Here is a 72089-nt window from a genome sequence, read left to right on the forward strand (position 1 = left end):
AGGTGGATTTAATGCAACTAATTTTCTTACTTCTTATCATAGCAAACTTATTTGTACCTTGAAAAGATTTGCTTTCTTTTGTTTGAGAAAACGTTTGTTTTTCATTTTGGAGAAACTCGTTCAAGTCATTAATTCTTTTCTTTAACACATTTTGTTCCTCCAACATTTTTTCATAAAACTTTGTTTTCTCTTCCAACTTCCTTTTCAAATTATTTTTGCAATCAAAAACACTTTTTTGATTTTTTAAATCATCATTTTCCATTCTCAAACATTTGTTTTCTTGAAAAAGTTTGGAGTTTTCTTCCAACAAATCATTTATTTTTGTTTTCAAATCTTTATTTTTAGCATAAGATTTTCTCAAACTTTTATGCATTTTAATCATAAGAATTTTCACATCATCATCTTCATTATCTTCATCACAAGAAGAGTGATAAGAACTTACCTCATCTTCTCCAACGGCCATTAGTGCCATTTGGACCAACTCTTCTTTTTCTCTTTTTGAATTGCATTCATCCCATGTAATTTTGCAATCTCCTCTTGAACATCTCTTGTTGAAGATCTTCTTGAAACTTTTGATGTGAGGAGTTATATCATTGTCCACTTCCATGATTTCATTACCCATGAAGGATGGGTTATCCCCCACTTGAGATGCTTTAAAAGCTATGCCTCTCTTATACATTCTTGCATTTTCTTCCTCTTGCACTTTGAATTTCAGCTTTAATTCATAAGAGGTTAGGGTATCCACAAGAGATTCAATGGACATAGAATTTAAATCCTTTGCCTCTTCTATAGCATTTATTTTGTTTTCCCATTCTTTTGGCAAGGCATTCAAAATCTTTCTATTTTTCTCACCCAAAGAATATTCTTTTCCAAGCAATTTAAGATCTTCAATAATGTCACAAAATCTACTACACGTCTCATCAACATTTTCAAGAGGATGCATTTTGAAAAATTCATATTGAGAAACAAGCAAAGATTTCTTTTGTTCTTTAATATCTTGGTTACCTTCATGAAATACACACAATTTATCCCAAATATCTTTAGCTGATTTACAACCTTTAATCCTACTAGATTCATTTACATCTAATGCATTGTACAATATACACATGGCCTTGGCATTCAAAGAAAGGTATCTCTTGTCTTTTTCATTCAATTCTTGTCTAGTCTTTAATCTACTCAAATTGGTGGTAGAGTCAACTATTCTAGCTTCATAAGGACCATCTTCTACCACATACCATAATTCAATATAAACGGATTGTAAGAAAATCATCATTCTTTGTTTCCACATGCTAAAATGAGAACCATTAAACATAGGTGGTCTATCAATAGATTGCCCTTCTAAAAAGGAAACTTTTATGGTTGCCATGATCTTTACTCCAAGCCGATTGAGCTTAGTCTCAAGGAGACCAAACTCTGATACCAATTGTAAGGCCGGGTGCAACCCAATGAGTACAAACAATTTCACAATGATGCACAAAGATATATCAAATTTAAGCACAATAAAGAAAACTTAATTAAAGAGAAAAGATAAGAAATGCAAACCAAATATCAATCCAATAGCCTCTTCAATAGATGGCGATGCTAACCAAGATGTACATGTGAAGGCTCACTCTTTCCTCACCCCAAACACACTTTGGTTGAGCCAAGGAGTTTTACAACTATTCTAGTTAACCCTCAACAACCTACACTTGAAAGATCACACACCCAATTTAGAACTATTTTATACAAATGAGGCAACCTTCACCAAGGTTTTACCACTTCAAGTGATAGGTTCACCTTCACCAAGGTTTTACTCCACCTAGAGAGTAACCTTCACTTGAGCAACCTCACAACCCAACTTTCCCAACCCCTTATACAACCAACAAAGAATCTTTCTACTCAAAAATCTCACTTGTAAGCTTGTATTTTGTGTTGGCAAAAGTCCTTTGTCTTCTTGTGTTTTGGGGTATTTATAGAAGGTAAGAAATGGCTCCAAAAGGCTCTCCAACGGTCAATTATTAAATGCTGTCGAAACTAGCCGTTGGCCTGTCGGACGTCCGATAGCTTAGTCATCGTCCGATCCCATCGTCCGAAAATCAGTCAAGTTGTTGTTCGGACGTCCGATGGGATTTTATCATCCGAGCTTCAGTGTCCGAACGTCGTCCAGAGAGTTATCAAATCTTCGTGGAAATTTTAGGACGTCCGATGAGATTGATATGCGTCCGAAGCATGCGTCCGATCCATCCGGACGTCCGATGCTTCTTCACGAGCGTCCGACAGAATTTTTCTTCTTGATGTTCTTCATCCTTTCGGACGTCCGATAGCTTCCTTTCGGACGTCCCACATGAGTGCCCTGTTTTTGCTTCTTCTTTTGTGCCACAAGAATCTGTTCTAACAAATTGCTCACATAAAAACATTAGCCCAAATCTACATTTTGGTTTGTTAATCATCAAAACCAAGGACTGATCAACCAAGGTCAACACCTATGACTAGGGCTGATGTTGGACCGAGTAGCTTGACTCGAGCTCGCAAGTTACTCGGTTAGCAGTTTAGCTCAAGCTCGTTTTGACCGAGTTTGAGCTACTTGATAGAAGTAGCGAGTTGAGTTCGAACTTCAATATTTTCCATTTGAAGGCTCGACGAGTCTAATCGAATTTTTTATAATATATATTTTAATTTTTTTATATTTATTATTGTGAAATGTTGAAATATTCTTTATTTAAAATTATATGTAAAATATTAATTTTTATTACGTGAGCTTGATTAGACTTGATTGAGCTCGAATAGGCTCAATTGAGTTTGATTTGAATTGATTAGATTTAATTAAACTTCGAACTCGAGTAACGTAAATTGAAGTCAAGTTCGAGCTCAAACTCGAATTCTAAAAGCTCGATGACCTTGAGCTCGATCTCGAGCTTAGTTATTTTACCTCAATTTAACTAATACACTGACTAATTAGTAAGTTTTGTTTTATAATGTCATCAGGTATGACTAAGAAATATCTATATAAAAAAAAAGAGGACGCACTAACAAGAAAGAGAAGTTCTTGGTTTTCTATTTCCTTGATTACCTGAAACCTACTTATTTTATCATGTGCAAAAATTTCACGAGAAAAAACTTATTCAACTGGGGCTATAATTTGTTTAAAATACGTCAGAATTCAATGACTAGAATGTCCTATGTTATTCGGACTCTTCATTTTATCCTAAAGTACCCATGTCGACACGACACGGCACGGCACGGCACGGCACGACACTAGTAGGATTTGGGGCAGGGACGGTCATCAGTATGACCGTCCCTGCACGGTTAAGGGCCAAGATTTGCCCTCAAAATTTTGTGCGGCTGAGATTACACCATGTAACTCGATTTTCGCGCCAAGTGTGAGGCCCACCAGTATCTGTTGTGAAAATACATCTTGTGAAAAAAAAGTTACGCGATGTACAAAGAAAGTTACGCGCAGTTGATAATGACCAAAACCGCCTGGGACGGTTGCACCTGCAACCGTCCGTGCCCCGAGTCCCTAGTACTAGTATGGGATATGTGTCCGACACTTCGAAATATTTTTGGACAAATTGATCTTTGTGAGGTCTAATTGCGAAGGAAGAGGAGGAGACATGGGTGAGAAACCCATGGATTGGAAGACTTGTTTCATTGGAATCCTTATTGTCCTAGAATCTTTTTGATTTATGACTTGTTGGTTACCTTAGAATTCTCCAATCCTTAGTGAGCTATGAGCTGTAAATTGGCCGTACTGTATCATTCTTGTGTTTAAGAGAAATTTTGCCGTATCCATGTTCCCGTGTATGAGTTTTTAGGAGTGTCCTCGTATTTTAATTTTAGACGGATGATGAATTAGATACTTAGATTGATACCCGAGTCGGAGTAACATAGAAGATGTGTATTATTCTATAATGAATTCCATGAATGACAGGTTACATGGACACAGATTGAAAGGCAGCTCTACCGTGAAAAAAAAGGTTCTTTTCCCTATCCCAAACTCTCCAAGAAAAGTTTGAGATTGTTGTGTGAAGATCCTTCTTCCTTCACAGCATCCACAGCCAAGCCTCTCCATTTAGCAGCATTTCTTCTTATTTTCTCCCCCTTTTCTCCACATCCCATCACAATACCCAAGCACCTCTTGATCTCCTCTCTCTCCACCAGCGATGCTTCATTAGCCTTTGCTCTTACCCCATTGCCCCAAACTTCCTCAATTAGTTTTGCGTTTGTTGTCTGATCAGAAAATTGTGGGCATCCAATCATTGGTATACCAGCAGTAAGGCTCTCCAATGTTGAATTCCACCCACAGTGCGTGAGAAAACACCCTATAGACTTGTGACAGAGTACTTGCATTTGTGAACACCATGGCACTATTATCCCCTTTCCACTCAGCCCATTTTCCATCATTTCCTTTACTTCTTGGTCTTCATTATCCGATTTTCGGATGACCATCAAATAATCCCAACCAGCTTCTTCTAATCCATGGAAAATCTCAATCTTTTGCTCTTTGTTTAACGTCGCAAGGCTTCCGAACGATACATAAACAACAGAGCGCTCTGGCTTCAAATCCAACCATCGAATATAGTCCTGTTTCGGGCTGTCAAATAAGTCACCACCAACAGACTTGTCTGTTAGATCAGTGCCATCAGAAAAAGCAGAAGGAATCAAAGGTCCAATGGGAATCACCTTCATATTAGTTATTGCTCTGAGTGATGCCTGTTCTAAGTCATTAAAAGTATTGACAAGTACACAAGCTTTAGTGTCTTGCTCCAAGATTTTTATATGTTCATGGAAAACAGGCACAGTAAAAGCGAAGTACGGATTAGAAGGCATGATTATAGTGGGCAAGTCGGTACTCAAAAACAATGGAAGATTAGGCAATTGTATTGAAATTGAGGGATCAATTTCACGAACACCATCATAAACACCATCCTGGCTGTTGAAGTATCTGAGGTAGATTGCAAATGCTGCAGCACACTGAATCACGAAAAAAACCGACGGTATTTGCATCTCAAAGGCCACTTCTGCCACCCAGGGCAATAAGATTGTGTAGATTAAGCAGGTAACAGGTCGGCCTTCGTCAGACAAAGTCTTGATCAACTCCCTGACGGTTTGGGTGCCGAAGTGTTTCAAGTCAGAAAAAAACCTCCCGCGATCGCGCCTTTTACCGGACTCCTCGTCATCGCAACCATCAGAGAAGGTGGCATAGGAAAGACCATTGTATCTTGGAAGGGCCTTGTTGATGCAGCTAAAGCCATGAACGGTGGTGGCAAAGGTGACTTGTGCACCATTTCGCGCAAGGCTCTTAGCTAGCTGAAGAGTTGGGTTGATGTGACCCTGGACTGGAAGGGCAGTTATGAGAAAGTGCTGAGGCTTCTTCATGATGGTTTGATTAACAATTAGTGAAGAGATTTTGACTGTTTAACTTTGTGGGATACAAATGCAGGAGATAACGAGAATAGTTACTTGCATTTGATGACTTTATAAGTGCCTTGTGATTAGCTTTTATACTTAGTGTTCACAATGTTTGACTTGTCTTGTTCTGTATGTTTAGTGTCTTTGAAAGTTCTCTTGGAAATGGACATATATTGGCTCTATTGGCTGGACTCCTCTACATTGCCGCCCCGCTTTTCCCTTCTCTCCTTACTTTCCAATACAAGTTTGGAACCCTTGTCAAACACTTCAACATAAAAAAAAGATTTGATAATCAGAATTAAATATGTTCGCAATGAAAAATGAAAAACTTATAGTAAATTTATTCAAACTTGCAGACAAAGGTATGATTTTGAGTTTCAATAGCATTGTTTATTTCATTCAAACGTGGAGACCAAGGCAATGATTTTCATTTTGAATAGCACTAGGTTCATGCTGACCGAAGTCTTGAAACATTTTTTTAAATTGGCAATCTGAAGTTGGGAACGTTACTTGAAGATCAAGAACAAATATGCAACTTCAATTGACATAATTGGTAATACCATGCCTCTTTTGTTGTATTCACAAGTCAAAAGTTAGCCATTGCTTGTTTTCCAAGTACTATTAGTACATTAATAAGAAATTCGCTTGACACATATAAATTCTATTCCACACGTACAAATGGACAGAATTTGAAAGTCGAACGAGAAACCTCGCGGCCACCTAGCTAATATCACTATCAATTGAGCTTATTCTTGAGAATATTTAACCTTTATCTGCAGATTTAGTTGAGGTAGTAGAATCCCGGCAATCGATCCCTTTGTTTTAGCCATCTGCCATGCAAACATGCATGGAAGAAAATCCAAACTAGTGGATCCTTCATTTTCACTACGTGGATTAACCTAATTTTTGAAGATATGTTGTGACTTATGATGTGGCTCCAACTAATATATTTACACCTTTTGATGTGGAATAAGGAAAATGTCAAGATAAAAAATGTGTTTTTGTTTTAATGGGCTTGGTGAATTTGGAACAATAATATTGTCCTTGTACTTGAACTGTCATCTTGTTGCAATCGCATGTTTCAGCCGTCTTCCGTACTGACCTCAAAAGGAAAGAATGGTTTTTAGCTTTTGGCAAGAACATACATGCAATATTCTACAAATAATAATTGAAAGCCTTCTCTTTTAAGCCGTCCTATCCTTTGGAATCCAATACCAACTTCTTTCTTCCTAACCTTTTGTCAATGTGGTTATCTGCTAAAAATTATGTCTGTGATAGTATCTCAGTAATTTCTCTCCTGAATTTCCTGCAAGAAGAACACTAATGGAAGTAAATTATACCATCTACACTTTACATCTATACTTTTCCATCCTTTGAAACTTGTAGTTAATCACAATAATGTTTCCAAGTATTTCCATTGATCCGTTAAACATGGTAAAAGATTTAATGTTCCTTAATTTAGCTCAGGCATGTGAATCTTTTGTTCTCAAAGCATGCGAAACTCAAATAATTACTGGATCTTAAACAAAGTTAATGTAGCAAATTAAATCGTTTGGATTAGCTATTTTTAGGGGTGTTTTTGAAAAATATTACTGTAGCAGAGTTTTTTTATAGTATATTTTAAGATATTTTTAGAAAATATTTTGGAATATTTAAAAGTAGAAGAGTTTTTAGAATATATTTTGGTATATTTTTTAAACATTAAAAAAAATTTAGACTACCTTTTAAGTACCTTTTAGAGTACTTTTTAAAAATTTTAATAGTATTTGAAATATTAATTTTTGAAAAACTCAGCAATCCAAACAGAAACTTAGTTGCGTCAAAGTTTAACAGTCAAATAACATGGCTCCGTTTGGATTAGCTGTTTTTGGGTTTGTTTTTCAAAAACACCACTGTAGCATTTTGAATCTGAAAAATAAGTCCATTTGGATTAGTTGTTTTTGGGGTTGTTTTTCAAAAACTATATGAAAAACTTTTACTGTAGAATTTTTTGGATTATTTTTAGAGGTATTTTTGAAACATATTTTTGAGTATTTTTAGAATATTATAATTTTAATATTTTAATATAAATATACATTTATGCATTTATAATCCATTTATATTTACAAATGTATAGATGTATATTATTATAAATGAATAAATTATAAATGAATATTATATAAATGTATAAATTTTATATTTTTATATAAATATGCATTTATGCATTTATAATACATTTATAGATATTTATAAATAAATATATTTATATATTCATATAAAAATATATAAATGTATTATATTATATATAATACATAATATAAATATATTTATAAATGTATAAGTGTATATTATTATAAATGTATAAATTATAAATGAATATTATAAATGTATAAATTAATATATTATAAATATATATTATTATTATGTAGAAATGTATTTATATAATTAATATAAATGTATATATGTATTGATATTATGTATAAATGTAAAATTAATATTATGTATATTAATATAAATGTATTAATATATATATAATACATAATATAAATGTATATTTAAATGTATAAGTGTATATTATTAAAAATGTATAAATTATAAATGAATATTATATAAATGTATAAATTAATAAATTATAAATATATATTAATATTATGTAGAAATGTATTAATATAATTAATATAAATGTATGCATGTATTAATATTATGTATAAATGTAAAATTAATATTATGTATATTAATATAAATGTATAAATGTATTATATTATATATTATATATATAATATAAATGTATATTATAAATATACATAAATATTTATATATTATGTATAAATGTACATTTATATAAATGTATAATATATTATACATTATATTATATATAATTTATATAACATATAATATTTATGTAAATATATTATAAATATATAAAAATATATTATAAATAAAATAAAATATTTATAATATGTATATATAAATATATAATATTAGAAATGTGTAATATATATAATATACATTATTATTAATATAATTTATGTATAATATACATAATTGAAATATATATATATTAATATATATTAATATATATTATAAAACAAAATTGAATAAATATATTTATAAATTTATATATAAAAAAATGTATTTATATAAATATATAATATTTATTTCAATTGATATAATATATATAATATTATACATAATTGAAATAAATATATTTATATTAATAATATATATATAATATACATAATTGAAATATACATATTAAAATACATAATTGAAATATACATATTAAAATATATTAAAATATAATTGAAATATACATATTAAAATACATAATTAAAATATACATAATTAAAATATACAAATGATAGAGTTGGGCCTCAAATAATTGGATCAGATTAGAAGAAGACAATAATGTGAAATGAATACAGCTGAAGCCCCTTACAAAAATGGCCCTTAAATCTCGAAATCCCAAAAATCAACAGCAACACTTAAAATGGGCGGCGCCACCCAGCAGCAGCTCCACCTCCTCCGCATACTCCTCTCCTGCCGGAAAATCACAGCCCAGGTGACGAAACCCATAACAGAATCCATCATAGCCATCGCTTCCACCACCGAGCCAGAGTTCTTACCTCAATTAAAGGCCAAGCAAAATCGTTTCCCGAGATCCCACAATTTCATGGACGCCAAAATCGCGGCCAGAATCGGCGAGAAACTCGGCCTCCGGCTTAAAGAACTCGGGGTTTTGAACGTCGAGATTGATTTCAACGAGGAGCTTCTTAGACCCGTTCATCAACAAAAGTTGGTGCGACCCATTTTTCAGAATGTTAAACGAGCTGGGATTAATATTTCCGGTGCTGAGAAGTTGCCGTTCGGAGGATGAGATCATGGATTTTGACGATGATGATCCGACGGTGTAGATTGGGTTTGCACGAATTTTCGCTGCTACTTAGGTGTACCGGAGCAAATGTACTATGATTTTTTTTTTTTTTGGAGTGGAGGAGTCATGTATAAAATTTAGTTTATGATTTGTTTCTCATTATTCACTAGTTAACTAGTTCTCCACTAGTTAACTATAGTTTTATTTGGTAATATATGTAAATGTTTTTTTGTTTTAGTATTTGGAAATTGAAACTTAATAGGTAATAAAGATGAACGAGTATCTATATCTATATGCATTGTAGAATGGATTTTTAACAGAGACCCTCTCAATGACTTCCAAACTTCTCATTCTTTTTTTTTAGATTTTTGTTTTTATTTTAATACATAAAAAGTAATGGGTTATAATCAACCCTATCACCAATTAAATTTAAAATTTAAAACATTCCCACCATCTACTTTATAAACCATTTATAGTTTGTTATTTATACTTTAAATCCTTTTTACTCCTTAATTAAAGACAAATACTCATTCGTATGCTATTTTAATACAATGTTACATTTTTATAATTAAGAAATATTTGTCACCACACTAACCCTATAACCATCCCTACAAATGAGCTTTGTAAATTACAATCACGTTTCAAAAAAATCACAAATGTGCAACTAAATGTAAAGTTGAGGAGGTAAAGTGCAGCTAAATGTAAAGTTATGGCTTCCAAACTTCTCATTCTTTTTTTTTAGATTTTTGTATTTATTTTAATACATAAAAAGTAGTGGGTTATAACCAACTCTATCACCAATTAAATTTAAAATTTAAAACATTCCCACCATCTACTTCATAAACCGTTTATAGTTTGTTATTTATACTTTAAATCCATTTTACTCCTTAATTAAAGACAAATGCTCATTCGTATGCTATTTTAATACAATATTACATTTTTATAATTAAGAAATATTTGTCACCACACTAACCCTATAACCACCCCTACAAATAAGCTTTGCAAATTACAATCACGTTTCAAAAAAAACCACAAATGTACAACTAAATGTAAAGTTGAGGAGGTAAAGTGCAGCTAAATGTAAAGTTGAGGGGTTTACTATATTTAACTCTAAAAAAAATCCCAAGAACGTAATAAGTAGTGGGTTATAGATTTTTGTATTTATTTTAATACATAAAAAGTAGTTGGTTATAACCAACCCTATCATCAGTCAAATTTAAAATTTAAAACTTTCTCATAATCTACTTCATAAACCATTTATAATTTGTTATTTGTACTTTAAATCTTTTTTACTCCTTAATTAAAGACAAATGCTCATTCACATGCTATTTTAATACAATTTTAATTCGCAAGCATATAACATGATAAAGAAATAGCAGAACCAATTAGGATTAGATTTTGACCCAAAAAAAAATTAGACCTAGATGGCACTGGCACGTTGCCGTAACTTGCGATGCCAATTAGGACTATTTAGTGTTTTTTTTTTGCAAGGAGTTAGGACACTGTAAAGCTTATTTAGGCAAACTTTGCCGCATCGGTGATTTGAGTATCAAGTTATTGAATATACTACAAATCCTATAATATCAGTTTGCTACAAAAAATAATATTTTACTGGTATGTGGTATTTGCGTACGAAATTTCAAAGGTAAATCAAATATTTTTACTTATACTCTATATAATTTGAATAGTTTTTTAGCGAATATAACCATACTATGCAGGACCATCACTTTGTACAATTGGAGCTAGCAAAGTGTATATCAATCACAATTTAAATTTTGCTCGATACCTGCACAGTTGGTGAGTTCCATCAGTAGTACTACATCAAACTTTTAATGTTGTTTCATACTCTTATCAACATGTATTTCAAAAAATTGTAGGTTTAAAAATGATACATGTGATTGAAAGTTAGTTACATGGTTGAGGTCAAGCAATTTTACAACATCACAAGCATTGTTGATAGCAAATTCAAAGAGAATATGGATATCCGAATATACAATCATGCGTACGGTAAACTTACTCTATTTAATTTAATTACTGCACAAATTTTTTAAATTTATAATCATAACCTATACCTTCTTTCATTCTAACTAGGTTAAATATTTTCGAATACTTGCTTACATTCAAAGCATTAACATAGAAAACATGTTCTATGAGCTATGCAAAAATTGTGGATAACTATGTGAAGGTCGTTTTTCAAAAACAGTGTATAGGTCGTTTTTCAAAAACAGTGTGTATGCATTGTAATGACGTGGTCGACACTGTTGTTAGGTAATTAATTTCATGTACCTTTAATTTCAACAAATTTTTCTGTATTGTATATAACATTTTATTTGTCAAACAGGTACAATGTTAACATACAAATCAAAGATTCCAGTGGTAACATGCATCTTAATCTACAGGACAGACATGCACGATTCATATTTGATTGTAATGCTTCTTATCTTAGAAAATTACAAAGAAAGGTAGAATTTCTTGATATATGTTTATTTTTTATAATACTATTTATAAACTATGTAAAAAAAATACACTAATTTTGAATTTCGCACGTACTTAATTCTCAGGACAATGGTGATAGGTTGTTCAACCAACGAATCAATTCATGCAAAGATCGTGCATTTTCATTTGTAGTACGCATTCCACAAAATTCAACAGAATTAATTAAATCACTAATTTTGGCTTTCGTACTAAAAGTTGATTGGTGTGAAGAGTGTTCGTACCTTCATGCAAGATTATCAAATCGAATGCATAATATTTGTAAGTATTTTATTTTAACAACATTTAATTACATTCATTTTTATTCATATATCATTCATTTTCTAATATAAATTTCTATTATTTTTTCAGGATCTATCTTCCGAAAAAAGGTAATTTTTGAATAATATACACATTCTATCATATTTCAAACTATTGTTAGACAGATATTATATTTTAATTGTGTTGGTACAATTTTTTAACATTTTTTAATTCACCATTTTATTTTCATTTTTTCAGTAATGTCAGCACCGTGTGTAACACGGGTATTCACACTAGTTAAAATTATGTAAAGAAGGGATGGGTTGGATTAGGGGTGCAAACGAGTTGAGTCAAGTCAAATTTTGGCCTAATTAAGTCGAGTCTTACCTTACTTTTATTGAACTCGAGCTCGACGAGCTGACAATTTTGAAACTCGAACTCGAGCTCGAATTCGAAAAAATAAAAATAATTATTTTATTTTTTAAAAAATAAATAAAATAATATTTTTCTTAATAAATAATAAAATATTAAGGATATATATGTAATTTTATTTTTAAAATAAAAAAATATATATATATATATATATATATATACTCAAACTCGCGAGCCGCTCGCGAGCTAACAAATTTAATAGTTTGAACTCGAATTCGAGCTCAAGTTGGACTCAAACTCGATATTGATCGAACTCGACTCGAACCGCTCGCGAGTTGCTCGGTTTGTTTGCACCCATAAGTTGGGTGTTGTAGAAGGAAGGAGCGTGAGCGAAAAAGGAGTGTAAATAAGATATTTTCTTTACAAAAAAGAAAAACTAAAAAAAATATTACAATTATGTGAGCCAAAAAAAAGGTAGGATTGTTAAAATTATGTGAAAAGTTTTGATTGGTTTGGATTTTACTTCTTGAAATTAAAAGGAATACTTATAATACGGAATGATTAATTTGTTTTTGCGATCATTTTAGAATTAAGGTCACATCATTTGAAGTTCGATTCTAGATGTCCACATAAAAGCCACACTTCTATATGAGAAATAATGGCTGATGACGGATCCTCTATCTAATATTTTGTATCCACTTTCCTGTCCAATACAAAACTAAGTAATTCCACTTATTATATCTGCTGATATGTCACATAAAAAAGAAAGGCTATTTGGCTGCCTTATTGGACAGAGGTTCCCAAAATTGTTTGCTTTCACTTACACCAAAAAGAAAAAAAATTGTTTTGTTGAAGAACTTCCTTCGTCTTCTAGGCAAAAAATGGTGGCAACAGGTTTTGGAAATTGTAACAGTAGCAATAGGGTTTTAAGAAATTGTAACAAAATTGTGTAAATAAAGGAAATCCAAAAAAGAAGAAAGAAGAAGAAGAAGCATAAGACAGCCAAACAGTTTTTCTTTTTTATGTACCACATCAGCAGATATAATAAGTGGAACTACATAGTTTTGTATTGGATAGGAATGTGAACACAAAATATTGGACAAAGGATCCCGTCTACTTTTAAGAGGCTCAAATGTCATTGCATAGCTATAATAGTCTTAGGCCCATTTGGACAGCCATTTTCTGCCAAAAAATTGCGTCGTTTTCCGTGATCACATTTTTCTATTACCTTTTTTCTCACATACATCAAATCGCTATAGTAATTTTTCTACAAAAAATCCAAGAAAATGCAATCCAAACAAGGCCTAATGATGGTGTTGATTTATTGCTGCCCATTTGCTGCCCAACTGATGTTGTTGATTCCGAATAGCTTATTCTTAGTAGTTGTCAAATGAACCCAATGATGGTTTTTCATCATATGCCCATCCATCAATTGGGCAGGATGGCTTCACTTATTTGTGATTTGACCTTGGAATCAACCGAATTTTAAGTTAAGAACCCATTAGCAGGTTTCTTAAATTTCAGCTGGCATACAAAGGCTGCTAAATCACATTTTACCTTGTGCCCAAAGAGGGGTTCTATACTCATTCTTGATCAATTACTAGGCATGTCAAATAATTAGTTCAAATCCAAACAAAAAATTTTCCGATCATGATGCCTCTGGCTGGGTATCGCATTACCATTCTTTCTTTCAACAAATTTAAAGGAAAAAAAGGGGGTAGTTGGGCTGTTAACTTTTTCAATGTAATCAAAGTCAATGAGAAGATTTCTTTTGATTATATAGAAACAAAAAATGTTGTTGGTCTGTTAAACTGATCCCTCAGCATCAACTGGATAGGATGAAATTGTTGCAAGGATGTCCAAATCCAGCTTGGATGGCCCATCCTCGCTCCCGTGTACAAATAAGCGCAATTGGGTGCGAGCCCATATGTTGTTTCATCCGTATAATGACTCCAAACTAGCACACGGATTTATATTTCAATTCAAAACAATACTCATAGTATAGAATAAAGTATATGAAAAAATAAAAAATTCAAAGAAGTGTATGTTTAACATGTTAAAAAAAAGATTTATTTCGTAAGTACAAAATGGACTTTCTTAATTTTAATATCTTAAATAAGTTGAAACCAAATTTTGTTAACCTATTATCTGTCAATAGATGATAATAATTTGAATAAAATAATTTAATTTATAATAGTTTACATGATAGAGCAATTGTAAACTTATTTATCAATATATCATGTTATACCCATATATCAAAATTTTTAACATAAAAAATATAAAGTATAACTAATTCATTTTCCTCAATTTTAGAAAATTTTTCTCTCATCTTGTAATCCTAAAATTGTTGAGTGCTTATAGAATAATGTTCTACATGAATTTTAATATAGATTTAAAATAATCTTTGTAAGATCTGTTTTTAAAATTTTCAAAATTATTAAATACTATCATCCTTTTCATCATCTCTTACCTGTTAACTAGCTATCCGCTGCCCTTCTATGACTTTCAGACCTTTTACCACGATGCCATCTTTCTTGTCATTTCCCTACAATCCTATTCTTTCTTCTCTCCAATGTTGTTAAACTCGGACCAGATAGCGACTCGGCTAAACTATTGGATCAGGGGTGAACTAGTCGGATCGAATGGACTGTTCTTAAAAACCCTTCGACATCAACATGATGTCATAATTATTTTATATTTTTATACGTTTCAGAAATATTGAAATTAAGTTCTTGGTTATATTCGACCAATCATACAAAATGTTCCAAAAATATTAGACTTATGATCAAATATACACCTAATAATTATAAATAAAAATGTAAATTCATGACTAAACTATGTCCATTTCCCAAAACTAATTCAAAAACTAAATTAAAATAAATTAATGCAAGTTGGAATCATTGATGCTAAATTTATAAGATAATAGGGATGGAATATCTTGATTTAGAAATCATTTAGGAAAGTGAGTGATTTTGGTATTTACATTAAGGGGGTGGCATTTTCATATTCCTATTAATAAATGAAAGTATTACAATTTTGGTAACTCAAATTATGTTTGAGAAAAGCAAGAAAGAAAGTTTGAGAACCAGGTCAACCAGTCGAATCGAGACACAAGTTTAACTGATTTTTGACGGTTTTGATTGGTTTTTGACCAAAGTGATTTTGTGCTATAAACCAACTCCGGAAGAAGGCCGGTTCACGATCTAACCAATCAAACCGATCGGTCCGGTTCGGATTTTAACAACACTGCTTCTACCCTCCCTTCGTCCAATCTTATAGTATTTTACCTTTCTTTTTCGACTTTTCTCACCACTCTTTAATTCTTTGCTATTTTCTTTCTCTCGCCTATAGCTAGTCTCTGACTTTCTATTTTTGCCACCCAATTTCTTATTCTTTTCCCTTCACCATTCTCCCCAACCCCTTTAAATCCATAATTTGTTTTTTAGGCTAGTAGTACTTTGTTTTCTATTTTGTGATTTCATAATTTAGAATTCACAAATGGTACCATTATTGATATTTTAAATCCATGACCAATGAATATTATTTTCTTTTTGTTTTCTATATAATTTACCCTTTTAGTTAGGATTACTAAGTTGAAAAATAAAATATTATTATTTACTTTTTTACTTTTAGTAGGGTTGGTGAATTTTCTCTTTATTTACCCTCACATTAATAAATTTCAAATCAAATTCCTATATAAGTGGACCACTTCTTACTTTTAAATTCAAAAGACATGACAGGATATATAACAATTTAAAAGAATTAAAAATTCTATATAAAAAAAAGAATGAGGAGTTATGAGCATTCTGATTTAACCATTCTAAAATCTCTTCCTGCAATACATATAGATATAGATTTCTATCTGTCTAACTATTAGGGCAAAGACTTAAGTAGACCCAATCTATAACCTCACCTATAGATTGATTAGTTCAAAATTTGTCATATAATATCACCAAATCAAACATTAAATGCACAATAAAGATATGACAAAATTTGGATTACTAAGTTTCGTAGATAAGCTCTACCAAGTTTTTGCCGCCTATTAGGAACCAACCCATAAAAGGAAAGGAACCCCCTAAAACTCCCATCCAGAAAAAAAAAAAAGAAATACAAAGAATAAACACATTAAAGTAAAGTGAAATTGATTGCTCCAAACAACCATGATATCATTTGTTTTTTACAAAAAATAAATAAATAAAAAACTATGATATCATTTTTTATTTCTTTTGTGCCTTATTGATGTAAAGAATGAAAGGTATCGACACATTGAGAAGAATGTACTGTTAGTGCATTAGTTTTGCGAAGCATACACTCACTATTGTAGAAAAAAATGCAACAAAATCACGTAATCGTCTACAACTGGATATCCTAGGATGGATATTGATCATTTTTTCTCTCCTGCAAAAGTTCTATAGTTCTACTAGTGTGAAAACGAGTGGAATGAAAAAAACTGTACTCGAATATCCTCTTCGCCTAATCGTATTACTAAAATAAACAAAATCTTGCGAATTCGTGTGCGTATTGTTGTTTGCAATATTGATGTCCCAAGATTGATTGGCTTATGTCAGGCACAAGGAATTGAGTTATTAAACAAGTGACAAATTGTTGAAAATTTCTTGAACCATAAAATAGTAGATGGGTCTTTTGTTTCAAAACGTTTACGGCACTTGTTTTATAGTTTGATTAGGATGGTTTTAATTCAATTATTATTTTTTTTATAAGAGAACCCGCAGCTGTTACCCGAAAGTATGTACTGGGTAAACTCTGTTTCGTACAATAGTCCGTCAATCACATGAAGGGATAAGGTGCACTAGACAAATCCTATGCGATTGGCAGATGTCCTAGAAAAGGTTTGAATCCGAATTGGCAAGAAGATATGGTACCTACTCCACAATTTCAGCTAAATCAAGGGACTTAATTCGAGTATTTGGCCACGCCTGTTTCAACTTGGATTATTTCTTTGGGCAATTTGGCAACCATTGCTTGACAGATAATTTTAGTGGCACGGAAAAGGGAAAAAGCTTTCCCACTGTTGCATTTTGCAAACCAGCTGTGGCAAACTTGTTGATCTAGACAGATAAGGAAAACAATAATGGGGGCACATATCATTTTACGAGCTTGAATTTTTGAAAGATTAGCAGTTCGCAATTGGGCTTATATATATATATATGTGTGTGTATATATATATATATATATATATATATATATATATATATATATATATCACTTTGTAGAGTGATTGTGACAATAATTGATTGTTGTAAATTGTTCAAATTCAAGTGTTTGTCTCATAAGTACCCACCCGTAAAACAGAGTTCATGCATTCGCTTTTTCTGAAAAATGAAGTTAAATCAGAGAATTGTCTAATGTCAGAGGTGATAACAATGGATGTGCATTCAAATGGTAAACCAAGTGCAGAAATTGTATACCAATGAGTGTGGACATATTCCTAGTTGGATAAGCCCAAGTTTTATGCAAATGAGACCTGTTAATTAATGCTAAATTGATTTATTTCCGCATTCGACCAATTTTGGCGTATGCTCCAAAATCTAAGAAAAATTAATACTGTAAGAGTTAATAGATATGCATGTCTTTAATATATATATAAAAGTTTTCAGTAAAGAAAATTTCCAAGTAATTGGTTTTCTAGTTCTAGAGATCTAGATCTTAATCATTTGAACACTTTTTCCAATTCCAATGTGCACAAGTTACTAACAATCAGTAACCAACATGATCAGAAGTTGTAATTTGTTAGGCTTGAGCAGGAAAATTTGATTTTTCTCTGTGGCTGAATATTCTAGCAAAGCAAGATGATCTTAGATCGAAGAAAATGACGAAAGTGAATATGTCTCTAGACAAGCAAAGCCAACAGCACAAGGACAATCACAAGGTCCACAGGAATTCTATTCTGTCGTTTACTCCTGCATTTGTCTAAATTAATTGGGTGCGCGTGCTCTTTCCGTTCTTTCCGTGTCGGACAAAAACAAGGATAATCACAAGGTTGACAGATCATGCATGCATGGACCAGAAAGTACACTCTCGAAGACTAGATGAGTAAAGCTGTGAACTGAAACCACATGCGACTGCATCATCACCATTTGTGGAAATGGCTGCGTTTGCTGTCTATTCTCCCTTTGTGTCTCTTCATATTCATTGAAAACGGTGGCACGATGCGTCGCCTCAATCGGACGTGTAAATGGATGAGCAGCATCTACACTCACAGTTTAGATTGTTAAGGTGCAATTAATTGTAGGAATGGATTTGATTTGAAGTCAGATAGAGGGGATTGATTTTGCAACAGAAATTTTAAGAAATGTCAAAATTTGTTTTAGTTTTGCACAGTATTATCTTAATGTCCACATTTGTTTTGTTTGTACTTATATTTATTGTGATATTATTTACATTGTATAATATGACTGAGATAGGTGATATATTGTAAAAATCCCAGTACAAAGGCCTGAGCAAAAGGATAAACAAATAAGGTGGAAAGCAAAATGCTGTAGAAATTAGATAGCAGTGGGATTTGAATTAATATAGACCAACGAGTTTCTATATCTATGTTAAGGTTGTATTATACATATTTGTTACATTTGAGTATCTAAAAAGCTAATTATTGTTGAGTGGCTACAAAGAGTATCTAATACGATTAGGAAGAATTGATAACTAAAACAAAGTATCAAATCATATATATATATAATAAATTCGTATTCTCATTCTTATCACTTTATGCTTTCTCTTTCCTACATGGCCTAACGACAGGGCAAGTGGTTTCAACATGCTCTATAAAATAACATACGCTCTTCCATCTCTCTTTTCTTTTGCCTTTGTTCATTTATTCCATGATTTTCACTTTTTTTTTTTTTAAAATAACCTATGCTATATATGGAGCTTATCTCTCTCTTTTCATAAGTACGAAATCAATTATCAATATCTATCTAAATTAAATCATATATATATAATAAAGTCGTATTTTCATTCTTATCGTTTTATGCTTTTTCTTCCCTATGTGGTTTAACAACAGGGCAAGTGGTTTCAACACGCTCTATAAAATAACCTACGCTCTTCCATCTCTCTCTTCTTTTGCCTTTGTTCATTTATTCCATGATTTCCACCTTTTTTCAAAAAAAAATAACCTATGCTCTATATGGAGCTTATCTCTCTCTTTTCATAAGCACGAAATCAATTATCAATATCTATCTAAATTAAATTTCAAATGTAAAACCATTCTTATCATCCATGTATGACTTATAAAACCGTCCTTAGCATTCTATCCTATATTCGCGGCCGATTATCATTCTATCATAATCATATATTTGCGGCTGCTTGCTCCTCTTTTGATTTGTGAACTTCTAGGTATAATAACAAAGTATGACCCTTATAATTTCTTTTGCATGCACGCCTTAGTAAAACTATTTTTTATTATCATCTTTTTATATTCTTATCAATATCTCTTTATATCCTTATCAATCCTTATTTCCTACCCAAAGTAATGTACTCTAAGCAACTTAAATTAAGATAAAACTATTTTTAATATTCTTATCAATATCTTTTTATATCCCTATCAATTCTTATTTCCTACCCAAAGTTATGTGCTTTCAGCAATTTAAATTAAGATAAAACTAATTTTAATATTTTTATCAATATGTCTTTATATGCTTATCAATTCTTATGCCTACATATAGCCTCTTTATATGGGTAGGTATTTCCAGTGTAAGCGGTTGGTACATTAAAGCATTAATTTTGGGTTTCCACTCCTCTTGATTATCAGGTAAATCTTCCTTCGTTACAATTTTTCTTTTTTAAAAAGACATGTTCATCTTCACTTGTAAGAATTTAGTAACATATCTTGAATTTTGTGTGTTTTGGTTTTATTTTCTATTTGTTTTGTATGAAGAGATAGGATTTAAAATAGTATTTTCATCGTAAGTTTTCATATAGAAACATGTTAGATGTTTCAATCGAATTGGACAACATTCATATGCTATAGGATGCATGTTAGATGTTTGTTAATTTGCCTTTGTTTCGTTTGTCCAAGGTACTGGGCTTGTAGCTGATGCTGTGGATCCTTACTTAGCGCATACTCCAAGAGTTGAATTTGTTATTTTCTCCAGCCTTTTTTTCCCAACCACATGTAAATCTATTAGTCACTTTAGTTGAACTATCTATTCTATGTTTTTCACTGCTGTTAAACATTCATATTATAAGCATTTGGCCTATGCCTCTTGAGTGATCATGAACTGAAAGGGGCAAATTTATTTTCATTCCTTTTGCGAAGAAAAAATGTCTACTAAATTTTCATCTTGAATTGTGAGTGATGATGGGTTTTGTTGTCCAGAATTGTAAATACAATTTGTAACTACAATCTGGAACAGTTTCATCTTGAATTGTTCAATTTTATGGAAGTAAATGCTATTGTTGATTACGTCCCATGTTATTCTTAAATTTTTAATAATCAATTGACGAAGATATTTCTTCAGAAATTTTGTATCTTTAGCTATTATTGCTGTTAGTTACTTTAGTTGAACTATGTTTTCTATGTCTTCCACTGTTGTTAAATATTCATATTATAAGCATTTGGCCTATGCCTCTTGAGTAATCATGAACTGAAATGGGAAAATTTATTCTGGTTCCTTTTGTGAAATTTATGTATACTGGTGTTCAAGAGTCAATGCAACAAGATTTTCATGGGCATAATATATAGTCAACTAAGTCTACAAATACAATTTAATATAAAAGTATTACCCACTTTAATACATCAAATACCATAAATAGTCTGGCTAATTAAATGTACAATATTTTAATTAAGCACGAGGAAGTAGATTTAATATAGTATTTTACTTTCTTAATCTATAATATTTATGTATTGTCTTACACAATTTTGAATGTGATAAATCATTAATTTTTTTATACTTAGTTGTCTTGCTTTGCTATCATGCAGTGATAATGGAAAATCTATAAATGCTGATTTGCACTGATAAATGGAGGAGAATGGTCAAACAGAAGAAAAACGAAAAAAAGTTTCTGAAGAATAGAACATTATTTGATACTATTTACTGCACTTTTTATTTCTTTTCAAGTTTTTGAATGTTATGGTATTGTCGAATGTTATTTTTTTCATTTTTGAATTATTATTCACTGAATTAGATTTTCACATTTATATTATAAGAATACTTTATATTATGATGCGCACATAGTAATATACTTAAGAAAGATTATACTAGAATATACATTAAGCTTGTATTTCATATCGACATTTTTATAAAATTGACTAAATAGTTTATTATTTTTTGAAGATTCCCGTTCAACGAACGGGTACAAAACTAGTTCAATTTATAATGTAAAACTACTTGTCCATTTTTTCTCATATATGTAAATGAATAAATCTTATATATAGTATCAATGTATACACTATTGTGGTTAGATGGATAACATATGAGCAAAATTTTGAATTTCAAATTTAAATTTTGCATATGTGTCATATATCTAACGTTAATTGTATATACATTGACAGTGTATACAAGATTAATCCTATGTAAATATGCAAAATGTCATTTGTTCTATTTAACAAGTTATATGAACTTCATATGTGAATGTATGCTTTACCTTCCTATTTGCTAGTTGCGTTCAGGATGATGCAGAGTTGTGATTTATACACAAAATTATCATGTCAAATCCAGATTCAAAACTCCCTTAGCCTTAAGTCAAAATTTTATACATCACGTATATTTCTGAAAAGCTTAACAATGTAACCACCCCTTTGGTTGGAGGGTTTTGCACCCCTCAAAGAGAATGAGAGGGTAATGATTGTCATTGATGGTGTTTGGCACACTTTTTTTTTTTTTTTTTTTTTCGGTAATGATAATATTTGTATAAACTAATCTATCATATCTACAGAGAGAACCTAAAGAGGCAGTTTAAGGGCCTAACAGGTATACAGATCTAATTAGACTAAAGAAATGATCTGGCATCTCTTTTGAATTTTTTTCACTTTAGGTGAGTTTCGAACTCCCGATCTATATCCGAGAGAGGGAAGTCTCTCTTTGGTGGCCATTAAGCTTTGCGGGGTGGTTGTTTGGTACACTACTATGGGCTTTTTCATTGCCCACTTTTGGGTCTTTCATTTACCCAAAGCTCATTGCGTTACCAGTTTGGGCACTTTCACTCCCATTAGCCATTACCCACCAAGATAGAAAAATAAAACAAAAACAGACTGAAAAATGGGGAAGGAAAAGCCAAAAAGGATGACAGCCGCAGCATCTTCCATCTTGCCTCGAGTACTCCTACTTCCCTTTTCTGTTTCATCCCAATCTCTCTCTCTCCTCCCTTCTTTCTTTCTCTATCTTACGCAATTTCTACTCTTTTCTCTCTCACAAGTTATGGTGGCGGGAGGTGGCTGTGAAATGAGTTGGAGGTGGTGGGAGCCTGGGAGGTGGCAATAATAATCTTTTTTTATTCAAAAAGTCATTAACATTATGGTACCAGATTTTATCAAAAGGAATCTACACAAATCTATTATCAAGTGGAAGAAAAGGAAAATAAATTTTTTCATTCAAAAAGTCAATGAAATTATGGTAACTATCAAACACCAGATTTTATCAAAAGGAATCTACACAAATCCATTATTATTGAAGGGTCTTTCATAGTGATTATCATTGCTATTGCTTAGCAACAACCAATCGGGTGGTAATTTTTCTTCAAAAGAGAAATAATTACATGGAGGCCCTGCGTACTCTACTACTTAAGATCAGTGTAAATCAGACATACAAACACTAAGTCAATCCATCGAAATCCCAAAAACGAAGAACAAAAGATAGACGTATCTTAAATTATGCTACCAATCTACAACTGGTTTGACTCAGCTCAGTAACCTTTTCCGGCCTCTTCAACAAATGCTTTTAGATTCTTGTCTGAAGATCCACCTTCTTGCGTTACCTCCCTAGCCAATTCTTTCCATTTCATAGCATTCCTCCTCAATACAATCCCTTTCTCCTCATCATCCATCACCGTCTCTATACATCTGTTGATCTCATCACCGTCAACTGTGCCATCTTCATTAGGTACAACCTTCACTCCTGTTTCCCAAACATCTTCTATCAACTTTGCGTTCGTTCCTTGATCGACCCAATGAGGAAATGCGATCACCGGCACGCCACAAACTAGACTCTCCAATGTCGAATTCCATCCACAATGCGTGAGGAAACATCCCAGTGAAGGATGTGTTAGCACCTCAATTTGAGAACACCATGGCACTATCATCCCTTTCTCTTCCAATTCCTCCACGCAACTCAATCTATCTTCTTCTTTCTCTTCTTCTCCATCTTCCTTCGCTCTTATCACCCACAAAAATGGCCTTCCACTCTTCAACAAGCCGCTCGCGATCTCCTCCATTTGTTTCTTAGGCAGCCTCAGTAAACTGCCAAATGATACATAAACAACTGAGGCAGCAGGCCTTGAATTCAACCATTCTTTGTAATCTTTTGATTTTTGGAAAAGATCACCGCTGAAGGAAGTTTCTGATGGATCTTTCCCATCCAAGAATGCCGAGGGAGTCAAGGGTCCAATAGCAATCAAATTATAGCTCTCAATAGCTTTGAGAGCTTGAGGTTCCAGTGCATCAAACGTGTTGACAAGTACTTTTGGCTTTTCTTCTTCATCCAGTGTTTCAAGTTGCCTCTTGAAAGCTGAAAGAATAGAGCTGTTTATAGCATCGCTAGAAGGTAGTATAAAGGACGGAAGGTCCTTGGCTTTCATCGATGGCAGGCCTGGAAACTGAATTGACCAAGTGGGGTCATTGCTGTTATTCTTCACGTCATCTTCATAGCCATGGAAGTAATAATAGAATATGTCCATAACGGTGGCCGGTTGAATCCAGAGAAGGGCAGATGGGATGTGACACTGACGCGCCACCGTCGTGGCCCAAGGACAGGGAAGTAAAAAGGTGCAGACAAGGCCCGTTACTGGGCAGCCTTGGTTAGCACTAGTGTTGATGACATTTTTGAGGGCATTTGATCCATGTTTCTCCATCCCGGACATGTGTTCACTGTGATCTACACCCTTTGGCTGGAATCCGTCGTCATAACCGTCTGAAAAGCTTGCAAAACTTAGGCCTTTTGGGATGCTGCCGGAGGATTTCGTCATACGGCCGAGGGCAAAAACGCTGGTGGCAAAGGTCACTTGTATGCCCATTCTTAGGAGTCTTTTGGCAAATTGCAAGGATGGATTAATGTGGCCTTGGACCGGATAACTTACAAGGAGAATATGTCTTTGTTGCGGCATTTTTAGCAGCTTCTTGATTTTTCTTCTGGGATTTTAGGCCAAGAATCTAAAATTTTTCGAGAGGTGGGAGCAAATTATAATATCAACAAATTAAGGTGTGAAGGAATTTTGAAGATGGTGGTCATTATGATTGTAGGAATGTGTTTGTTAGTGATTTTGAGGTGACAGTGGCTAAGTTGTGTGTAGGATGCATCTGAGTGACGTTGATATATACAGCTTGTGTGGATACCAAGAATTGTTGGCCCAATGACGTTTGTGGTGACGATTTGGAGAAAAACACTGGGCAGTTTTGTTTAGTTCTCCTAGGAAATAATTGAGCAGTGAACATTGACAGTGTTAATCATCATTTTGTTAATCATTGTGATGCTGATTTTTCTATGATTTTTCTTCTTGACTTGCCTTGATAAATCAGTTATTTTATACATGGTATGAACCAGAATTGAACTAGTCCTCTATCTTCGTTTCCATAAATCTCCAGAGACACCCTTTCCTGCTTTGGTCATTATCAGCATAACACCACTTGTTTGTCCCCAGAAATTTTGAAGCTAATAAACAAACAAAAATGGAAATGCAGTTATTTGGGGCCACATGCTTCAATCTTTAAAATTAACGGTGTTTGAATCTGATTGAGTGAAGTTTTCCGAAAGCTTTCGAAAGTTGGGAAATTAGGTAACAGGTTTTGGTATGTAATTTCGCACAAAACATCTCCAGTTTAGGTAAATTGAAAGATACAAAAGCACCAAATATGCAAGCAATTTTCTTATCCTGGTCTTAATAGCTTCTACCATTAGCTTAAGTGAAATCTTCCAAAAAGAAAACCCAGCTGCGGCAAATTTAGTGCTCTAGAGAGATAAGAAAAACAATGGGCCGGGTACATATCATTTTACGAGCTTGAATTTTTTCGTAAGATTTGCAGTTTGCACTTGGCTTATATCACTTTCTATAGTGGTTGTGATAATAATTGATTGTTGTATTCTTGAATATGAATGTAAATTATTCAAATTCATGGGTTTGTTTCGTAAAATATGTGGTGTGTGGCTCTTATTTAGATTAGGGTTACTTTAATTGGGGGTCTCACTATAGTTTGCTAGGGTGGCTTGTGCCATTGATAGCCACCATACAGAGCTTGGAGGGGGAGAGGAAGCCATCTATGCAAGTCACATGAACCACAACATGCTGATCAAGGTGATCACGCATTTCTCAATATCTCCATCTATCTTCAGAGAACAGTACGCATTTATATTACAGATATATTACAGTTGCATTCAAATATCTGATATTGAGATTCTGGACATTCTTACATTTTGGCATACGCTCCAAATTCTAAGATATATTTTTTTCAATATCTAAGATAATTGATTATTTGTATGAATGATCTAGTCTCTTATGGTTCGTGATAACATTTGCATGTTTTGACCAGCAGAACCGAATTGCATATGCTAAAATTGCTTTTATTTATCTTGAAGACAATTAGGGAAACCGGAAAAGAAAGAATTTTATTGAAAAATCAGAAATGAAAAAATTGGAGACGGCACAGTGATTGTTGCCCCTGAAAAATTAATAGAGTTTTTAGTGAAGAAAATTTCCCAATAATTGGTTATATAATTCTAAAGAGCCTAGGCTAGGCTGCAAACGAATCAAACCATTCGTCTAGAATTCTGTCAACATTGAACTCGAGTTAAACTCGAATTCAAACACTACTACAAAAAGCACCTTTAGTCACACACTTAATATGACATTTTCCTAAAAGTGTCACAACAGCAAGTTAATGTAACATGCAGTAAGGAACGTCATTAAAGTGACAAAGAAAATGACCAGTACGACATCGTATCACTCTAACTTATCCAGATAGAAGTAAAAAATGAAAAACAAAAGCGGGAAAGATAATGGCGCTGCACTTCAGCGCCATTTTTTTGGGGGAAATATTCTAACTACTCCAATGAATCCAATGTACTTTACTCTTTTTTCATCCCAGTGCTCTCTCCTAAAACCCTCAATCAAATAAACTCTCTGTAAAAAACCTAAATCCTTCCCCCCTCTCACCACCGAATCCCTTGTTTCTTTCTCTTTCTTCCACCCGATTTTTAACTCTCTCCAATTTGAAGACAAACAGGTAAACCTTTAAGAAGGTAGCATAATCAACAACAGCATGGAGTTTTTAGCATGGAGTTTGAACGGGAATTGGTATCTGGGCTTTTAGCAACAGTGGAGCTACGGTGTTCATTGAAAATTGCCATTTGAAGGAAGATTACTACCAGGTAACCTATACATTTTCAACAAAATTGATAGATTTTTTTTATTACTTTATTTCTTCTCCGGGAACGCATGGGAAATGGGGTAGGAGCAAGGTGGGTGACGGAGGGTTAAGGATTTGGGGAAGACGAAATGGCAAGAAGAGTAGATGTGTATTGGAATCCGATAAAGCCGATGACAATTTGCATGATTGGCCTTTCGGCTTGAAGAATTCTTTCGCCTTTCGTCTGATAACCAGCAAAACAGAGACCACCTAATGGGGTTCTCCATTTCGTTACCTCCCTTTTGTTTCGAAATTTTTTGATCCTTCAACTCACTGAAATTAGAAAAAAAAAAAAGCAATTAATTGAGAGATTGATCTATGCTGAAGGGGCTCAAAGTAAACTATACATACTCTTCGTGCTCTCCGCCACTTCGTTCCTTTCCCAATTTTCCTTCCTTCTCTTCCTCTCTTCAGATCGATTTTTCTCTCTTGATCCAGCCATGGCCTCAATTACAGGATCCTTCACCTCCCTCTCTTGCTCACTCATGCCTAACCGGGCAGTCAACAGGGTCTCTAAATTGGGCTCGAGTATGTGGCGGACGCAATATGGCAGAATTAACAGAGTTTTTCAGTGTGTCTTGTTTTGCCCACATAATATTTGTTGTGGGGAAAACCCCACTTACCTAGTACCAGAATCATCCAGTTGGAATGGTATCACTGTTTTGAAAAAAAAAATCATGAAATGTATCATTTTGAATTTACTCATTTCCAATCTCATAGGCTACCTTTTGAGAACTAATAACTCGTTAAACTCAATTATAAGATTGTACTAATAGCAGTGAGGATTCTAAGGAGTCACTTTTTAATTTTTATTTCTAATTATTAACAGTTTCACTTTAGCATGGAGTGTGAGGTGGTGAAAGGGTAAAATTTTTAGGCCATATGGTAAGTATATATAAGACACTTTTACTGCACGTATACAAATGTTCGTTTACCCTTTATTGATTAATATGCCTGGGTGAAGATTCAGTAGGAGCATGTTATAGCATGGCAAGTGCGCAAATGAATTGTAGTTGTTCACTCTATTCGTTCCAAGTTTCATTTTTTTCAGTTTCTGAATTGGAAGATTAGCTTTCCTTTTTTGTAACTTCAGGCCTGTCACCGAGTATAATGAGATTGCAAACCACTTTGTTGATTGAATATACGTGCACTGCTACAATACCAGGTTACGGGTATTAATCCAACTTTTTATGAGATAGGCTTCAAATGTTTGCATATCTCACATGCCATTAGGCATGATTATGAAACATTTTTTTGGTTTCTGATGGTTCCTTCAATTCATCTTTTTCATTTTCTTCCTATAGAAGTTGCAAGAAAATACCAGTACTTCAGTTAATGTGCCAAACTCAGGTTTCAACACTCCTGTGAAGGGTTACCAGCCTTCCCTATCAAATCAGGTAAGCTAGTTTATGTCAGAGTATTGTTATTTGGTTCTTTGATATATGTATTTACTGCCCAAATAATTTTTTGGTTTGCAGTTCTCTGGGCAATACACTGTTGATAGATTGGAAGGAGTTGAGAAATTGATTTTGGACTATTTGCAGCAGCCAGCATTGCTGTAAGAGATATTTAAATGCTGATCCTAGTAAAATGTTCCCCCCCCCCAAACAACACACAAAAAGCTTGCATTGAATGAGTAGGCATGGATAAAGAAGGACAAAAGTTTACTCAAAATGTCTACGTTGCTATTGGTGTTATCAAAGCAATTGCTATTGTAGACTGGCCTGAGTTTATGGTACCTAACCACATAAAAGTGAAAGAGTTATATTTTTTCATTAGGAAAAAGTAGTTATGTAGAAGATGTGAACTTCTGATTTGATGCCTAATTAAGACCATAGAAATTCAAATTATTTCATGCGTGCTGAACTTTAGAAATGATTAGAATTGCAATGTCGATCTGCTTTTGGCAAAGTCATTGTTTACGGTACGTGAGTGATAACAAAATCTTAACTAAGTCATTGAAAAAAAAAGTACTATGATATTAGATTGTATGCTTCTTGGGTGAGTAGGGTATATTATATGTGTTTTCTTTCAGAAACAGACTTTTGGCTCCAAGATTGATTTTTTTTTCCTTCTATCTGTGTTTTGCTTTGGAGTTGACTTCTTGTAACTCAAGATCTCTAATGTCTCAGTGAAAGTGTGAAGGGGGCCTCACGCGATGAAGCATAGGTCATGCGTGATGCCAAGATTTGCATATGATGGCCAAAATGAAGTCTAGTTTGACCATTCTTGCATTTTATAGAGTTCAATTTCCTTCCCCTTTCATGCGTAATAGTAATATTGAAAAATTGAAAAAGTTGGTCTGCGTACTAGACATTAGAAACTTCTTTTTACTCAATAAGCTTCATATGTGATGATAAATTACTCATAACTGCTCAATAATTTTTTGACGTAAATGTTTTTTTTCTTTTTTTGAGTACTGACATCTCTTCTGCTTAATGCATACCACAACTATACGGGATCATGTTGTATCATTTTGTTCTGCCTCTTCAGGCTTCATTTTCATAATATAATATTCTTTTTGTGACTAAAAAAAAGCGGTTACTAAGTCAAGCTTATTCCATCAATGCAGTTTCAAGTTTGTAGCGGCCATCATCTTCGATTCCATTTAGCGAGCACGGATTGTTGATTCCCTTTCCACTTGAAGCAAATTGGAGTTGTTGGTAACCAAAATTATACATTAAGTTTCTGCTACTCTTAGGTTACCAATACATTAAAGTTCGTGGCAGTTATTTTCAGTTGGGTAGAACTTCTATTGCTGATTAGTTTGGTTGCTAATATTTTGTCAAAGTTCTCTATCTCAAATTGATATTGGCTACATTATTGGACTAATTTTGAATTCCGTAGACTGTTATTCTTTTGTGCCTAGCATCTGTTTTATAGTTTGTGTGTTACAATCTGGAATTGAACTTTTGCTGTCTTTCCTTTTGATATTATTCTGTTTTGATACTTTTGGATTAGTTCTTATTACTCAAATGTCTAGAACACCTGGATATGTGAACATTCTGTTCTGATATGTCTAGAACACTTGGATTGGTGCTAACATTCTGTTTTGATACTTTTGGTATCTTTACTTTAGAAGATATTCCGTGAGTGATTTGTGGTTAGAAATTTGGATACTTGGATTCATGTGGTTAGAAATTTGGATCCAACTGTTGAAGTTGGTGACATACCTTTGGGATCACATTGGTGTGAAATTCATGTGAATGTGCCTGTGGAGAATGATGAAGAGCTAATGAGGCCATACCATAATTTTCTCAAGATTGGAGATGCAATTGGAGTAGCTATTGCTTGGCCAATAAACCTGGTAATCTTTTTATCTTATCTTTATCATTTGGTTAACTTAGTTTTTATTTATTTTCTAACATTAAAACTGTAAAAGAAGAGCTGTAGATGTGATTGTAACTTCTATTTCTTGGTTTATGACACTTGTAGGTGATTCTTGAAGAAAACTAAAGGATCGTCCTTGGGTCAAATGGCTATTTTCTGAAGACATTGTCAATGCGTTTTTTGTTGAGTTCTTGTTGAACTATTGCTTCTTTGATATGTATTGGCAATGCTACTGTAATACTCATAACTTTTGAAAAATCTCTGAATTGGTATGTAATTTGTTGACATAGCAGCAATGTCAGTTCCTTGGATCGATGCAGTACTTTTGCACCATTTTGGCTACTTGTATTGCAGTGATTACTATGAAAATGTAAATCGCCTTGGTTTTCCTTTATAAGGTGGTAGTAATAACTTTATTAGTCCAAAAATTAGAATCTATATTGTGTAGGCAGGATGAAATGTGATTCTGCTTTTGGGTATAAAACCTCGGATGGGATACAGGGCTAATGCAATATGATGTATTGACACTTAAAAGTGTCACCACTTCGAGTTTTGCGGTTCATAATATTCACAAAATTTCATGTTAACAAGTGTCAGAACAATCTAATCTAGTTACACCATGAAAGTGTCATAATATTTCATTCTACTTATACGGCAAATGTGTCATAATATTTTATTGTACTTACATAATAGAAGCGTCATGATAGATCCAATATATGACAGGCATCGAGTATCACTTTAGATTCATATAACTTTAACTGTTCTCTAGCATTTCTTGTCATTTAAAAGTGTCATTAAAACGATAAATAATAACGTTTATAAATGCCAATAGAACTACAAATTAGGACTCATATAACTGTCATGAACTTATAGTGACGCTGGAATGGACGACGTTTCTAGCAAAGCGTCATTATAGATCAAACGTCATTACATCGAGCTATAATGACGCTTTTAAATGTCATAAAATGACATTTTTGTAGTAGTGAAAGATACTCAATTTGTTATCTCGCGAGTCGGTTCGATTATATATATATTATTTTAATAGTAAAATTACATATATCTTCATAATATTTTATTATTTATTAAAAATTATTACAATATAAAGATCAAACTCGAACTCGATTCAAATTCGAATTGAGTTTGAGGTTAAAAAATAATTATTATTTTATTTATTTTTAAAAAATAAATAATAATCGTTTTTTTAACCTCGAACTCTATTCGAATTTGAATCGAGTTCGAGTTTGATTTTTATATTGAAAACTCGTCGAACTCAAATTTAAGTTCGAATTTAATAAAATTAAGTCGAGATTCGATTCTATTAGATTAAAATTCGATTTTACTCGACTCGTTTGCGGTACTAGCCTAGATCTCAATCATTTGAAGACTATTCCAAATGCCAACGTGCACAATTTACTACTAATTAGTAGTTGTAATTGTTTAGTCACAAGCAGGAAAAGTTTTTTTTTTTTGTAGGCTGAACATTGCAGCAAAGCAAGATTATACAATCTTAGATTCACAAACATGACGAAAGGGAATATGTCACTCGATAACCAAGCCAACGACACAAGGACAATGACAAGGTACACATTACCATGCATGCATGGGACCCGAAAGCACACTCGAGAAATCCTGATGAGTCAGCTGTGTACAGAAAACTACATGTGACGGCTTTCTTTCCTCTCTTGGAGACTCTTCATCAACCTAATCAACCTAATCAACCTAAGGTAGACTAAGTGCTTAGGAAAGTCTGCACAGGGTGTGTGGTTTTGGTGACGTGTAAGTTCAGGATTTGCTGAAATATTATCGTCCTTCATGCGCTGCTCACGTGACCTGATGGTTGGAAATTGGGATGTGAATTCCGTTTGTGAGCCACCGAGTCTTTTGCTCATCCAACGGTTCCAACCCACTAAAGAGTGATAATAGTAGTAATAGTCCTTTTTCTTTTTCAAACAGACTGGTTGGGGCCTATTTCTCTTTGCCACCTTACCTAATATCAGCTTTTTTGGTCACAGCTATTGGATCAGAACCATCTTTTATCTCTCCCTCTTCGTTCATCCTCTCTCTCTCTCTCTGTCTCTGCTTCTCTTCATTTCTTCATCTCCGACGAGAAAGCCCCTTTTCTTCTCTTTTTCTTTATCTTTGTCTTCGTCTTCTGATTGAGAATAATGATAAGCCAAAAATGATGGTATATATATATATATACTTTTAAAGGTTCTTGTTTCTTCCTTTGCAGAACTTCTCTAGCCCTCATTTTTTTCCCTTTTTTTTTTTTTAAATGGGTTGTAGTTGTCTAATTTACATGTTTCTGATGTTGCGGGTGACAAATTGGAAATTACTTCCTGCAACCTGATGAGATCTTGCAAGTCTTTTGTTTCCCTTTCTAAAGTGCATTCTGTATGCTTAAAAGTTTTGATTCTTCTAATTCCTCCACTTTCGTATGCCCGGGTTCTTTTGTACTTTTATTTTTTTTACATGAAACCGTAAGGGGTTAAGTGGAATTTTGAAACCTTAGTAGAATTATGTGGCAATAGATGAAATCACAAGGGGTTATTAGTAATTTATCTTATCATATATTGTGCAAAGAATTGTCTATTTTCAAGTAAGAAAATAGGAATATTTCAGACCTGATAATTTTGAAAGTTACAAACAACTCCTAGTCACTAGTTTGCCCATATCTATCTTAACTCTATCCTTTTCTCCTATATTTTAGGTATTTCTATCCCCTGATTTAGCAATACTTTTGCGAATATTTAAAATTCCGAGTAATAAAAATTAAGAATTAAGAGAGTTTTAGAATTTCTGCAATTTTTAGGGATACCAGTCTCCATGACATTGCCAGAATCCTTTCAGGTATACACACCATCAAACCATTTTATAATGAGATGCTTTACTTAATAGTGACGACAATGATTTATGAATGCATGATTTATGGTGAAGACTGAAAAGTATTTAATTTAGCAAAAATATAGTAATGCCAAATCCATATTTAGGATTCTCTTTGGCTTAACTCAAACATTTAGAAGCCCTACGTACTCTTATCAAACATGCAAACACTAAATTTATCCATGAAAATCCCCTATTGAAAAACAAGGAAAAAAGACAAACAAATCTTACTACACTAATCTACAAGTTTGACTCAGCTTAGTAACCTTTTCCAGCGTCTTCAACAAATGCTTTTAGATTCTTGTCCGATGATCCACCTTCTTGCATTGCCTCCCTTGCCAATTCTTTCCAGTTCATAGCATTCCTCCTCAATTCAATCCCTTTCGCCCCATCATCCATCACTGTCTCTATACATCTTTTGATCTCATCACTCTCAACTGTGCCATCTTCATTAGGTATAACCCTCACACCTGTTTCCCAAACATCTTCTATCAACTTTGCATTGGTTCCTTGATCAGTCCAGTGAGGAAATGCGATCATCGGCACCCCACAAACTAGACTCTCCAACGTCGAGTTCCATCCACAATGCGTCACGAAACATCCCAATGAAGGATGTGTCAGCACCTCAATTTGAGAACACCATGGCACTATCATCCCTTTCTCTTCCAATTCCTCCATGCAACTCAGTCTATCTTCTTCTTTCTCTTCTTCTCCATCTTCCTTCGCTCTTATCACCCACAAAAATGGCCTTCCACTCTTCAACAAGCCACTCGCAATCTCCTCCATTTGTTTCTTAGGCAGCCTCAGTAAACTGCCAAATGATACATAAACAACTGAGGCAATAGGCCTTGAATTCAACCATGCTTTGTAATCTTTTGACTTTTGGAAAAGATCACCGCTGAAGGAAGTTTCTGATGGATCTTTCCCATCCAAGAATGCCGAGGGAGTCAAGGGTCCAATAGCAATCAAATTATAGCTCTCAATAGCTTTGAGAGCTTGAGGCTCTAGTGCATCAAACGTGTTGACAAGTACTTTTGGCTTTTCTTCTTCATCCAGTGTTTCAAGTTGCCTCTTGAAAGTTGGAAGAGCAAAACTGTAGATAGCATCGCTAGAAGGTAGCATAAAGGAAGGAAGGTCCGTGGTTTTCATCGATGGCAGGCCTGGAAACTGAATTGACCAAGTGGGGTCACTGCTGTTATTCTTCACATCATCTTCATAGCCATGGAAGTAATAATAGTATATGTCCATGACGGTGGCTGGTTGAATCCAGAGAAGGGCAGATGGGATGTGACATTCATGAGCCGCCGTGGCGGCCCATGGAAGTAAAAGAGTGTAGACCAGGCACGTTACCGGGCGGCCTTGGTCAGCACTAGTGTTGATGACATTTCTTAGGGTATTTGATCCTTGTTTCTCGATGCCAGACATGTATTCAGTGGGATCTACACCCTTTGGCTGGAATCCGTCATCGTAACCATCTGAAAAAGGTGCAAAACTCAAGCCTTTTGGGATACTGCCGGAGAATTTCGTCATACGGCTGAGGGCGAAAACGCTGGTGGCAAAGGTCACTTGTACGTCCATTCTTAGGAGTCTTTTGGCAAATTGCAAGGATGGATTAATGTGGCCTTGGGCTGGAAAAGTTACAAGGAGAACATGTCTTTGTTCCACCATTTTTAGCAGCTTCTTGATTTTTCTTCTGGGAATTTAAGCCAAGAATTTATTGAAGGTGGGAGCAGATTAAGATATGAACAATGGTATGAAGAAAATTTGAAGATGGTGATAATTATGACTGCAGGAACGTGTGATTGTGATTTTGAGATGGGGATGGCTAAGTTGTGTGTAGGATGCATCTGAGTGACGTTGTTATATACAGCTTGTGTGGATAACAAGAATTGTTGCCCAACGACGTTTGTGGTGACGATTTGGAGAAAAGCACTGGACATTTTTGTTTTGTTCTCCTAGGAAATAATTGAGAGGGTATTCATAGTATTAATCCTTTGTCAAATATCATCGTACTGATTTTTCTTCTTGACTTGCCTTGACAAATCTTGTGTCTTGCTACCTGATAAATCTATGGTTACTTCCCATGTGTTTTTTTTTTTCTCAGAACAAAATTTGAATTGATTCGGCTCTGATTACTACCACGATTTAGAGCATGCTTTCGAAACTATAAGAGATTTACAAGAGTTTTTATAAATAATTCACCAATACATTTTTCATATTGATAATATGATTTAAACACACCAACACATTTCTCACATCGATAACGTGATTGAGACACATAATTTTTTTTAAATATATACTTATCAATTGAATCAAACTTGTGTTACACTTCCTATAATATTCATGTGTACAAGACAAATTCTGAACGCTCACGCATGACGTGGACTGCACATCGATATCGTGATTGAGACACACGATTTTTTTTAAAGTATGTTATTTATGTGTACAAGACAAATTCTGAACACTCACGCAGTACGCGAACTGTTTCAGGTCCTTGGGTTATGTAACTTGAATACAGCTGTGCCAACTTGTGCGGTCCAAATTTGAAAAGTCATAGAGTTCCCTTTCTCTTACGGATTTCGAAAGCTTACTTGGGCGAGACAAAGAAGTGGAGACCTAAATCTATGACTTTTTTGGCATTATAATCATGATTATCTCAGTAGTATATATAAAACTGATTTTTTTTATATGGATTGACAATTATTCGAATAAAAAAAGATTGTTTCATTTCAAAATATTGGACTAATTAATTACCAGTCTAATAAGATTAATCTTTTCATTGGTTCTAATTTACTGTGGAAACCATTGTCAGTTTTCCATCCTATTTAAGTATTCAACCAGAATTGAAGTAGTCCTCCATTTTCGTTTCCATTAATCTTCACAAGACACCATTCCTGCTTAGGTCATTATCAGTATTCGGCCACGTAAATCGATAAAGATTCAGGTAGCCCCAGAAATTTTGAAACTAATAAACAAACAAAAATGGAAATACGGTTTGATTTAGAGCCACAAGCTTTAATCTTTAAAATTGACTCGTGTTTGAATCTGATTGAATGAAATTTCACGAAAGCTTTCGAAAGTTGGGAATTAGTTAGCAGGTTTGGTGTGTAATTTCGCACAGAACATCTCCAGTTCAGGCAAATAGAAGGGTACAAAAGCACCAAATATGCAAGCAATTTTCTTGTGGTGATTTTTAATAGCTTCTACTTTTAATTTAAGTGAAATCATCGAAAAAAAAGAAAAAGATTAAGACAAAAATTGATTTAAAAAAAGGCTCATTGCTGAGAATTTGGAAGTTCTAAAATTGTTCCATCTGTTGTTTAGGAGAAGATTGGTGCCCTCTCTCAAGTGATATAGGTTAAAATCCAACCGCTGCTATGTCGCACCTCATACTATTAACTTAAACCCTAAAATTACAATCTAATCTCAAACTATCATCATCTATCACACTATTAATGAAAGTTTATCCACCACTCACCCTTTTTATTTTTGGGAATTGCACCACTTACTCTTCCTTCATAAGAAGATAGGCATTGATCCTAAATAATAACTCAAAATTATGATTGAACCCATATGTTTTAAATTGTCTAGCTTCACTCAGTTGTTTGACTGTTGGAGTAATTTGTCATGACTATTAATTCTTGAATTGATTGTACATAATGTGCATGGTTAAATGATTAAATATTTCTATTTTCCTTTTTTATCCATGCCATTAGCACACTCAGTGGCGGGGCCAGAACCTTTATTCAAGGGGTGAAATAATATTAGTTTAGACGTATAAGGTGTTGATTTGTAGATTTCAAGAATAACTAAATATTTGCTATAGTAAACATGTAACTTGAGATTCATTATTTTTCAGATCATCCAATGGCATAAAATTACGCTTAAGAATACAAGATGCATATTCTAATTAACATATGAAATTGGCAAATAATTGTACATAATCGAATTGTCGATTGAATGTTTGGTTGGTCTGTAATTCATATGAAATGGACATGTAAGAAAAGTTAAATATAAATACCATTTGCTTAAAAAAAACAAATTACATTTAATAGAAAAGAAAAAATATAGCATCATGTAATATATATTAGTTCAAGGTCCAATACTGTGAAAATGAGAGGACAATTGTAAAGATTCCAAGAATTTTGTAGGGCAATTGTGAGGTTAGATGGAATACTATCAAAATTCAAGGGGAGCAAGAGTGGGATAATACTATAGATAATTTCTAAAATTTTTACAGGCTATTTTAAAGTTTCTAGAAAATTGAGAGGGGATGCAATTGCAGTCCTTCGGCTCCACGTTGCTCTGCCACTGAGTACACTTTTAGCAGTTAATTTCTGAACCCTTAATTTTGTGTAGTTCGTTGGTATTCATGAACTAGTTTGGTTGTTTTCTCCAATAAAAATAGTCTAGTGAGATAAATTTCCCGACCAATATAATTAATTTTTTTCCCTTCTGATTTAATTTATACTGAGGAACTTCAATCAGCGCTAGTTTTCGAACAGATTTAACCAGCTACTTTTTATGGTGAACCAGAAATGTACTAGGCCTACGTACATAAAAATCACTTGTTTTCCCCAGAACTAAAATTAATAGATAGATAAAATTGGAATTACAGTTTGATTTGCAGCCTCATGCTCTACTTTTGGCTAGCGTCCGCCGAAAGGCACAACAGTTTTTTTTTTTTTTTTTTTTTATAATAAACTAATTTTAACGTTCCCAAGTCAAATCAAATATCACTAAAATTTTTGATTTGGTAAGAATAGTCATATGTAATTTCTTTAAAATTTGTTGTGTTATCAAAATTCGATTTGCCTTTGATCTGCATATGATAGGTTCAAGCTTTCGCAAAGAATGTGACATGTTTGGTACGTACTTTCGCAAAGAACATGTCTAGTTCGGATAAAAGGAAAGATACAAAGACAAACGTAAGTAAACGGGATTGTAGCATTTTCTTGGTCAATTCCAATGCAGCAATTTAGTTGCCGTGATTTAGATCTCTTCTAGCTTTAGTTCAGGTGAAGTCGTACAGAAACAAGAAAAGGTAGGATAAATTGAACAAATACTTAGTGGTAAGGGGGAGATTCTGAATTGACTAAGTTCAGGGCTTAAAAGCTTATAGGAAAGCAAAGCAAATTTTAAAATCAATAAACATGACGTATATGATTCAAATTTGTATATTTGTATTAATAAATTTGACAATGAGATTTTCACAATTTAATGTGTGTAATAAGTTTTCAAGCGATATAAATTGCTCAAATTTACACCCCTGGTGTAAGTTGATTCTTAATAAATCTAGTGAATATTAACGTTGATACGATTGGAATTTTTATATTTGTATTAATTAATTTGATAATGAGATTTTCACAATTTAATTAGTGCAATATGTTAGCAGGTTTTATTGGCTAGTCAACCCAGCATTTTCTAGGATTAAAATGCTAAAAAAATGAAAATTGATAGAACCCTAATTTTTCAGAAGGCTAAACTAGAATTGAACTCATCATATGCATTTGTAAGTGCTGCATTTGTCCATACTTCATTCATGGAGAGGTGGCCTCTTGGAAAAGGCCTCCTTCATAAACAATTGTTTTCGTTGTTCAGCTTAGGTAGGGTTTTTTTTTTTTTTTTTTTTGTGGATAAAACGCAATCTTCATTAACAAATTGCTGAAAATCATCCATTACAAATTGATCTACATCATTACCCTAATAATAGATTAAACATGCATGCACCAAATTCTAAACAAATGTAAAAAATACAAAAAAATTTAAAATGGTGTTCTAACTCATATATCACCACATCTCCTTTTTGCTAACGTTGCAATCGTCAAATTTATTAATCAACAGTTTTAAACTCCAATAATGATGATGAGATATGTCGAAATAGACCCAAGATCCAAAAAAAATTTCAGATCTGAAGTAAATTTAGATCTAACAATAAAAAAAAAGAAAAAACACAAAAATCTTCATAGGAATCCCTAGGAGAATAGAAAATTCTCATTAAAAATCCTTAGGAGAAATAGAAAACTCTCATTACGAAAATTTAGGAGAGACTTTATTAGAAAAACAATATAAGATAAAATGAAATTCATGGGAGGGAGACTTAAGAGGAGGCCTTTGAAAAAAGCATAAGAAGTAGAGAAAAATTGGAGAAGAGGAGAAGGAAAGAGAAGTTATTGAATCATAATTATGAAGAAAAGAGAAGTTCAATAGCTTTGGTAGGTTTATCTTAATGTATGTATTCTTTGACGCATATACTTCAAGTTACAAATCATTTTTTGCTCAAAAAACTCAAAATAATTCATACCGTATTTGAAAGTATTTGCATTTTAGTCTTGAACCACACCAAGGTAACCAGAATTCCTGTAGTTTATGATAAGAATTTGCCTGCTAGTCTGGTCTATTGCTTGTTTTCTTCAATTTTTAAAAATATTTTGCAGATGGTGCTCAAAAAAACAAAAGAAGAAGAAGAAGAAGAAGAAAACAAACACTCACCCGAATCTTGATTGTTGTTACATCCCAGTCTTAGCAATGTGATATTTGATTTTTGGGACATCAATTTTCTATAAGCATTTGTTTGTATTCTCTCCACTCTCCTGAGAATTTTAGGCATCGTGTAGATAGTAGTTGATGGGCTTTTAATATACGTACAAGTTAAAAAAAATTGAATTACACCCGTTCACTGCAAGTATACAGGTCAACTAGTAGTTTAGGATATATATCGGGTCGATCCCACAGGGAAGAGTAAACAATTACCGGTATTACTAAAGCTTCTCTATTATTTAAACTATCAATGAATTATAACAAATTTAACCTACTGAAATTATACAAAATAACAAATAAAAGCTCCTTAGGTTGTGGTATACCTAACTACTCATGCAAGTGCTATATTTGGATCATTGAGTACTACATCTAAGCTAGTTATGGTGTAATTTCCTTATGCATTTGAATCCTACTTTCGTAGTGAATCAATTATATTTATAACTAATCCATACCTATTCTCATGGTTATGAAATTAGCTACAAGTTCATTTCTTCAGTGAAATTACATGAAATGAATCACTAAAAACCACATAGGTGCACCTCTACTTTCGTGAGTGTACTCCCTATGTTTAGCACTTCTTGAACAAGTGTTAAATCTCAATTTTCATTGCAGAAACAACACCTTAGATAATCACAATCAATGGTACCAGATTAATCATGATTTAAAGAGCCAAAATGCTAAATAACTTGCTCAAATCATAGCAATCAAATAACCAAATAATAAACACTAACAATTATAGAAAGTTCAACCAAACCCAAGGCATAAACTTTAGAGACACATATTGAACACAAAATCCAGAACTTGCATATCAACTAAACTTAGAATCCAATACAAAAGATAAAGAGTTGGAAAAGAGATAACCCTTGTCACATGAGCTTCAACTCCTCCTTCTTCATCTCCATTTTCATCATAATCTAGCTAATATACAAGAATGGAAGAGCTACACTATTCTAAACTAAACTATCCTACTACTCAGAAAGTGCAAGAGCTACATCTTTGCACTCCAAGTTTCTCCCGTATGTCTCTCCATTCTTTTGCAAGATTTGGCTATTTCAAGACTAAGGAAGTCAAGAAAATGAGGCCTACACTTCCCTTTTACAGCTGGTAATGTTTTTCACATGTCTAGCATTGCATGTGACTTATTGGAGGTGAAATTGAGTTTTCCGCATAAAGAGCAGCCTTCTCTGACCAGAATCCGGCCAGAAATCTGGCCATAAATCCGGCCAAGTTCCGGCCGGATTGCTACAGTGACATTTTGGTGCACTTTTGTTCAATTTCCAGTTCTGCTCCGATTTTACGTCAACTTCAACTGAACTTTTTCTTGATGATAAAAGCTGATTTAGCTCTTGACCAAAACATGAAACTTGTAGCCCTTTGAGTTAGCTTTCCAATGCATCAAGAATCACCTCATTTGGATCTGTGTAGGCTGATAAATGACCAAAATACCCTTGACTGCTCATTGCCCTGTTTCAGCTTCGACCAAATGAAATTAGCTACTGTACTTCGGCTTTTTGACTTGGAAAACCTTCAAACTGGATTCAGATGTCTTCATTAAAGTTGTAGATCTATCTCTTATCTTCAAATTGGTTCAAGAATCATCTTAATCCAATCATTGTAGCTCAAGTTATAGTCGAAATACGAAAATGTATCGAAACTGTCAAAATACACAAAATCCAAGTAAAAAGTGATAAAAATCTCATTTAATCACTTAAAAGTATTTTTCACTAATTATAGCCAAAATGATTCATTTTCTTCCAATAATATAACCAAAGTGACTAAAAATAATATAAAATGTCATACAATTATTATGTAAATTAGTCACTTATCAGTAGTTTTGAGTCAAAATCTCAATTAAAGTAAATTTTCAACCTTTTGTACATTAGTTTGAAATATGGATAACCTGGAAGTTCATGTAACTTTTGGAATGTTAATTGTGACAAATTCTAAGGTGCAGGGAAGAACGATAATATGTGTTTCACTGACAAATATGACTTAAAGTTCTCTATTTCTTTAAATTTTGCAATTTTATTTACATTGAGTTTTTTTTTTTTTTTTTTTGGTTATCAAAGAGAGCTAAGCAGCTCAACATATAGATACTAAACGGAGGTGGTTACTCTCACAATATCCAAACTCATCCATCTCCGAACTATATCCAGTGGGCTCTGTAAACGATACAACCCTGACTCCTTCTTGAGGCTATCTTTAGCTAAACAATCCGCAAAGATGTAATCACATTCCAATTCTATAATCAAGCAATCGTATAGGGGCAAAACCTACTCTGGAGACACACCAAATGGGCAATGAAAAGCAGTCCAATGAAATTCTAGTGCTTGTGACCAGAGAAGCCCCAATCCAAAATTGTCTCTCTTTCTTCTCTTTATTATTGGATATGGAGCCTGCATTCATTCTCAAATTTCAGCCCAGCAACAAAATTATTAAGATTATTACTATATTTATTTTCGACTTTCAAATTCTTCCTTTTTCCTCTGTCTTCTAAATCTTAAAGTTTCCATCGAATTGAAAAAAAAAAAAACAAAATTCCTGTCAATTGGTAAATCCATTGCTTCTGTCTGGTTCTTATTTGCAGTTCCTCAACAATATACCTTTAAGGTTATTTAAGATACTTTTGGTTAGAAACAGCGCTTGTTCATAGCGAGATAACAATTTCTCCAAATGCTAATATGGCCCCAGCAAAAAGTTTGATGCACTCGGACATTTCATTACAACTTTTAAACACGAAAATTATAATTTTGTCAAATTTAGGGATCGTATGTCAAATGCATCTCAATGACAATTAGCTATTTTGGAATGTGAAAAATTTTGATAGTTTAGATACTATTGGAATGATTAGCTGTTTATGTTTTTTTTTTCCCTAAAAATTACCATTCAATTATGAATTTTATTTTGAGCAATTTCCGCCTTAATGCCATCAAAATGTCCCAAATCACTCCATTTGTCATATTTTATGAAAGTAATTAGTAAATAAACACCTATGGGCCGGCTATGAAAGTAGATAAATACATATGTACACACCAATCTTTTTGAGAATTTTTTGAATGGAAAACTGCCTTAACATTAAAGAACGAGTGTGGTATGTTGCAGAAACTTTCATTTGTAATCTGCTGGATTATGGTAATTGAAGATAAATCAGTAACTTAGGGTTCGAAATAATAGTTTAAGGTAAATTGAAATAGTTGATCATCTTACGATCCCAAGTGCTAAAAATCAATTTAAGTGTGCAAAATGATAGTGTTGAAAAATTGGAATTCAAAACATATAATCAAAATGAATGAAAAAAAATATCATACTGCACCTGATTATACTAAAATCAATAATCTGATGGTACATAATCAGCCAGTAGTTGATGGTAATGAAACAGTTAATCGTCCAATTAAATAAATACTTGATATAGGCAGGATAAATGATTTAAAGACAAGACACTAATTGCCAGGAATCCTCAGTTTTCTGGTAATGTAATAAGTGTAAGATGAGGTACTGTTATAAAATTATGTAATATGTGTGGTGTTAAATATAGCAGTCAAGTACTGCAATTCAACTAGTTATCCAACAGAGATCAATGTATGAATTTAGCAAATTAATACAACCAAAACCTTTGTATGCAATTTGGACTCATAAGTAGGCCTATTAATGGGCCTAGAATAAGTCTAACCCTATGCTTTAATTGGACTAGGCAAAGTTTGGATTTAAATATTAGATCCAAATAAAATAAAAGTAGAGCTTGGATCATGCTAGATTTAGGCCCAATAAATGTTCCGAACTATATGTGAATATAATTTTTTTTTTTTTGACAATACAGGGTATATCCCAACTTTTTGCCGCACTAATCACCTTGCACCTGAAGTACCCCGCCCTCCAAGAGCCTCAGGCATTAGAGAGGTTCGAACCCTGGACCTTGGGACTTGAATGACTACCCCAAGACCAGTTGAACTAACCTCGAGGGGCGAGTATAATATTATATATATATATATAATGACATAAAAATATTAATAATTTATATATATATTATAAATTATAGTAATTTATAATTATAAAATATATACTATATATAATTATATATTAATTATGAATTTGGACCAAACACAATTTGAGCTGAAATTCATGTAATAGCGTGAGTTGAGTCTAGGGATGGCGATGGGGGCGGGTGCCCGCGGGCAACAGCCCCGCGGGGGGCTCTCGGGGCAGGGGGAATTTTTTGCCCCCGTTTAGAAACGGGGCGGGGGGCGGGGAAGTTGAGTCTAGGGATGGCGATGGGGGCGGGTGCCCGCGCGGGGCTCTCGGGGCGGGGGGGAATTTTTTCCCCCCGTTTAGAAACGGGGCGGGGGAATACTCCCCCCCCCCATCCCCCGCCCCGCCACCCGCAAAAAAAAATTATATGTGATATGTAATTTAATTAGTTATAAACTTATGATAATGATATTATTAGTTAGATGTATTATATAATGTATATTAGTGTATGTAATATAATTGATATTATCAATTATACGAATAATTAGACATGTCTACTAATAGAATTTATTAATTAGTTATACTAAATTTACTAATACATTTATACTAAATTTCTAATTACACTTAATAGAATAACATTTTTTTCTAAAAAAAAAGCACAAACACAATAATGAATTAGTGATTGTATTTGTACTAAAAGTGAAAACTTAACTATTTTAGTTGTATTTATTTCATCATGTTGGATTGTATTCAAATAACTTTTGTTTGATTGTTTTTATGAGTTTCAATTGTAAAATTAAAATGAATAATAACTTGATGATGTGTTGATATTTTAGTACTTGATTATTTATTAAAATTTAACTATAATAAAATTTTATTAATCCAGCGGGAAAAATTTTGTTAACTCCCCGCGGGGGAGACGGGGCGGGGCGGGGGGAGTAGGAGGCGAGAGACGGGGCAGGGGTGGGGGGAGTTTGTAGGCAGCGGAGCGGGGGATCCCCCGCCCCGTTGCCATCCTTAGTTGAGTCTCGATTTGTGAGTGACTTTGAACTTGCCAAAATTTTACTCAGAAAACTCAATTGATGCTCCTACTCATAATTTGACACGGCTGCTTACTATTTCGATGAACCTAAGTAATTAGGTAGACTGGCGGAACATTAGTCAAGGCAATAAGTGATGGAGTCATTATCATGATGAAAAATGATAACCATGATGAACGGTATCCCACCGTGCTTAATTTTCTACGAAACCAAGACAAAATTAAAAAAAAAAACGTTTTTCTCCAAATCGTCACCTCCTCTTAGTCAAAAATGGTTGCTGGTAAAAAAAAAAAAATAGTGATGATTTGGACAGCGTAAACTATATAAACCATAGAAGTCATCAAGAAAAATCAACACATGTACAATTATATTTAGCCTTGCTAGGTCCTCCGTTTGCCCACAATGCATAGAAACATCAATACACAAAAAGACTACACAAGATTTTTCATCAAACACCATGAAGAATCAGCAGCACCACATTCTCATCAGTTGTCTAGCAGCCCAAGGCCATCTCAACCCCACTTTTCAGCTAGCAAAGAGCCTCGCACGAGCTGGTGCACGAGTCACTTTTGCCACCACCATCTATGGCTTTAGCCGCATCAAAAACCTGCCGTCCTTTTCTGGTCTTTCCTTTGCCTCCTTCTCCGACGGCTACGACGATGCAGAGTCAAGAAAGAACATCAAATTTGATAGCTTCTTTGCCGATTTAACACATGTTGGATCCAAAAACCTCACCAAGTTGATCCAAACTTTGTCGGATGAGGACCGGCCGGTTACTTTCTTAATCTACGGTATTATGATGCCTTGGGCAGCTGAGGTTGCTAGTGGAATGAACATCCCATCTGCTTTTCTATCTTTTCAGTGTGCTGCTGCTTTAGCTATTTATCACAAGTACTTCAATAGCCAGGATGGTGTATATGATGGCGTTCGCAAAATTGAACCCTCCATTTCCGTCAAGTTACCTGATCTTCCGTTGTTTGAAAATTGTGATTTGCCCACCATTCTTGTACCCACTGATCCACAATTTGCTTCAGGCCCGCCTATTTTTCATGAGCACATAAGAGCCCTGGAGAAAGATTCTAAGCCTTGCGTACTGGTCAACACTTTTGCCGAGTTGGAAGAAGCATCAATCAGAGCTATTGTTGATCACATGAATGTGATCCCAATTGGACCTTTACTTCCTTGTGTTCATTCGAATGGGAATGATTTATCTGACAAGTCTGTCAGTCTTGATTTATTTGAATGTCACGAAAATGATTATCTCCAGTGGTTGGATTCAAAGCCCAAAAAGTCTGTGGTTTATACAGCATTTGGAAGTCTAACGAAGTTAAAGAAAGATGAAAAGTTAGAGATTTTGCACGGATTAGAGGAAACTGGCAGGCATTACATGATTGTTATGCGAGCAGTGGAGAATGAAGATGAAGAAGTAAAGGAAATGATGGAAAATGGGCTGAATGGAAAGGGGAAAATAGTGCCATGGTGTTCACAGATGGAGGTACTTTGTCACAAGTCAATAGGGTGTTTTCTCACGCACTGTGGGTGGAATTCAACCCTGGAGAGTCTAGTTGCTGGTGTTCCAATTGTGGGATGCCCACATTTTGCTGATCAGACAACAAATGCTAAGCTGATTGAGGAAGTTTGGAGCAACGGGGTGAGAGCAAAAGCTAATGAAGATGGGGTGGTGGGGAGAGAAGAGATCAAGAGATGTGTGGATGTTTTGATGGGAGGTGGAGAAAAGAAGGAAGAAATTAGAAGAAATGCTGCTAAGTGGAGAGGCTTGGCTTTGGAGGCTATGAAGGAAAATGGATCTTCACACAACAATTTCAAATTGTTTTTGGATAGTTTGGATAATTAATGGAACATTAAGACCCCTTTCTTGTACGGCAAAAACTTTTACAGAACATTCAAATTAAAAGAGCCATTTCTTCAACATGAAACTTTGACTTTGGTTCTTTGACGGTTGAAAAATCTCATGTAAAATCTTTGGTTCTTTGGTTCAACATGAAAATCTCATGTAATTGGCTCATTGCTGCATAAATCTTCTACCACAAGAGAGAGAGAGAGAGAGTTACGAATTCAAATGCACGAGGTTGACGGGGTGAAGACGCTTCTTTTGACACCAACCAATTTTGCAAGGCCTGTATAGATTTGGGATAACTTCGTAAACATCGTTTTGGAGTCTCTTCATGAAGCTCCAAGACTGAGGGTGCTCTTGGCCTTTTGATTTAGTTAAAAAAAACATTGGGTTTTGATCCAATAGTCACTGACAACTTCTTTAAAACTCTCTCGTGCACTAAGCAAAGTGCTTCATTATTCTTAAAAAATCAAAAGAGTGCAACAGTACACTTTTTTGGTTTGATGGTTCACCTTTCGATCCTTACACAAGTCTCTTTAGACTCCCTTAGTATAGGAGTAGAATAGATGTTGTTATTGTTAAAAAAAAAGTTAAATCTAGAGAGTATAATAGTGCACTTATCTCACTTGGTGATTCACCCTACAATCCCTACACAAGTTTCTTTAAGCTCCCTTTCCTCCTAGTATAAGAGTGGGAAAGATTTTGTCATTGCGAAAAAAAAAGTCAAATAAGTATTTGGTGTGGAACATCTGCCTCTCAAGTTTTGGTGAATATTACAAGTTTTTAAGACAAACTCTACTTTACACCACTAAACTTGTATCACTTTCCTACTTTGCACTTGAAAGTTCAATTTTGAATATTTTACATTCTAAACTCTCAATTTTGAACACTTTATAAGTTAAATTTTCAAATTTGTCCCATTTAAGTTTAGTCAATGACAACTTTTGCAAATTAATGGCACAGATGACTTAATAAATTAATTATAATTTGCCAAAAGTAATCAAAAGGTGCCAAGATATCATAGCAAAATAAAACAATACATTATCATTAACTTGTGTTATTTTTTATCTCGTTAAATTTACTAACATTATTAGTAATTGAGACCATATAAATAAATGATAATGTACTAAAAATTGTTGAAAAAGTTAAGTGATCATAGTTGGAACAAAATGGTACATTGTCATTAATTTTCACTATCCTTTATCTCATTAATTTTGCAAATGTAATTATTGATTAGATGTAAATGAGACAAACTTGAAACTTTAGGGTTTAAAGTATTCAAAATTAAGAGTTTAGAGTACAAAGTGTCCAAATTAAGTTTTGAGGAGCAAAATAAGGAAGTAATATAAGTTCAAAGGTGGAAAGTGGAGTTAATCCAAGTTTCTAATGTTGATTAACTGAAGACGTTCTTGCTGTCAAGAAAAAGTATTCAATTTTGATCAACTAAAGCAAAGAAATTTGACAAAATTTCCAATAATTCTGCTGATTTATAAACACGACCTCTCCTGGAAAATTGGATATTTTGCTTTCAAACTCAACTTCAAGCATTTTGATGCAAAGATTATGTTTAGTACATGCTTCTAATAATTTAACAACCCTAGACGTGTTTGATAACTCTACTTAATGCTAAAAATTAATTTATTGAGAGTTTTTCAAAATCAGCAGCATGTTTGATAATAAAATTACCTTATCGCTTAATACATAAATACTGCTTAATTTCTGTTCAAAATTTTAAGTGAAAAATTTTCACTGAATTTTCTGAATTAGCTACACTTATTATTCCTCTCAAACAACCCATTCTCGTACATGTTCTCACACAAAATGCACATTTTTTTTTGTTAACACACACACACACACACATACAAAAATACGCAAACTTAAATACAATTTCTCAATTGTTTCATTATTTTTCTCTGACAAATACACACTTTTCTCTCTCTGGTAAAAATAGAAGTAGATTTTTTTAAAAGATAAAATCATCATATTTGCGCGATATTGCAATTCACTTTATAAAGTCAGTCAGAGATCAAATATATATAACCTTGTAGCAATTTAATACTTTTAGCACTTAAATTCACACTTCAGAATTCAAATTTTAAACTTCAATAGTATCAAATGCGGTGTAAGTTACATTGGTAGTTATTTTCTTTTTTCCTTTATTCTTTTCTCTTTTGCAAAACATTAACGAACAAAATTTCATGAAGAATTCAAAATTACAAAAGAAATACAAAAACAACAAAATTTTAAAAACCATATCCCCGTGCATACCATGTGCATATTTGTAAGCTCGTAAAATTTTCTATCCTAGTCTTGTGAAGATACCAGGGCCAACTCGATTAGTTACTCCACAGCTCCATAAATCGGGAAAATTGAGTTCAAAACATGGGACTGAGATGTTTGCGAATTACTTCAAATAGATCTCCAAATTACGTGTGAGAAATTTAAAGGTGAATTTACTGATGATTATTATGTTGGGACTTTGTTATATTTTACCCAAATGTACAGAATTTTATGCTCTGATCCAAAGATTTAGGAAAAAAAAATAAAAATTAAATGTTAAAAAAATAAAAAAATATTCCAACCATTTCGCACGTCTCTCGCACGGACCAGATCTGGAGATCTATTCTTGTATATTACAACCCAAAAAATTACTAGGTGCTACACAAGACCAAAATTTATACTACAAACTATATATTAGAAAAGTTATGGGCTCTATATGGATTGACAATTTTTTTAAAAAATTTTGTTTTTGAAGTTTACAGCAACAATTCAAAAATAAATTTTCAAAAAACAACTTAAAAAACAAATGCAATCTTATAAAAATATAAAAAATTTCAAAAATGCTACTAAAAACATCTTCAAAAACACTCCAAAAATACTTAACCATCTACACCATTACAATAAAATTTTTAAAAAAAAAATCAAAAAACACCTAATGTATATGTAGCCCATGTTTTTTTTAGTCATATTGAATCGATTCGAGGGTCAATGCATTCAAACTTGAAGAATTTGATGATAGTCCCTTGAAAAATATGTTTTAACAAAAAAATGCCCCTTCAAAACAATCAATCATTCAAAAAATCTTATTTTCCAGCAATGATTTTACACAAAAAGAAAATGTTTTGTTCTGTTATAATTAGTGTATAAATAAAAAGGCACAAAAAGTACAAAGATAGACATAATAATTTTTCGTATGACAATCCAAACAAACTCTGACAACACATTTTGTGACTTGGTAGTCAAATAAGGAAAATCTTGCAAATAATGACAATCCAAACAAACTTATTAACTATGTAGCGTTCAGCATCTAAGGTTTCTAACCAGATTGTAATTGAAGTTTAGTATAAACACAACAATTACTAGAACTAAAAATTTGACTATCCAGCACATCAACTTGCCTCTGAAAATTCTTTCTCATTACCCCCTTTTTTTGTAAAAAAAAAAAAAAAAATTCTTGAATAGTGATAGGGTGTTAATTGTTAGTAATTTTATTGTTAATTTTCCTTTGCCCTTGCCAAATATTGTTTTAATTGTTGATATATACTCATTTTTGGTATTTGGACCTATCTACAGGAAGTGGAACTGAGAAATGCTAAAAAGGGAATTTTATTGAGAAAAATCCTCCACACCTTAGAGCCTCCAGCAGATATACAAGTCGGGCCCATATGGTGCTACCAAAAACTCCATTTTCGGTTGCTGATGGAGAGCTCTTATTATCGGTAGTTGGCTTGTATGTGTAGGAGTCCTCCTACCAAAAGGAAACAAGAAGAGTGGAATTGGCAGGAGCTTTCCTCTTGTACTTGGACTTCCAATTTATTCGGCGGGGACCACGGATAAGAAGCATAAGTCATCTTTTGGACTTTAAAATGAGAAACAAACGTATAGAGGGTGGCTTTTGTTCCTAATTCGGTGGGGACCACGGAGAAAAGTTAGGCAATTGTTTTAGAATAGGGAACTTCATTCTTTTGGTTTGGTCCAACTCTTTCGTTTATTTATTTTGCCCCGTTTCCGTTTCTTCGGGGGACAGCTTTTAGCATAGTTTTAGTTTTCTTTTCTTTCTTGGCTCTTTTGATGGCCTGGACCTCAGTTGAATTACGGGGAAATTTTCTCATGAGGCGTGGCTAAGTTTCTGATCTAGTCGAGGAACAACGGAGGACTTGGTTCTACTAAATTTGTGAGATCGAATTAGTTTTTATTTATTTCTATTATTCACTGGTATTTGTCTATCTTCTGCTCTATGTTCATATGGTTGTTTTATTATTCGATTATCCAGGGCCCGGATTCTAGATTAATTCAATAACCCGAAGCCAATTAGGGTAGTTAAATCCGTAATTGTTTAATTATTCTAAACTGGTGGCAACTGGCATGATTGGATTTGTGTCAGGGAGATAGACATGCTAACTTAAAGAGACCCTCGTAGCGTGTTGATTGGTTAGAATTAGGCTCTTCTAATTATTCATGCAATTAGGGAACTGAACTTCTATGGTCGTACGTAGAGTTGTTTCCTGATTAGAGAAATAGTCAACGGTCGTACCTTGGCTATCGACAAATTGAGGAAGAGTTGGTTGTTTATCGCGTGTATGACAACTATAACTAATTTATCAGATAGTAACTGGAATAATCCTTGCATCTGTGATCGAATTAAGTGAACCATCTCCGAAGTTGTCTCTTGGCTAGAGTTCGTCCATTATTATTTTTATTGTGATGATTAGTTAATTGAGTTGTAGTTATTTTATTTTATTTTATTCCAAATAATTTAGTTACTCTCATTTTCAAAAACCCCTCATATCTGGAACTTGAGAAGAAATTAAATTATCCCCAATCCCTGTGGATTCGACCCTGCTTACCGCTATATACAGAATTTGTATTTTATTTGAGCAGGTATTTATTATTGCACAGGTTCGGCACCTGTCAATTTTTGGCGCCGTTGCTGGGGACTGGTGTCAGATTAATTTGTTTCTTTTTGAGTTCACCTTATTTTCATTTTTAATTTGTTTTTCTCTTATTTATTTATTTTTTATTTTTTTTATGGCTGCTAACATTCCATATTTTGATGATAGACTGGACTTTGTTCCTGAATGGGGTTATGAGACTCATGTTTTTCCTAATGATCAATGGGCTGTTGCAAATTGTGAAACTTATTTTGACTCAGGTTATTCAACTGACACATGCCCCGCATTTCAAGATAATCTAAGTGCTCCAATTGATACTTTTGGAGATTTTCCACCCCAATATCAAACGCAGTATGACCCTTATTCAAACGGGTATGATCAAAGATGGTGGGATAATTCCAATTTTGATTATGCGACCGGGCCAATGGATTTTCAACAGCAAGAGTCTCAACAACCATCGTCCATGTCAGGTATGTCTTTTCAGGAATTGGGTGAATTATTTATTAATACATACCGATTCCAACAGGAGACACGAATGAGGAATGAGATGATGAAGGATGCAATGAGTTATCTGGCAGATCAACTATGTCTATTGACATCCAGAATAAATCGATTGGCTTCTCAAAGGGAAGAATTGCCCTCGAAAACCGTTGTTGATCTAGAAGAAAATGAGAGTGCAATTTGCTTGACTAGTGATGATGAGATGCAAGAGTGTCAAAATGAGAAATCTACAGATGCAGTTGAAAAAGAAGCCGAAAAGGAAGAAATGGAACCCCAACCGCAACCCATTCTAATGAATGAATCCAGTGAACAATCTCCAAATGCGGTGACATCTTCTCCACTCCTTAATCAATATTTTCCTGACTCCTATTCTTCAATTCTTGTTACTGAAATTGATTTTATTATACCAGAAAATTTGAAATTTCATGACAGGAATAAGTTAAGAGTGGTAATGGAAAAATATCTTGAACCGTTGAATGCTCTTGATGGAGGAGTGGATGAAGAATTGCGATCAATGCTTGATTGTTTGGCGCAATCTACTGGTCCATGGAAGACTGTAGCTCGTGTGCTCAAGAATTACTCTATTTACGAGGGCTATCAGGATTGCATAGAAGATGAAGCACTGAAACGAGTTGCACGATTTTATCCTCCATGAATAAAACATGAAAGTGTCTAGCCAAAGACATTAAAGAAAGGCGCTACTTGGGAGGCAACCCAAGACTGTTTGTTTCAGTTTTCATGCATTTTTGAAGTTTTAGTTAAGTGTTAGTGTCAATTAATAGTTTGATGTTTGGTGGCAGGAAATTAGTAGTTGGACGTGCCCACGCCAGGTGGTCACGCCTGAGGGAAAGAAATTTTCGTTCAGGATCTGCGGACTCTATAGCAGTTAGACGTGCCCACGCCAGGTGGTCACGCCTGAGGGAAAGAAATTTTCGTTTAGGATCTGCGGACTCTATAGCAGTTAGACGTGCCCACGTCAGTCACGCTAACGGATCGAGAATTTTCGACGGATGGTCAAAAGACTAGGGGCAGTTAGGCGTGCCCACGCCTAAGCCGGAGGTTTCTTATTCTAAAAAAAAAAAAAATTTTTTTTAAAGAAATAAGAGTAATTTCCTTTTTCATTTTTAGTTTTGGTATTCAAAAATCGAATTTTCCAATCTCAATTCTATTAAAAAAAAAAAACAGAAAAAAAAAAAATTTTTTCCTTCTTTTTTTTCTTTTTTTTTTTTTCCTTCTCCCCTGCTCTCTCTCTGTTGTCCGAATCCCTTTTGCCCGCCGCCCACTCGCGCCGCCCACCTCACTCACGCCGCCACCTCGCGTCTCGCGTAAAGGACCAGCCAGCCATCCACTTCGCAACTCGCCGACCCTCGATGCTTCCACTCCAGGCCGCTCGCCGCTGCTGAAGCTCCATCGCCGCCGCCGCTGCCCATCTTCCTTCCACACGCAGCTCCTTCCTCGCGCAGCCACAAGCCCACAGGCGCGCGGCAGCAGCCTCTGTCCCGCCGCCCAAGCGCGACGCACGCCGCCCACTTGCCCGCGTGACCGTCACTGCCTTCCACCACCAGCTCGATCTCACCGCAGCAGCGCCGCCCATCTCCCTTGCGCCGCCATCACAGCTCACCCGCCTCTCCACCGCCGCCGCTGCTGAAGTTCCCTCCGCTGTCTGCGCGCGCCACTCTAGCTCGCTGGTCCCTCTCTGCTCGCATAGCCAACTCCGCCGCAGCTCCATCGCGAGCCAACGCCGCCACCGAAGCACTTGGACGCTGCCAACAGCCCCAGCCAACCTCGCACGCTACTCTCTTCGGTGGAGGTATTTGGAATTTATTCCCCAATTTCTTAATATTCATTGGTGCTGTCTGGTTTCTCAATAATTGGTATTGTTGGCCGTTGGGGGTTATTTCTTCAATTGTGTTGTAAACCAGTGGTACTGGTTGTGATATTTGGCCCAGATCTTGTTCATTCCTAGTTTGCCATACTCGTGAGAATATTTGTTGAACTTTTGGGTACATTTGTCGAGTTTTTGGGTGGGCTGGATTTCTGAAATTGTCTTTTGCTAATTGGGAGGCAGCTTTGCTTGTGTTTTGATTGTTGCGATTCTCAATTGTGAGCAGTGTTAATTGTTATTTTGGTTTGTCGGTGGCCTGATATTGGTGGTGTGTGATTTCTCTTCCATAGTTTACTACACCAGTGGTACTGGTGGGGTGATTGGACCTCAATTGGGTACTTCTATTTGGTTGGCTAAGTGATTATTGTCCAAGCCCTGAGCTGTTATCTTTGAAATTGCTGATTTTGGGTTGTGACTTCTACTGGCCAACTGGAGCCATTTGTTGAGTATTTGGGTGAGCTGAAATATTGTTTGTTAAATTGGGAGGCTTCTATACCCTCTACATTGCTTATTCCAGTTCAGTGCATCTAGTTGAAATGCTGGGGGTTTGAGATTCAGTTGTTAATGTCAGAGTTTTCCACTACTATTGCTTGACTTGTTCACTTCTTGAGGCTCACTGCTGGGGACATTTGTTCGAACTTTTGGGGGGAATTGTTGAAGTTCTTGGGTGGGCTGGAATTTTAACAATTGTCTGTGATATTTTGGGAAGAATCTCAGCCAGTGTGTGCTTGTTGAAATTTTGGTTGATTTAATTCGGCAACTGCATTCCTTGTTGGCATTAGTAGTTTTTAATCGAGTTTTTGAGGACATTCTGGATGTTGGTTTATATTGCTGATTTGGAGGAGCAGTGTCTGTGATTTTGGTCTGATCATTTGTGCAATTTGTTGACTCATTTGAGGACTTATTTGTTTCCTGGGTTTGTTTATTGACTTCGGTGGACTGGGTTCCCACCTACGGTTCCTCTACTTGCTCTATTCATTGGAATTCCAGTCGCCTGTTGCTCTTCTTTAGAGGTTTAGAATCTTTCTTGTGACTAGATTAACACTTGGGGTTATTGCTTTACTACTGATCTGCTTTGCTATAGCAATCTCATTGATTTTGAATTGCGATTTGCACCAATGGTAAGGGTGCGAGTACTTGTTAACTCTATTTGGTTAGAGATCTGATTGACCGCCAAGGGCTTGCGACTGCGCTGCTATTACTAAAGTTCTGAACTGATATTGCTGGATTTAGCACATTATTGGAGACGTTGTTGAGATTTTGGGTGGACAGAGCTTTGCATTTGCTGGTTGACTTGATGTCTCACCACATCGGTGCCCCTCCGCTGTTCCCGCCGACCCCTTAGCCACTCGAGAGGGAAGTTTCGTTGTCCTTTTCACTTTAATTGTTTTATTTCCTCCATTGAGGACAATGTAGGATCTAGGTGTGGGGGGGCAGCTGCGCTAGTTTTTCTGTTTTTTAGTTTTTTTAGATGTTTTTGCTTTCTTTTTAATTTGCTATTTGTCCACCTCTCGTTCAATTTCTTTCTTTCTTTCTAGTGACTGGCTCGTAAGTGCATGCCAAGGTTTGATGTTGGATTATTGCCTCTATTTCTACTTTTGCCAAGTTTTTATAATAAAAATGTATCGAGTTAATGTGGCTGAATCCAAAAACATCTCTTTGGTGAATATCGATGATTGTTTCACTCTTATAATTTTTGGTTAACTTTCCTAGGCATAGGGAATGATTATTGGCATTTTTATGTGAATTGGTTCGGTTATTAACTTTAGTTCTCCATGTTTGAAAATGAGTCTAGCTGATGCAAGTTTTCTTTTGGTTCTTGTGTTATATTGAGTTTTTGTGATTTTTAGCTATGAATAAACTTGACTGTACTCCGCTAGTCTTTACTACTGAGTAACCGGGGATCTGCACCTAAAAGTGTTGATTCTCGCATCAAAAGGTAGTAATTCCTATGAGTACGTGGTCACGTGGCGATAGAAGCTGAGTAACCGGGATCCTTCATCTGGCCAATGTTGGAGTTCGCGTCAAAAGGCTCTAATGGCTAGCGACTAAGTCTTTTGTTACTATTGAGAAAAGAAAAAAAAAAGAGAAAGAGAAGAAAAAAATGTATTAGGGAAAGAAAAAAGTGAAAGTTAAAAAAAAAAATGTGAAAAAAAATGAATGTTGTGTTAGTGTATAATAAAAGTCAGCTTGCCAATTTATGGATTTAATGTTGAGATTTTGGTTAATAGTTGGACCATTTACTGATAAATATTATGTGTCATTCCTTTTTCTTAGATTAGTTAACCTGGAATTAGAGGAGTTTGTGGTTTAGAAGCTAACCGGAGTGATGTTTCTTGGACTTGACCATTGATGCTTGATTATTATTTTCCTTGGTATCTTGGCAATAGGGTAGATGGAGCAATAACCATTTTCAAATTTTGGTGTTATTTGTCGTCCCATGCTTGAGGGCAAGCATGATTTAGGTGTGGGGGGAATTGATAGTGACGGGTATTTTACATACGTGCAAGCTAAAAAATATCGAATTACACCCGTTCACTGCAAGTATACAGATCAACTAGTAGTTTAGGGTATATATCGGGTCGATCCCACAAGGAAGAGTGAACAATTACCGGTATTACTAAAGCTTCTCTATTATTTAGACTATCAATGAATTATAACAAATTTAACCTACTGAAATTATAGAAAATGACAAATGAAAGCTCCTTAGGTTGTGGTATCCCTAACTACTCATGCAAGTGCTATATTTGGATCATTGAATACTACATCTAGGCTAATTATGGTGTAATTTTCTTATGCATTTGAATCCTACTTTCGTAGTGAATCAATTATACTTATAACTAATCCATACCTATTCTCATGGTTATGAAATTAGCTACAAGTTTATTTCTTCAATGAAATTACATGAAATGAATCACTAAAAACCACATAGATGCACCTCTACTTTCGTGAGTGTACTCCCTATGTTTAGCACTTCTTGAACTAATGTTAAATCTCAATTTTCATTGCAGAAATAACACCTTAGATAATCACAATTAATGGTACCAGATTAATCATGATTTAAAGAGCTAAAGTGCTAAATAACTTGCTCAAATCATAGCAGTTAAATAGCCAAATGATAAACACTAACAATCATAGAAAGTTTAACCAAACCCAAGGCATAAACTTTAGAAACACATAATAGACATAAATTCCAGAACTTGCATATTAACTATATTTAAGAATCCAATACAAAAGATAAAGAGTTGGAGAAGAGATAACCCATGTCACTTGAGCTTCAACTTCTCTTTTTTCATCTCCATTTTCATCCTAATCTAGCCATTATACAAGAATGGATGAACTACACTTACTACACTATCCTACACTAAGGAAATGGAAGAACTACATTTCTGCACTCTTCAAGCTCCTCCCCCGTATGATTCCCAATGGCCTGCATATAAGCTGATGAAAAGTCCTTCCCTTACCAGTCAAAAATTTCTGCTATGATTCTCCAAATCTGAATTTGTTAACGGAGTCGAAAATAATGGCTTTTGACTTGGAACCTTGGCTATATCTCTTCCTTATGTCTTTTGAAGCATGTGCAGCCTACGTTTTCTCTCCAACTCTAGCTGGAAAGTAGTGTGAAGATGAGAAAAATGGCTGAGCAAATTATAGAAATTCGGCTGCCATACACGTTTTTACTTTTGACCTCATTTTAACTGCATTTTTCTCCATGATGAAGGCCTAACTGGCTTTTGTACAAAACACAAAAGTTGTAGCCCTTTGAATTATCGTTCCAATGCTTCAAGAATCATCTAATTTGGAGATCGGTGGACGGAGATATGGTCAAAATACCATAGACTAGTCAATTCTGGGCTTCAGCTTTCGACCATCCAGATAAGTTTCTGTATTTCGACCTTTTGACCAATAAAACGGCTGAATTGGACTTTGATGTCTTCATACCAAATGTAGATATATCTCTTAGCTTCAAAATGGTACCAAGATCACCTTGATCCGATCATTGTAGCTCCTGATATAGTCAAAATACGAAAATGTATCTGAGTTGTCAAAGCTGACTTTTCTTGATTTTTGTCCTCAAATTGCATTTCTTCTTTTACACTTCATATTTTATTTTCACCACTTTAATCCATCTTCAATCCTCCAAATATCTTCTCAATATACTTCATTGATGATTGAATCATTAAACCTACAAAATATGAAGTTTTTACCATAAAAATCCATAAAATGCAATGTTTAGCCATTTTAACATAAAATGTAGTTTTTTACCAAAACCTTAGTTATTTTAGTTATAAAACTAAATAATCAAACCAAAATTAACTAATAAAACACACTAAAAAATACGTAAAATATATTCTTATCAGATAGGGTGTTAATTGTTAGTAATTTTATTGTTAATTTTCCTTTGCCCTTGCCAAATATTGTTTTAATTGTTGATATATACTCATTTTTGGTATTTGGACCTATCTACAGGAAGTGGAACTGAGAAATGCTAAAAAGGGAATTTTATTGAGAAAAATCCTCCACACCTTAGAGCCTCCAGCAGATATACAAGTCGGGCCCATATGGTGCTACCAAAAACTCCATTTTCGGTTGCTGATGGAGAGCTCTTATTATCGGTAGTTGGCTTGTACGTGTAGGAGTCCTCCTACCAAAAGGAAACAAGAAGAGTGGAATTGGCAGGAGCTTTCCTCTTGTACTTGGACTTCCAATTTATTCGGCGGGGACCACAGATAAGAAGCATAAGTCATCTTTTGGACTTTAAAATGAGAAACAAACGTATAGAGGGTGGCTTTTGTTCCTAATTCGGTGGGGACCACGGAGAAAAGTTAGGCAATTGTTTTAGAATAGGGAACTTCATTCTTTTGGTTTGGTCCAACTCTTTCGTTTATTTATTTTGCCCTGTTTCCGTTTCTTCGGGGGACAGCTTTTAGCATAGTTTTAGTTTTCTTTTCTTTCTTGGCTCTTTTGATGGCCTGGACCTCAGTTGAATTACGGGGAAATTTTCTCATGAGGCGTGGCTAAGTTTCTGATCTAGTCGAGGAACAACGGAGGACTTGGTTCTACTAAATTTGTGAGATCGAATTAGTTTTTATTTATTTCTATTATTCACTGGTATTTGTCTATCTTCTGCTCTATGTTCATATGGTTGTTTTATTATTCGATTATCCAGGGCCCGGATTCTAGATTAATTCAATAACCCGAAGCCAATTAGGGTAGTTAAATCCGTAATTGTTTAATTATTCTAAACTGGTGGCAACTGGCATGATTGGATTTGTGTCAGGGAGATAGACAGGCTAACTTAAAGAGACCCTCGTAGCGTGTTGATTGGTTAGAATTAGGCTCTTCTAATTATTCATGCAATTAGGGAATTGAACTTCTATGGTCGTACCTAGAGTTGTTTCCTGATTAGAGAAATAGTCAACGGTCGTACCTTGGCTATCGACAAATTGAGGAAGAGTTGGTTGTTTATCGCGTGTATGACAACTATAACTAATTTATCAGATAGTAACTGGAATAATCCTTGCATCTGTAATCGAATTAAGTGAACCATCTCCGAAGTTGTCTCTTGGCTAGAGTTCGTCCATTATTATTTTTATTGTGATGATTAGTTAATTGAGTTGTAGTTATTTTATTTTATTTTATTCCAAATAATTTAGTTACTCTCATTTTCAAAAACCCCTCATATCTGGAACTTGAGAAGAAATTAAATTATCCCCAGTCCCTGTGGATTCGATTCTACTTACCGCTATATACAGAATTTGTATTTTATTTGAGCAGGTATTTATTATTGCACAGGTTCGGCACCTGTCAAATAGTTTCCATAACTTTGCGGAACCTAATTAACAAATTCAATATTTTCAATGAATCTTCACTAAATGTAGATGGTAGTAATCGAAAGAAAGGGCTTTAGTGGACTTCCCAAGCACAAAATTTTGCTTTAATATACCCAAAAAAGTCTCACTCACAAGTTTACGCTACTTACGCACGAGCACTCGTTAATATAACTAGTATTCATCTAATCTACCAAATATATATATACACATATTAACTATTATTATTCTCTGTTGCATTTATATATTTTTTTATTTAATTTTATCTATCCTCCCTTATATTTATTTACTTTTCCTAATTAATTTTATAATTTCAAAAATATAACACCTGAAATATATCTTAACAAGTATCCCATGGGTACCCGTTAGACAAATCGTTGTTTTAATTAGTTTTGAGCTTGATTAAATGAAACTCTCTTTCACAAAAGTCATCACCTGTCTGAAGTTGATAGTTTTTTTTTTTTAGGGGTGTCCCACAAGGAGTGGACCCTGCAGACTATTCCCCACCCTCCACAACTTGCTGGCAGCAAGGTTCGAACCAGGGACCTAAGGCTCCATCTTCAGCAACCTCAACCACCAGACCAAGCCCTGGAGGGCTGAAGTTGATAGTGAAATGAGAATTGGTTCATTTTTTAATTAAAGAAAAACCACATTATTTTCGTGATATTTCCGTGCAAAGGTTGCACGTAAATTTATGTGGATTAAAGTGAGTGAACATGAAGAAACAAATACTCTTAAGAAGGCTTGGGTTCTTAAGGCTTTTCTGTCAAGTGAGTCAACAAGAAGGCTTGCTTGTTAAAAATAATATCGTCCCTAGTAAATTAGTAAAAAGTCCCACTAGTAATATTTATATGGTAAATCACTTAGAATTTAGCCATCTTCTTCTGAACAAATCACTAACAGTAACTTTTACAAATTGTATATAGTATAATGGAATTAAAAATCCCCACTTTCATATCTCGTGTCTCTTAATTTCAAGGATTCAGTTCAATAATGCATTTTTTTTAAAAACCCTTTTCTCTAATCCAGCATTTCTTCATTCAAATTTCTAGGTTCTTTACATTCCATACCCGGACACAATTTTTATGTAAATGTTACCTGATCTTGTCTGGTTAGAATAACACTTGTGATGCTTATAGAGAAGCAAATAGTTGTATAGATATACTAGCAATTAAAACCCCAACTGGCCATCTTCTCCTGCATGCTAAAAGTTTATTGTGTGATATTATTTTTTCCAACAAAAACATGGTTTTTTTTTTTTTTTGGTTAAGCTCATCCCAAAATTAGGCACTGTAATTTTCCAGTCAGATCACTAAATTTTCTATTGAGTTTAATTGAAGTTGTATAAATGCTTCCAATTGGATTAACACAATACATGGCACAATAAAATGTTTTAGGTGATTTAACATATGCACAAGTAGCTCCAAATATATATATATATATGCATGCTTAGGTAAAATTATGTGTCAGCCTCAGTTTCAAAATTGATCAATAAGAAAGACAGACAAAATTTTTTCTAGTAGTCTGATATAAAGATTAAATTAATGTATATACTCTATTCACGTATATATGAATCAATTTGTTAGTGGACAAAAATGAAACCACATTAATGATCTATAAATATGTGAACAGCAATTGAGTTGGGTGATAAAGGAGAGAGATTGTAAGTGTAGATGATAGCATAGAATCAAGTGATGACCCAAAACCTTCACAGACCAACCAAACGGACAGCTTAAATCTTCTAACAGGAGCACAAATGCTCTTAATCCGAAACCTATGAAATCATTCAACCGCTGCTTGTGGACGCTGTCTTTCTTATCTTTTTCCTTTTCCTCAAAATATCAGGAAGTGAAACAAAAAGATATCTCCATCTAGTGGACAAAACAGATTCTTTTGTACCATCGAGAAGTGATGGAATGTGGCAGAGAAGATGGTTGGGAAGGCCACTGATCCTATCAACCTTAACACGATCATCTCAGTTCTAGATTGTTTTGACAGCCTTGAATTTACGACTAAAAGCCAACAACTCAACTGCTAGTGGACTAAAAGCAACTCCCCAACTCTGAAAACATGCCATCCTATTTCAATAGAGTTGATATTTTAAAGCCAAGAGAACCTATTCAATTTTAAAACTAAAACTACGCGTGCAGTGCACGTGAACCTAAATTAGAGAGAATTTTCCGGAAGAAATATTAACAAATATTTGTTTCTATTTAATGCATAAGCTTTAAAACATACATATAAGAATGAAGATAATTTCTAACTTTTTTCTTTAGTTATTTAATTTTCTGAACAATGTTGTAAAATTTTTTTTTAATGCCTCAACATGCATGTCACATAATAAAGCGTTGGTTGTATTTTATACTATTATTGTGGATAGTCTAGTTCATCATTGGCTTGTTGTACCCAAATTTTAAAAGCAGCATTTGCTTTTTCCATTTACTCTTTTCCAACAAGGTTATCAGCAACCATTTTTTGGAAATAAAAGAGGAAGAGGAATCAATTATTCCCTTGGCAAATTTAACAACTGATCACAGCCCGCTACCAAGAGTGTTAGTATAGGCTTGAATTGAGTGCTAGACAAGTAACGCTTTATCATGCAGTAGGATGGTGAAAACTAAAGAATGTATGTCTATTGGAGAGCAACTTCCTGTTATTAATTTGGACAATAAAATTGAATATCCATTTTTTTTTTTCAAGAAGTCGGCAAGTCATGACAGATAAAGGACATGGGTTTAGAAAGTTTGTGCCTAACAGAAATTTGACTGTCAAAATAATCATTAGAATGTGAAATAGAATAGCAGGGGATCAAGAGTCTTTCTTCCCTAAATTTGTAAAACTCTGGATCATCGAAAGTGTAACATCAACTAGTGTTTTTTCTTCTCGTGTACTTTTTTTTGTCTGAATAATCACTGACAAATCCATATCCTATGGCTTTGTAATGAGGATATAGATTCTCATGGTAATGCTTTCTTAAACAGGTAAAAAGATATGAAAAATCTTAAAGTCAGTACCAGAGGATTGAACTGACGAAAAGCACAAGTTTTGGGTTGAAATTCCACGATATTGGTTGTCATTATTCATTTTCAATTGAGGGATGAAAATGTTGATGTTAGGATGTAGGGAGAATAATAGCTTAGCAATGTTTTAATACTTTAATGACCAGAAGTCATCATTAAATTAGTAAGACGTGCGTGCATGGTTGTTCCGAATTTGAAGATAGTTTAGTTTTCAAGTAAATGCTCTTACTTTGTATTCAAACACGAGCTCCAATTTACTTATAGAGGTTTGATTAGATTGGAGAGGATAAAATGGCTTATTTGCCCATATATAATTAAGTAGGTGTTAAGGTCAAATTTTGACTAATCGCGAAATTCTTTTACGAGTCAAAACTAAGGATTCATGACAAACACATAAAAACTCAATACTCAAAAAAAAAGAAAGAAAAAAAATTAGTCTTTTTGTTAATTATTCCCTCCGTCCCATAAAATTTGTCATGTTTGTCACTTTTTTTTTTGTCCTAAATTAATTGTTATCTTAGAAAAATCAACTCACCTTTTTTTAATGAAATTGTATTTTTTCCTTTCATGTAGCCCATCACTTATTTCTTACAATTATCAATACATCAAATAAAAGATGACTCGTTTCTAAAAATATGAGATGAAAGAAAAAATTTTCTTTTCTACTAATATCTCTCTATATATAAATTGCATGTTCTCCTAAAAATAACAAATTTTATGAGACGAGGAGGAGTAAAAAGGAACAAGGAAATAACTTTATACATGATGATGGAGAGAGATAGAGGAAAGGTGAGAGAGAAAGAAAGAAAGAGACTGGATCAAGCAGAAGCAGAGGTCAATGAATAGAGGAGGATTGTTGAAGAGAATCCTGGCATTCAAATGCATGAGCATCAAGTCAACAACTCTGGGCACCAGCGTCAATGCCGCACCATTCTAATTAATTCACAACCCTTTCACCACGTTTCATCGTTACAGTAATTAATTCACAAATTCTAATTTGACTTTACTTCTTTGTAAGTGAGGTCGATCTACAGTTTGACCTTGCTTCCAATGCATTTCACCGTAAAGTTTAAATCCTTGATTAAAAGTGCTAAACAATTTAAGAATTAAAAACATTTCAATACATAAATTTGCCACAACTAGTTAATTACCAGTTTCTAGTTTAGGTTATGTTGTTTTCTAAACTTTGTCAAAATCGAAATTTCTATTGTAATAGATAGTTGTACGTACATATAATCAATCAGTTAGGCTTCCACTAAACTGGTCATTCTAACTCAGTTACACACAAAAAATTGGTCTAAGCATTTTCATGCAACTTTACTTTTTCTAGTTCTTTTATGACTTGAATATTGACTAACCTTGTTCAGTTAGGCTTTTTTATTCTATTAAAAAAGTTCCCCCAAAAAATTGAACTTGAATATTGACTAAACTTGAATATTTTTTAATTTCCACCAAATAATTTACGCATTATACAAACTCATTCTTATTCTATCAAAAAAAAAAAGAAAAAAAGTTAGAAACTTTATACATGCTTGATGCCTACGTATTTTGCACGCACGTAGATGTTACCATGCAGAAATTGTGCATGGTAACAATATTCACACAACCAAATTATTGTCAGCTAATAAACTGCTAGTAGTGTTTTATATCATTATTGTGGATATTGAAACATAGTCAAACCTTTCCCCAAAATTTAATCCAGTTCCCTGTTGGCTTTTTGTACTAAAATTTTAAAATGAGAATCTTCATTTTCTATTTCTTTTCCAACAATGAGGGAGGTTACCTACTACCACATCTTGGAAACAAAACAACAAGAGCAATAACAAATTAGGCAAAATTCTTTTGTCCTTGAGCCGGAGTTTGTGGTGAAAAACAATCTCAGTCTGCAACTGTTGCATTAATTCCGATGGTAAATTTGGAAATTAACTGATCACAACCCGCCGACCAAGAATTTTAAATTGACATTGAATTGAATGCTAGACAAGTGACGTCTTCTCAAACACTGGGATATCGAGACTATAGAATGTATGCTTAGTGGAGAACAAATTCCCATCACCAATTTGGATATTAACACCTTTTTTATAATCCAATTCAACAATTCAAATCATAACATATTTAGATCATTTCATAACCCCAAAATTGAACATTTGAATTAATTAACTGAAACTGAATTTTCTAGGCAAAACTTGCTCCTAAAATTAAGTGATAAGTATGCATACAAATATATTAGATTTAATACTTAACAATTCAATAATTTAATGGATTTAGATTTCAGATTTTAGATTTCAAACCTCAATTTTATCAAACGCACCTAACATTGAATATACACAAAGTGGACAAATCATGACATATACATGATCCAAGGACATTGGTTTAGGAAGTTTGTGCTCAGGAGAGGCTTGACTGTCGAAATAATCCTTGAAACGTATTTGAATAACAGCTCAAGTGTTTTTCGTTTTTCAAATTTGGACCAGCATTGTACGTCTAAAATGCAACATCAACTTGTCTTGTTCTTCGTTTGTGTTGGGGGCAATCTGGGTATGAATTGATTAGATATACCTAAATAATGTGTCTTGATCATCGGACTACAATCAAAATGGCAAAACCTTATGTTGCATGCAAACATCTGTAGAAGCTTTTATTCACATAAAATCGTTATACAAGTTCTTAGTTTTATATCCGATAACGAGTTTTGTTGCTTCTCAATTTTAAAAGCAAAAGTTTTATCAGACCATATGGATCCTTTCTTTTGGGGAAAAAAATGCAATCCCATTTGGATGATCCTCAAATTTACTTACTAATCATATCCGTGATCATTTAAAAAAGATAAGCGATTAGAAGTTAACTTAGAATGTCAATAGATGTACAAAACAATTTTGAACAATTACTATATTTTTTATTCAGTCAAGAAGTATATTATTCGATAGCGAATCTATTATATTCATAAATTCATTTCATGATGCTATTTTCTAAATTTTTTATTAGGTTAAGAAATCATAATTTCATCTTAATTAGCCTTATCTGTTATTCTCCACCTTCCCTAAATTGTACACCAGTCCAAGGGCTGCTCGACAAATACACCACATCCTAAATTGTAATTTCATCTCCTCAACCTTGGACCCATATGTACTACAACACCCATTTCTTGTCCTTCTAAACTCCAATTCCCCAGTTCCTAACAATCCTTTATTTCCCCCCTTCTAAAAACTAAACCCTTTTTGATTTTTTTAATTTTTTCTCTGAATTTTCTAAACGCAGTAGGTCACCGAAGGATTAACTTTTTGAGGAGAAGGCCTTGATTCAGTCTTGATTGATATTATGGGGAATTTGGCTTCATTGGTGAGATTTTGGGTATAAGTTCGATTCTTTTTGGGGAAAATTTTAATTGATTGTTGTGGTACAGAACCTAAAAATGGTGTTTGGTGAGGAATGTATCTGAAATGTACTCAAATGATAAGAACACGAATTATACTCAAGCTGAATGAATTCCAGGAACCATTGAACTTTTATTGAACAACTTCAACTTGCTTACAGAAAAAGAAATTGGCGGGAAAAGAAGAAGATGAGAAAGAATGCAGGAAGAACTTAAAGAAAGGATAACAGAAAGGATATTCTCCTTCTGATTACAATTCAGGAATTTTCTCTACCAATAACAATTGCATGATCGTAATATTTATAGTAATCTATCCTAACTAACTTGCCCACTAGCTAATGACATAGAAATTGCGTGTGAGTGAATCTTCTAGATTCTCCTGTCCACTTGCAGCAAGAAGGACGTGAACCCAGAATGAGCGTGCTTTCTTGCTCGCGCCTTTGCGGTCTCCTGGCGCCTTCTCCCTTTTTGTTATCACGCCTTTATTTACTTCGTGCCCACTTGCTGTCTGAATTCTTCAATCCGCGTCTTCTCTTCTTTCCTCTCTGCTTGATCGCGCTTTCCTTTGTTGCCACTTCACGCCTTTACTCCTTTATATCCCTACTTCATTACAATACTTCCCCTCCACAGCAAACCTTGACCTCAAGGTTGGAAGGTAGGGAATTGTCTTTCGATCTCCTCAGCATCCTCCCATGTAGCTTCTGCAGGGTCCGTACCCCACCAGTGGACTAGCCACTGAGTGGCAGCTGCATTTTTTTTCTTCACCATTTTCCTATCCAGTATGGCAATAGGCTCCACTCTCCAATGACCCTTTTCATTTGTTTCTGGTAAATGGAGGGTGGGGGTGATCTTGTCTCCCACCTTTCTTTTGAGCAACGACACATGGAAGACAGGGTGTACCTTTGAAGAGCTTGGCAGTTCCAGTCTATAAGCTACTGTAGACACCAAATTTTTGGTGTTTTATTTATTTATTTACTATTCGTTTTTTATTTGTTCTATTTTTATTTGTCACAATTAGTTTTATTTACTTTTAGTTTTAGTTATTTTAGCCATTTTAGCGTAGAATTTCTCAAAGGAAAAAAGAAAAGCGTTCAAAAAATATGTTTTAGTTGTTTTAGATTTAGTTTCATTATTTAAAAATGAAAATGAAAAAAAAGGAAAATGGAATTTGCATTTTGTTGTTTCTAGTTTATTTATTCTTTATCCAATGTTAATTGTTTTGTTATTTCTTTTTATTATTATTAATTTTGTTTTAATTAATCTAAAAAAATAAAAAAATCAAAAAATCAAAAAAAAAAAAAAAAAATCAAAAAAAAAAAAAAATCAAAAAAAAAAAAATGTTAAAGAGGTCGATCCTCATTTCAGAAGCGTCCATTGCAGCCGAATAACGTAGGTAAGTATTTGGTGTCTATTTCTTTGTCTCAAGTTTTTTCAAAACTCAGACAAAGAGGGGCAAACTGTAGACACCAAATTCTTAAATAATTTGTATGTTGCATCTAATTCATGATTTTGTTTTAGATTATCTGCATTTTAGTTGTTACCTTTTTATTTGTCTTTTATTTGCTAATTATTTGTCATATTAATTTTGTTCACGTTTTAGTCTTAGTTTTAGTTTTAAGTTTTAACGTAAAATTTGTGAAAAAAAAAGGAAAGAAAAGAGGAAATTGATGAAAAATGGAAAATTGTGCTTTCGTGGATTCTAGTTTATTTAGATTTAGTTTCTATCCAATGTTAATTAAATTTTTTTGTTGTTTTTGTTGTTTGTTATCTATTTTTATTATCAGTTTTATTTAATTAATTAAAAAAAAAAAATCAAAAAATCAAAAAAATCACAATCCTATTTCTGCCGAATCCATTTCCACTTCACATTCTAGTATTTTCTATCCTTAGTGCCGGTTTCTTTCTCCACTACCACACACATCCATTTTCATTTTGCTGCCGTGAACTAAGGAGAGAGCAGGGTCATTGGAATTAACGACTGAAAGAGAGCCGAGCCTTTTGGTTTTCTTTTCTTCCTGTCCGTGAGCTAAAAAAAAAAAAAAAAGAAACCTGCTGCCTTGTATCCTTGTACCCGTGAGCTGGTGAAGGGTCTGAAAACCAGGCCTCCTCCATCCTAGTCGCAAGTTGGAGCAAGGGAGAGGAGGAGCTGGCAGGCGGCATTTCTGGATAGCCGAGAGGAAGAAAAGATTGCAGCTGCTAGTCGTGGGTTTTAGGCTTCAAGCTAAGGTAAATTCTGGACTTAGATGAATTGTTTATAGGTTGATGCAGTTGTCTATACGCATGCATGTGGGTTTGTGAGGTTAGATGAGGAATTGAGACTTAAGAAATCTGGTTTGGAAGAATTGGAGCTGCCGAAAGTTTGAGCTGGAATTTGTAATTCTAATTAGCTAATCTGTGATAATCTGAGTCTAGATGCACATTTAATCAACTAAAACCTGGATGATCAGGATTTGCATGAAGGTAGTTAACCTTGAATAAGTCAGAAAATTGAAAAGATACAAAATCAGGTTGCATGCAAGCCAACCGGGAACAGGATTGTTTGAAATTCTGGTTGAGTAATGTTTTGATGTTGTCCGAATTTGCTTATGGATCAAAATTGATAGATAGTTTCTTATTTGATGTTGCATGTAAGCTACGTGGTCTGAATTTTGATTGCATGGCTGGAAATGTTATTGGAAGTTGCTGGATTGCTAAATCAATTTTCCAGCTTAGCCGATGGAGCTGTTTTGGAAATTGCATGGGTATTTTAGCATGAAATTTGCTGGAAAGTGGTCGATTTTCACTTGGTTAGATGTTTGACTAATTAAAATTAGATGTTCAAGCTAAGGAAGTTTATTGGTCTGGTTAAGCAAGGAAAAAAATGAAATAATGAACAACTCCAATTGCCGAATGCTGGCTGGACTTTTCTCTAAGCACTGGTGTGTTTTTCTGTTTATGTTTTGGCTTATTAGGATGTTGAATTTGGTAATTTTATTGTTAAGATCAAAGTCATGATGTTTGTTTAAGATTCTAGTTTTTGTTTGGATGGAAAAGTTGCATTAGAATGACCACAAGAATGGCAAGAGACATTGCTGGAAAATGTACATAGCTGGCCGAATCTTCATGTCTTACGGTTTTAGTTTTTTTGTTTATTCTTTCATTTCGGTTCCAAGCTGGTATCTTGTCTAGATGATAGTTCAATCAAGCCTCTTATTGGTTGTTTGCATGAATATGTCTAAGTGCAAGAAGAAATTGCATGAGAATGGTTGTGGAAGGAAAGATTTTTCCTGAAGCTGCGAAATGGTTATAGCAGAAATTTTCTTCATGGCATTTGCATGATTTTTCTTTTATGCTTTGGTTTGATTGAATGTTGAAGTTGTTTGCGGAAATGAAGTTAGTTTGAGTTGAAAGAATTTTGATTAAGTTTGTGTTGAGGTTGACACTTGTTTTGCGGAAATGAAAGTAGCAATGTTGTTTTGGGCTGCAGAAAGCTTTCGGCAAAAATGATTGTTGCAGAAACAAGTTTCTTACGCTTGTTGCATGAACCTGCATGGAAATTGTTTCAAAATTGCCTTTGAACCCCCCAAGTCCCCCCTAGCTCACTATGGCCCAAGTAATTTGAATACTTAATCAATTTAGTCCCTCAAGCTTCTCCATGTTCCACAAAAGCCCAAGCATGTTCTCATTTCTTTACAATTAGGTCCTAAGGTGGGTGTACTTTGAGTCATCGTTTGGCCTTTCATTGTTTTTTTTTGGGATTTTTGAAGCTCTTAAATTTTTCAATTAGTTTTATTTGGTTGATTAATGGTGGCTATCGAGTTTTCAAAATGCATGTTTAAATCATTCATGGACCCTTGTTCACTCTTGGACCTTCAAAACTCCATAATGTTTGTTTGAATCTTGTTATTTACTTGGGGAACTTTTTGTGTTTTTAAAGGTTTCAATTAGGTTCAAATGATTGAGTAGTGCTTGCTTTTGGGTCTTTAGTAGATGTTATGCTTAGGGATCGGATGATCATGCCTTTTGCCTTGGTCTTTAAGTAGTTTTGACTTCATTGAGTTGCAATTGAGGGAAAGTTTGATGTTTTGATGGATTCAAATTGTTTAGTTTATATCTTATCACTAAATTGGTGCATTAATCTTTCGTTTTTGGTGATTTTAGCCTAAGTTAGTCTTTTCTTGGTTGAATCTAGCCAAGTTGAGTTTGTTTACTCCCTTAGTATCACCAACGGGGAGGTATAATCTCTTTTACCCCTTTTGTTTCTCTCCTATGTGGACTAACGTGCTAATTGAGAATTACATGTTTACTTGGCTTTCTTAAATTTGCTTTAATTCCTTTCATTTTAAGTATTTCTTTTATTTATTCATGGGGTATGTGTACACCTCTTGGCTTGTAATAGATAGGGTGTAGCAAGTAATTTGGTCCATTTTCCCTTTCCCTTTTGTTTTAGTTAGCAAATGTAATGGTTGCATGCCTATGTGTTATATGTTAAATGCTTTATTAGGATTTTGCATCTAGTCAAGCATGCTAAGTGTTATGTGCTACGTGTTTATAAGTGATTCGCATGTCTACTCGCTTTTTATAGTGTGGATGAATGGAATGAATGAATGTACGTCACCACACTAGTCCAACGCTAGTCGGAATTCATAGAATGGGCTAGTCCAACGCTAGACCCTTAGGATTTCCCTTTCGATAGTGCATATCTGCATGTTCACTACATGTCATGCATTTTTCTTAGTTTTATCATTTGGCATGCTCCTCGAACCCCTTTTCCCCTCATTTTAGGATTTTTGCATCTCATACTAGTTATAGGGTTCATTTGCTTGAGAGTCCCCTTCTGATAAGGGAAACGAGCGAGTGTGGCTACTCGATAGCCTTAGCACGCTAGTTTTGCCTTCTAATCAAAGGGAAAATCAAAAGTCGAAAAGTTAGGAGTCCACCCCCGTACCCGACTTGTTGCATTCCTCTAGGGTCATACTTTCATTTTTATCACCTACATACTCCCTTAAACCACATTTTTTCACATTTCTCAAACCATACTTTTTTTACTACATTTTACCTATCACTTGCTTATTTTCACTTCACAAATGACATTCCACTTTACATTATATATCTATTATTCTATTTTCATACACTTGCACACGAAAAACACTTGAACTTTATACAATTTCACACAAGCACCTTTATACAATTTCACACACTTGCACTTACTTTTCTTGCATCTTTCATACACCTTCACACTTGCACACTTGAATCTCATTTGCATTAATCGACCTCTATGGGGTTTTCCTTTGTTGGCCGCCACAATTCATGTGGTTTGGGACCAAAGGCCTCACGAGAGACATCGTAGAATCTAGGATTGCATTTTCCTTTCCGTTTTGCATTCATATAGTCATATCCAACGTGCGAACATACATTGGGTAGAAAACTAGGAAAGGTAAGGTTAAGTTGCGCAACTAGCCTTGGCTAGGTCGGAGGGGTGCCTTGGATTTTTATCCTTGCCTTCCCCTTCGTCAAATGTGACTCCCGAACCTTTTTCTTTGGTTTACGTGAACTAGGAGTCGTTTTAAAAAGGGTTTTACTACTTTGTCTTTAAAAAACACTTTTTGGGTGACTTGGTACACCCCAAATCTATACCAAGTGGCGACTCCGTTTTCATATTTAAAAAACCCTTTTTAAATTTCATTTGGCCAAATCGTCGCTTTCCAAAGTCCCATGGCCTTTTACTTTGCATTTTGCACACGTTCACACCACACTTCACACTACGATCGAAAAGTGGGGCGCGACAGTTGGCGACTCCACTGGGGAAGTCCTAAGTGGGTCCAAGCTTTTTGACTTAACCATTTGTTTCCTTTTTCTACCCTTTCTATGCATGGCATGTGGATATTAGGATTGCATTTTTCATTTTAGGACCTTTTGTCTTATGTACGTAATCAAACCAATCCCTCGACTCACGAATATATGTTTGAATGAATGTTTACTTGTTATCTCGCGCTTGCATTGCATTTTGGGAGGTATGGGTCACCCTAGAGCCTCGCGTTGGTTCTTGACCCTTCCCCTCCAAACGAGCACT

At 34.2% G+C, this 72089-nt stretch overlaps 5 protein-coding genes and 1 long non-coding RNA gene across 6 annotated transcripts; 3 read left to right on the forward strand and 3 right to left on the reverse strand.

Moving 5' to 3' along the window:
• Positions 1-3844: 3844 nt before the first annotated feature.
• LOC113736545 (UDP-glycosyltransferase 75C1-like) lies at positions 3845-5437 on the reverse strand. Its single transcript, XM_027263571.2, has one exon. The coding sequence runs from the start codon at positions 5356-5358 to the stop codon at positions 3967-3969; it is 1392 nt and encodes a 463-aa protein (XP_027119372.1). The 5' UTR covers positions 5359-5437; the 3' UTR covers positions 3845-3966.
• Positions 5438-8748: 3311 nt separating this feature from the next.
• LOC113737856 (uncharacterized) lies at positions 8749-9492 on the forward strand. The gene has a single exon (XM_027265004.2). The coding sequence runs from the start codon at positions 8861-8863 to the stop codon at positions 9245-9247; it is 387 nt and encodes a 128-aa protein (XP_027120805.1). The 5' UTR covers positions 8749-8860; the 3' UTR covers positions 9248-9492.
• Positions 9493-22939: 13447 nt separating this feature from the next.
• On the reverse strand, positions 22940-24856 carry LOC113736400 (crocetin glucosyltransferase, chloroplastic-like). Its single transcript, XM_027263345.2, has one exon. It carries the CDS (start codon positions 24623-24625, stop codon positions 23210-23212), a length of 1416 nt encoding a protein of 471 aa, XP_027119146.1. The 5' UTR covers positions 24626-24856; the 3' UTR covers positions 22940-23209.
• Positions 24857-26548: 1692 nt separating this feature from the next.
• Positions 26549-30584, forward strand: LOC113736566 (uncharacterized). The gene is made up of 6 exons (XR_011842220.1): positions 26549-26883; positions 28015-28093; positions 28226-28318; positions 28400-28479; positions 29494-30228; positions 30357-30584. It is a non-coding gene; the product is annotated as an uncharacterized lncRNA (long non-coding RNA).
• A 2592-nt stretch (positions 30585-33176) lies between these two features.
• Positions 33177-35017, reverse strand: LOC113736895 (crocetin glucosyltransferase, chloroplastic). Its single transcript, XM_027264093.2, has one exon. It carries the CDS (start codon positions 34800-34802, stop codon positions 33393-33395), a length of 1410 nt encoding a protein of 469 aa, XP_027119894.1. The 5' UTR covers positions 34803-35017; the 3' UTR covers positions 33177-33392.
• Positions 35018-45048: 10031 nt separating this feature from the next.
• On the forward strand, positions 45049-46618 carry LOC113736965 (UDP-glycosyltransferase 75C1-like). The gene has a single exon (XM_027264195.2). The coding sequence runs from the start codon at positions 45138-45140 to the stop codon at positions 46533-46535; it is 1398 nt and encodes a 465-aa protein (XP_027119996.1). The 5' UTR covers positions 45049-45137; the 3' UTR covers positions 46536-46618.
• Positions 46619-72089: the final 25471 nt, after the last annotated feature.

This window comes from Coffea arabica, chromosome 3e (assembly GCF_036785885.1).
Source record: "Coffea arabica cultivar ET-39 chromosome 3e, Coffea Arabica ET-39 HiFi, whole genome shotgun sequence".
NCBI classification, from domain to species: domain Eukaryota; kingdom Viridiplantae; phylum Streptophyta; class Magnoliopsida; order Gentianales; family Rubiaceae; genus Coffea; species Coffea arabica.

Coding starts and splice junctions, on each gene's coding strand:
- LOC113736545 (XM_027263571.2), bottom strand. CDS start 5,358: ATGAAGAAGCCTCAGCACTTTCTCATAACTGCCCTTCCAGTCCAGGGT.
- LOC113737856 (XM_027265004.2), top strand. CDS start 8,861: ATGGGCGGCGCCACCCAGCAGCAGCTCCACCTCCTCCGCATACTCCTC.
- LOC113736400 (XM_027263345.2), bottom strand. CDS start 24,625: ATGCCGCAACAAAGACATATTCTCCTTGTAAGTTATCCGGTCCAAGGC.
- LOC113736895 (XM_027264093.2), bottom strand. CDS start 34,802: ATGGTGGAACAAAGACATGTTCTCCTTGTAACTTTTCCAGCCCAAGGC.
- LOC113736965 (XM_027264195.2), top strand. CDS start 45,138: ATGAAGAATCAGCAGCACCACATTCTCATCAGTTGTCTAGCAGCCCAA.